The sequence below is a fragment of the Hippoglossus stenolepis genome, chromosome 6, assembly GCF_022539355.2.
Source record: "Hippoglossus stenolepis isolate QCI-W04-F060 chromosome 6, HSTE1.2, whole genome shotgun sequence".
In the NCBI taxonomy this organism is placed as follows: Eukaryota; Metazoa; Chordata; class Actinopteri; order Pleuronectiformes; family Pleuronectidae; genus Hippoglossus; species Hippoglossus stenolepis.
The window spans coordinates 2,509,701-2,578,812 of record NC_061488.1 but is presented as its reverse complement, the minus strand read 5'-3'; the positions used below and the strand labels follow the sequence as shown (position 1 = coordinate 2,578,812).

The 69,112-nt window shown below is 44.5% G+C and overlaps 7 protein-coding genes and 2 pseudogenes across 8 annotated transcripts in view; 3 read left to right on the top strand and 6 right to left on the bottom strand.

Moving 5' to 3' along the window:
- Window positions 1-1,282, top strand: part of fitm2 (fat storage inducing transmembrane protein 2) — a 3,084-nt gene extending 1,802 nt beyond the window's left edge. For both annotated transcript variants that reach the window (XR_007032805.1, XM_047340465.1), the window contains one exon: window positions 1-1,282. This exon is cut by the window's left edge. The gene's annotated coding sequence lies outside the window, so the exon portion shown is untranslated.
- A 3,402-nt stretch (window positions 1,283-4,684) lies between these two features.
- On the bottom strand, window positions 4,685-15,338 carry gdap1l1 (ganglioside induced differentiation associated protein 1-like 1). The gene is made up of 6 exons (XM_035158069.2): window positions 15,034-15,338; window positions 9,735-9,927; window positions 6,943-7,116; window positions 6,084-6,178; window positions 5,302-5,416; window positions 4,685-5,190 (listed from the first exon to the last, which is right to left on the bottom strand). Exons 1-6 carry the CDS (start codon window positions 15,214-15,216, stop codon window positions 4,847-4,849), a joined length of 1,104 nt encoding a protein of 367 aa, XP_035013960.1. The 5' UTR covers window positions 15,217-15,338; the 3' UTR covers window positions 4,685-4,846.
- A 2,884-nt stretch (window positions 15,339-18,222) lies between these two features.
- jph2 (junctophilin 2) lies at window positions 18,223-33,659 on the top strand. Its single transcript, XM_035160120.2, has 6 exons — window positions 18,223-19,031; window positions 21,848-22,658; window positions 28,301-28,419; window positions 29,682-30,646; window positions 31,055-31,155; window positions 31,613-33,659. Exons 1-5 carry the CDS (start codon window positions 18,653-18,655, stop codon window positions 31,133-31,135), a joined length of 2,355 nt encoding a protein of 784 aa, XP_035016011.2. The 5' UTR covers window positions 18,223-18,652; the 3' UTR covers window positions 31,136-31,155; window positions 31,613-33,659.
- A 1,050-nt stretch (window positions 33,660-34,709) lies between these two features.
- On the bottom strand, window positions 34,710-37,352 carry LOC118111485 (annotated as a pseudogene).
- A 2,122-nt stretch (window positions 37,353-39,474) lies between these two features.
- On the bottom strand, window positions 39,475-41,721 carry LOC124851058 (annotated as a pseudogene).
- Window positions 41,722-42,906: 1,185 nt separating this feature from the next.
- Window positions 42,907-47,055, bottom strand: LOC118111487 (tubulin alpha chain). The gene is given in 13 exon segments (XM_035160126.2): window positions 42,907-43,346; window positions 43,349-43,411; window positions 43,414-43,441; window positions 43,444-43,511; window positions 43,514-43,549; window positions 43,552-43,598; window positions 43,600-43,738; window positions 43,741-43,809; window positions 43,812-43,953; window positions 44,034-44,182; window positions 44,272-44,312; window positions 44,314-44,492; window positions 46,905-47,055. Coding segments are annotated over 13 exon segments (1,332 nt in total). The 5' UTR covers window positions 46,908-47,055; the 3' UTR covers window positions 42,907-42,978.
- A 1,422-nt stretch (window positions 47,056-48,477) lies between these two features.
- LOC124851118 (tubulin alpha chain-like) lies at window positions 48,478-51,180 on the bottom strand. The gene is made up of 4 exons (XM_035160124.2): window positions 51,026-51,180; window positions 49,874-50,096; window positions 49,636-49,784; window positions 48,478-49,556 (listed from the first exon to the last, which is right to left on the bottom strand). The coding sequence occupies exons 1-4, from the start codon at window positions 51,026-51,028 to the stop codon at window positions 48,576-48,578; spliced, it is 1,356 nt and encodes a 451-aa protein (XP_035016015.1). The 5' UTR covers window positions 51,029-51,180; the 3' UTR covers window positions 48,478-48,575.
- A 5,994-nt stretch (window positions 51,181-57,174) lies between these two features.
- LOC118111486 (tubulin alpha chain) lies at window positions 57,175-60,202 on the top strand. Its single transcript, XM_035160123.1, has 4 exons — window positions 57,175-57,332; window positions 58,488-58,710; window positions 58,800-58,948; window positions 59,058-60,202. The coding sequence occupies exons 1-4, from the start codon at window positions 57,330-57,332 to the stop codon at window positions 60,036-60,038; spliced, it is 1,356 nt and encodes a 451-aa protein (XP_035016014.1). The 5' UTR covers window positions 57,175-57,329; the 3' UTR covers window positions 60,039-60,202.
- Window positions 60,203-60,795: 593 nt separating this feature from the next.
- Window positions 60,796-67,079, bottom strand: pmelb (premelanosome protein b). The gene is made up of 12 exons (XM_035160121.2): window positions 66,953-67,079; window positions 65,437-65,532; window positions 65,029-65,175; window positions 64,093-64,221; window positions 63,639-63,800; window positions 63,187-63,519; window positions 62,576-62,806; window positions 61,988-62,119; window positions 61,794-61,896; window positions 61,510-61,715; window positions 61,329-61,419; window positions 60,796-61,166 (listed from the first exon to the last, which is right to left on the bottom strand). Exons 1-12 carry the CDS (start codon window positions 67,008-67,010, stop codon window positions 61,016-61,018), a joined length of 1,839 nt encoding a protein of 612 aa, XP_035016012.2. The 5' UTR covers window positions 67,011-67,079; the 3' UTR covers window positions 60,796-61,015.
- Window positions 67,080-69,112: the final 2,033 nt, after the last annotated feature.

Sequence of the window (69,112 nt, the reverse complement as noted above, 5' to 3'; positions counted from 1 at the left end):
GACTCCTGGTAATCTGAGATAAAAACAAAACGCTGCTTCCTTTGCCCAGCTTCTCACATTCAGCCTCTGTAGCTGCTCTCAGACCTGCACTGAACTCCAGATATTCTCCTGAAATTATCCAGAGCGACTGAATGTGAGAACGCACATGTCCGAGTCAGCTGCTGCGGACGTTCTCCGGAGTTTGTCAGCCCCCCAAAAGTAAAATCTCCAGATAATGAGTGAGGCCCATGTGAGGACACAGCAGGAGATTCTCCGGAGGATTCATCACGAGTCTCCTGCGCCTCCTCCCACCTGACCTCTCTGGAGGTTTGTGTCGTGTCTCGAGTGGAGAATCTCCTGCTGAATTCCTCACATGTGAAACAAACTCCAAAGAAAGTCCGGTTGTGCGGACGTTCTCCGGAGAGGTTCTCACGCTGGGTGATTGTTAGTTTGTTGCCTTATAATGTTCTTTCCTCATAGATGAGTTATCACAGTTTTAACACATGTGAAAAGTTGGATCAGCCACGTTTCATCCTCCAGGTTTTAATGAGCTGGTTTCACACTCACATGGTTTGAAGTTGTTGTGACTGTGTGTTTACATTATGTTTAAATTGCATATAACAAGATAATTGAACTGTAGTTGTAGACCAGCCCTGCAAGTACAACACATTATTAAAATACTTCAGAGGACAAGGCTGGAAATATTCAGTTAGTATTATAGTATTAAATTATTTAGGGCTGCATCGAACAAGTATTTAAACAATCGTTTAAAAATATGAAATATGAATAATCAAAATGTCACTATTCCAATGGTCCAAAATCCAAAGAAATTTAGTTTACCATCTGTTTATAAGAGAAATATAAGGTGATTTAAATGATAAATCAATTGTTAAAACATTTGCAATGTTATTTTCGTGTCAAGCAGCTTCTTGTTTCAGCTGAAATGTTTCTCATCTTTAAGTATAAAGTAGTAGAAGTATTAAAAAACAAGCTAAGCTAAGCTAATTCCTCTCTGCCACAGACCTCCATTGTTTTCCACGTTGATGATGAAAAACCACGGTGCTCGGTTGTTTTAGAAAAATAGTTTTAAAGACTTGAACTTTATTTGCCAAACGTGTTCAATAGGAACCATCGAGCTTCAGAGACAGAAAGTGTTGAGACACATTTAGTAAATTCTGCCGAGGAGCTTTTCATCTGCATTTGTTTATTCGTTAGCGGAATAACGCAAAAAACTACAGAACTGATTCCAATGCAACATTTTGGAGACGTGGAGCTTGACCCAATAAAGAATCCAGAAAATGTCTTTGCACCATCCAGGATTTTTTTTTCCAACTTTCTTTAATATTGTTTGAGTTAAGGCGTATTTAGAAAGCTGATGAATATGAGTGACTGTTGGACCTCGTGGAGGTTTGAGCTCCACTGAAGGACGTTGTGTTAAGTTTGTAGAAGCTACTGGACGGATTAACACTGAAGCAGGTGGAAGGATCCTTTAAAACATCTGCGGACTGATAATCTGATCAACTACAAAGAACAGAAACTAGTTGGTGTTTACGGATCATTTAGAGAAATGTCAGCTTTATTCTGAAAAGGTGAATTACAGGTAAATTACAGCAGAATGTCTTTAAGAATATTAAGGTAAATGTTTTGTAGCCGTGTTTCAAGAAGCTCTGCGCGTTTGCAGCAAAGTAAAAACCAGATTCTTCATATTCCATTTTTCATTATTTATTTGTCATTGATGGCAACTGAATAAATTAAGGCTTATGAACAAACATCATAAAAAGCACCATAAATAAATGCATATATATATAGAAATATAAAAAATAAAAAATAAAAAATAAAAAAATACTATAGTGAAATATAACGGCCACAAATCACAACCAGGACTCTCGACTTGAACTCTGTGTGCGATCCAGGAAGTTCAGGTCCGACCCCTCGGGCAGCACGACTTGGTCAGGAGAAGCAGTGGAGTCGCAACAGGAGCGCTCGCTCTCGTCAGAATGTACCGAGCGCGTCTCTGCCCTCAGTTAAACAATAAGTGAATGTTTTTGCATCATAAAATCAACGTAAATGAGAATCAATCTAATTGTTTGATTTGATCACACCAGCAGATGAAACCTTACACCCGAGTGTCCTCGTCCTTGCTTCTAATCTTCTCTTATGTGCCGTTTACATGCAAGAAGCCAAATACCCTCCCTGTTTCCTCTAATGCATATCCTTAATGTATATAATGTGTATCCTAAGCTCCAGACTGTCCTGCACCCTCACATGAAACTGGAAACAAAGAACAACAGCTTCTACTCTTCTAGAGGAATCCTCGTAGTGAAAATCAGGTTTAATTGACACAGCACGGTGATGCTGCGGTTAAAGGAGCACTGATCATCATCGTCTTTGGTTCAACGTTGTCCTGCGCGGCCGCAGCGTGATGCTAATCGCCACCAGGCGGAAACGGGGGAAATATCCTGAAAAACTCCCATCGATCACCTCCATCGTCCGAGGCCGGAGCTGTGCAGCCACACCCCTCTTCAGATGACAGAAAGAAAAGCTGCCTCACTGCAAGAATGTCTGTGTAACCGGCCGTGAAAACCAAAAGCAGCTTACAACCTCCAGCCAGTGCCTCACGCCACGAGTTAAACCATAAGAGCGCACGGTTCAGGAGCAGATTGGGAAGCTTGTTAAACCCCAGAGGTCTGACCAGGAGCAGGAAGGTTCCCGTTAAGGGTGAACAGAAGAAACACTGCATCGACAAACAATGAGGCGACTGGCCACGAGGAGGGAAAGGCCTTCCTCCATCTTTCTTCCTTTAGCCTTGGGATGAGTCAGCTGTTTCCCTCCCGCTCGGTTCCCCTTAGTCACCCTGTGAGCTCATTAAAAATGCAGCACGGTAAAATAAACGAGACGATGCATAATTAAAAATATCTATCTGTAAAAACAATCTTGCATCGGTCAGGAGGAGTTGGCGACGGACGGGGAGCAGCAGTGACGTTTCGCTGGGGGACAGCGCTGGTGCTTCCGAGGTCACATGAGGCAGCGGAACATTTAGAGATCTGTGGTTTTAATGTTGGGTCATAAACTCTGCAGACACCGAATCCTCAGTGTTCACTCGCCTGGACACGCTTACACAACAAGAAAAGAACCCATGCAATGAAATACACAATCCTAAACCTAACGCAACACTATCGCACCATCGATGCAGAATTTACAATGTGACCACCGGTTCAGTGCAACTTGTCAAACACCAAAACGACTCCTCCCGTCTGAACTCCTGCTCAGCGACAGTGTGACAGTGGACCACGTGTGCTGTGTGACCTGTGGTGCTCCAAATAAACTCAGCGCACGTGTGTGTCTGTGTGTTATTGTGTTATTGTGTGCACGATGTACAGTTATTGAAAGGAATCGTTTGACATTTGGGAGGAAATTTGCTCATTTGCTTCATTGCTGAGTGTCGAGATGAGAAGACGTCACGTCTCAGACTCGTCTCCTGTCTGTTCGTCTCATTTTCACCCCCGAACAGATTTACATGAACCTGGTGGACGGATCCGGGAAGGAGAGGATTTCATTTTGGTGCATATCTGTGTCTGTATGTTCTCCTCGTGTCTCTGTGGGTTTCCTCCTCCCACAGAGACATGCAGATTAGGTTAAATGGATCTAATTTCACAGCAGACGTGATTGGCTGTTTGTCTCTGTATGTGTTGACCCTGTGATACGCTGGGGACCATGTGTGACCCCTCCTCTCGCCCAATGTCAGCTGGGATTGGCTCCAGCCACCCCCCCCCCCACCACCACCACCACCCTCAAAAGGCAAAGCAGTATGGATAATGGATGGATCTGGATCAGGGGGCGGATTCTCTCGGAGATAGGACGTCCCTCGAGGAATCAGTAAGTGAGGGACAAGAGTTTCTAGTCTGAACAAGCTCTGGCTGCTGTTTGAAGAGTCGGAACAAATTGACTTTTACAAATTTAACTAATATGCAGAAAGCTGTTGATAGAAATGAGCCAAAATGTCATCTACAAAAAAGTATGACTTTGTGTTTTGTGCGGAGAAACTTTTGACTCCAGTGATAAAGTAGTTGGCGTGTAAACGGTTTCTCAATTCAAGTGCTGCCTCCTTTGGGGGACGTGGTCCACACGGCCCACGAAGGAGGCGGTCTGCGGTGAGACGGTTTGGTCTACGGAGGTTTTCCGAGATCTGCATCTACTGCTCACCCCGCCCTTATTGCTGTTGCCTAGCAACAGAGCTGAAGTTGGACACTATGACAAAGTTTTGATTCCCCGTGGCTTTTTAAACGCGTACCATTGTCTCGTCGCTTGACGGCACCAATTAATCACCCAAGAGCGAATTAGCAAATTTCCCCACATGTCAAACTATTCGGGAACAGTTTGCCTCCATCCTCTCCTCGTGTCGCCATGACACCAGCTCGCAGCTCTTCTCGTCACGTACGTTTTCCTGTGGTTTTACTGGTCAGGCCTCAGGCAGCTGGAGGCGTGGGCAGCAGGTATGAGTGAGGACTATAGTCGTGGCATGCGAAGGTCGGTTTACCCCGGTCGGTGTGACTGTGTTTTACATTTCGTCTGGGTTCCTACGGTGAGTTCTCAGTGAGCGTGGACCTGCCTCCAACCAAAGTCAAACCAGGACTCGCAGGCGCAGGAGAAGAGCTGCGAGTTTCCACAAATTAAACTTGATTACCAGAAAATGTGCTGTCGAGAATTTCTTATCATGGAATGTTTTAATATTTCTTTGTTCGCCCAGGTAAGTAATAGTGTTCTCTATATAGATTTCATTATGTTTTCCTGCAGTCATAAAACGTTACAGAAAAGTTGAAACATCACACAAATACACAGACATTTAACACAACAGAGAGGGCATTCACTACATGTATTTCTTTTTTAAAAACCAGTAGGCGAAGTAGCCCATCCCTCCCAGCGAGCCCATGAGAAAAGAGGCGCCGAAGAAGGAAGGCGGCTTCTTTTTTACCATCCGAAAGGCGTTGGGTAGGACCGCGGACAGGAGGGTCGTGTGGATGTCGCCCAGGACCTTCCGGAAAGCGTAGCGTTTCTGCACACGCATAAAAAAGGACTGCAGGTTGGGTCGGCTGCCGTCCTCCCAGAATTTCTTAGAAAGTCCCAAGAACTTGAGCCTGTGCAACAAGGCTCCGAGGCAGATGTCAGCTAGCGTAAATTCAGGTCCACATAGCCACAACTCACATTTCTGACCTGCGGAGGAGGACGGACAGAGAGAGAGGGACAGAGAGAGAGGGAGAGGACAGTTGAGAATGTGACCAATGTGTTTTGGTGCCATAAAAGATAATAATCGTGTGGATGTACCTTGATACTCTAGTTTCCTTTTCTCCAGTTCCGCCTCCACTTGATCCAGAACCATGGCTAACTCCCCCAGGATTTTCTTCAGGTAGTTCACGTTGTCGTGGTCCAAGATTTTCGCCTGTTAATCATCAAAGAAATGACGTTTAACAGTGAAATCTGAAGTTAGAGTTGGTTGTTGGTTTGTTATTCATACACAAAACCTGCTGGAGGAATCACCATGACACTCGGTGGGAGGACGTGGTCTCGTTCAGGGATGAGACCCGTTCAACTGTGGTGCAGATCCCTAAAGGGCTTACTATGGTTTCTACGTTATTTGTTGAAATTTATTGTGTTTGTGCCCTTTTTAAAAACACTTGAAATAGGAAACAAAATCCATTTCTCATACATGTTATCACTAAATCCTTTTGTTCGCTATTTTTTGTCCATTCAAAATAAAAGTCCAGTTCTCGTTGTGGAGCCGTTCACCTGTTTATTAAAGGTTCTGTGAAGCTGGACTCAGTTCACAGAACTGGAGAATGAGTTGAACAAACCCATTGTCGTGAATGTGTTGTTGTCGTCACTTGTGTTGATGTGTCCCAGCTGCTTCCTGTTTATTCAGAGTTTATGAATATGAAAACGTATCACGTGTCCAAATCGCACAAAGTTCAACACAGCACTTCCTGAACAATAAACACGACAAGTGTGAAGCCGATAAGATGAACGGTTCTCGAGACGTGAGAGTCCCAGACTGAGATCTGTGGAACTATTAGATGGTTAAAATCCTGTAAGTTCACACAGTAACTCACCATCAGCTTTTTCTGCTTGGACAGGTACGGTTCTGTCAGCTGAGGCTCCTCATGGTCCAGCTTCATCAGCTCCGTCGCAGCGTTGGCCAAGTGTCCTGAAGTCACACAGTCACACACACACACACACACACACACACACACACACACGTTCATAGATCACAGATAGAACTCAGGCTGATCAGGGTTTTACTGGGTCGTTCATTCTGCTGCAGGAGTCTGTGTCGTCTGAACGCTGCAGCTGAGACGGCCTGATATCTGCTGTGGGGGGTGTACAGTACAAACCTGGCGTCACTACACTGCGCTGCCTTAAGGGGTTTTCAGTATTGAGCAGCAGCGTCAAATTACACAGCAACCTAATGTCGTCTTGCACATGAAAACAGGGATTTGTTAGTCCGGCTCTGCAGAGCTGGTCCCTGAACTTGAGGCTGATTCACCTCAGGTGCCTGTAACTGTTCAGAATAATGGATTCAAAGCAACAACATCTATTTTGAGCATGAATTTAAACAATTTCGAAATTTGCACAAGCAAAATGAGCAACTACTTTTCATGTTGTCCATATATTGATCCGTGTGTGTTAAGGATAACAAGCACATGCACTCACAATCGTCACATTAAATCATGCTGCATCAATGTACTATAGAAATGGTGTGTGTGTGTGTGTGTGTGTGTTACACACTTGAGTGGATGCTTCAGCTTCAGTCCAGTGATAGAGAAACAATAACTATATTTATTCAAGTATTGCACTTTACAACATCTCTGGTTTCAGCTGCAGGTGTCCCTAATAAACTGGATAGCCTCCCCTCTGCTCATCCTGTGATGCGGCCTCGTGAACACTCGTCGGTGAGCTGGCTTCACTTACTACGTATTTCCTCGGTGGCGTACTTTGGGATCATAGAGTCGATGGTGAGCTCCGGGTGGAGGATGCAGCCGTGTGTGTAAGCGTCCATGGGCAGTCCGTCCAGCAGCTGGCGGTACTGCTGCACGCGCTCGTGCAGAGGCGATTCAGCGTCAGGGATCAGCGGCGCCACCGCTTCTGTGGGCGACACGAGGAGAGAAGACATGTTAACGTGGCTCAGAGCCCTGACGTGTTTCTGTGAGGACGAAGAAAAGGGAAGAAAACTCTGGGATCATAGTTTCATCAACACCTCCGACCACCTGAGGGTTTCCAAGCAACCATCATCATCTCTGGTGCTGCAAAACCCCAAATAACACAACTCTGCACGCTTTGACTCCACAGCGTGGTAACCAGGTAACAGACGACACCACTCGCTGTCTGTAACATTTAGAAAAGCCTGACATTTAAAACACACTGAAGAGAGTTGAAAACATCTTCAGGAGACCAACAAGCTTCTCTGAATTTATTCTGAGGGCGAACGTAAAGTCCACGAGAACAAAAACGCTGCTTCACCACGTCACAGAACTTCATACACACGGGTTCAGTAGTTTTTGTGTAATCCTGCGACTAACTGACAAACACAGATGAGAATATAATCTCCTCAATGAAGGGATGAGAGCTCAATAGAGAAAATCCATAATAATTTTACCATCCAAGGTAGACTCACCACAAGCAACGAGATTCTGAAGCCACAACTTTGACAACATGACATCAACTGGGTTTTAAGAAAAAACTGTTTCATTCACAACGTCGAGGAGAAAAACTACACTACCCACAATTCTCAGGTGTCGTGGCTTCGCCTCCGATTGGTGGAGCTCGTTGTTTCCATGGAAATGTTCATCCTGTTGACTACGATCAGATGGTTCAGCGTCACTAGGTTACAATACCACTATACTATGTGATATACTATGAAGAAAGACTCAAACTTACAATATAACACAACACAATATTAAGAACAATTAAATGTTTCTAGGTCCTGATTCATCTCGTCGCTGTTCGGCCTGATTCCAGGATTAAATTCAGATTTTCTGAAACGTCAATTTAGAAAATAACTGAGAAATTTACTTCCAGTAGCAGAGCTGCTCTATTTTCCACTACAACACAAGACACAGAACTGTAATCAAAATCTACTTTGAATGTTTCATTTCTTTTAGACAATATTCTGCTCATGCACGAGGTGAAAAACTGTCTCATGTCATCAGGAGAATCTTAAAAAGATTCATCTTAGATAAGCGTTCGATGGCTCCAGAAAGCTGAGTCATCGGTCCAGCGGCCGTCCTGCTGACCTGTGCATGCCAAGCAGGCCGCGGTCCTGTAGGTGGGCCGCTGCAGCACCGTGCTGGAAATGTCACGTCAGCAGATAAAGGCCGAACCCATCGGCAGAAGGACCTGGGACAGTGTCGGGCTGCAGGTTCAGTTCAAAGTGAAAGAGACACCCTGACTGTCTGATCTCAGGCTGCATCTCAGTGTCTGAATCGGCTCCACGCTGCTCGGTGCTGCTGGGAGAGTCTTTTCTGAGGCAGTTTCCAGGCTGCAGCTCACAGTGGCAGATTCAGCAGGGACGTACATGCAGGGAGGAAGAAGCTCGTCTGTGAGACTCGTCCCTCTGATTAACTCCAGGCTGAAAACACCAGGTTCCAAAACATGTTTCCTTTTTAACCTTCAAACGTACAAACAAACAAAACTCTATGACTGTGCACTCTGGGAAATACTGATGGTTGTATTTTCCAGGACAAATCCGTACGGCTCAGTATCACTGAGCTGAAATGTGTCCGAATGAGAAGAGGACGTCTTACAACAGGGACGATCTCGGCCTTCTACACTTTTATTACCGAGCGAGCAGTGAACCACATCTTCTCCGACACTTTCAGGCTTCGCTGCTCCGAACGACTGAACACTAACCAACCTGAGAGGAGGGAAATCTCCGATATCGTGCAGCTTCCCTCGGGCGTTACTGATGTGAGGCTCCCAGGACGTTATGTAACACTACAGAGCCTCGTGTGATGTTACTGAAGCACACGACACCCACACTGAAACACACAGGACTCCATGAGAGCTTCTCAATGAGCAGGTTCCACATGGTGACACGTCGTGTGCTTATTGAAATTGAAACCCTGCTGCTGTTGTTATTCCCTCACTGCCTCTATGTTCTAAGTCTTATTAGCAAACACTTGTTCGCTCGGTGAATTCTCTCTCTCTCTCGTGTTTGTGTCTCGTTTTGCCACAAATTTCACCCGAGGGATCATTTCCAATATTGTCTAATCTGATCAGTGGAGGTTGTGGTGGTGAGGTCGGTGCAGAGTCACCGACACACGCTGCACAAGAGCAACACATTGACTTGACTGGCTCCCGGTTGTCTTAGCTGCTCCATCTTCACACGCTGACTGCAAAACAACCGCGACCGCACCAGGACCTGAAAACCCTCAAGGACCCGAGTCCAGAAAGTCCTGGTTGGACTCTCTCAGTTTATCTACAGTCAAATAAATTCACTGTTCGCTTTCTTTTCCATTCTGGCAATAATCCTTTTTACCCCTTAAGGAGACATGAACCCTTAATATAATGCCCAACCTACCTTTCTACACAACTATAAAAGAACAATAAGATTTCCACGAGGAAGCCCTGGTGCAGCCGAGGGCGCAGCTTGCACCGTGTGGCTTTAATCTCTCTGTGCTTTGAGTCGCGGCGTTAAAATCATCAAGTTCTCAGGTGAAGAGATAAACAGACGCAGCATCTCAAACCACATGATGTAACCGTACCTCCCACAAAGGTTTTCTCCAGGTAATCTATAATCTGGTTGTAGTCGCTGATGATGGTGTCACCGTGGAGGAAGACGGGCACCTCCTCGCCCAGGTTCAGCCTCATGAACCACGGCTCCTTGTGCTCCTGCAGGGGCATGCTCACGTCCCGCTCCTCGCAGACCAGGCCCTTCTCCCCGATGACGAGACGGACCTGCAACCGGAAGCACACGTTTAGCTTCTCTGTTCCTCGGGAGCTGGATGACAGACGCTCTCGTTAGCTTGTTACAGCCGTGACGGGATCTGATGAGCGGGAGAGATGAGACGATTACAAGCAGGAATTTACTGCTCGCTGCCGCTTGGCTGCAGGAAATAAAACTGGGAAGAAAGTACAACTGACGAAACCACAGAAACGTTTGTGTACACTCCAAAAATGTATGTTTGAAATCATTTGCAAAGGTTTAGGGTCACAGCAGGAGGATTAACTTTGCATTCCTGTGCAAGATGTTTTGTGGGGCTGATTTTTGACACTGTACTTATATAACAAGCAATAAACATGTGTCAGGGACAAGGTTTAGTTTTCTCTCGGGCTCAGAAGGATTCAGACAGAAATATGCAACCCAAACCATAATCTACTACATATAGAGAAGGAATTGAAGAAGAAAAGTATCCGTAAGAGTGAGATTTTGTTGTTTTAAAAAACACTGTACAGGAAGTGAAATATAAAAAGATGATGCTCATGATACCTGAAAAAGAAACGTGTTTGTGATGCACAGAATAAAACTAAAGGAAACAGGCTGAGCCGACTTGTTTGTGTGATCTGACAAACTAATGATTGTTTTTTACAGTGTGTTAAAGTTTGAGCTAAAACGAGGATATTCAGGATGCGTTAGTTGCTGGATAAACGATAAGCCGAGGCCCGTGGAGAGCTATTACTGGGAATAAGATTAATGAGAGGAGATGACACTTGGGGTGAGCAGCTCCACATTTGGCTGCTTAGGCAGAGCAGCGAAATGGGAGTTTAGCAGAATATGCCCAGACGTGGTGTAATGAATGATTTAGTACCACAGTGATTCCAGAAGGACACCGGCGACGGGCGGCAGGAACAGAAACCTACGGACGCAGCAGCGACGTCAAAGAAGAAAAGAAATCAGCATTAAAGTTGTTCCACTGTAAATAACTTCTGTGTGAAAGTATCTCAGGTTGTTTCTCTGTGTGTCCACAACAACACGGTCCCTGTTGGTTATATAACGATATTAGTCACTGCTCAGTGATGATGCAGAGTAATGTTCAGTGACTTAACCCAGATCTGCACGTTACTATGAGACTGAAATATCAAACCACGTTTTATCTGTACAGCCCATAATCATAATGTGTCTCATAGATCTGAACAAGGTGCAACAACCTCTGTTCTTTACCCTCAAGAGTAAAACTACCTAAAAAAAACTATTAACAGGGGAAAGAAGCTAGAATATACAAAGTACTGTGAGTAGTGTTCCCCTCAACAACAAACTGGACTGGTCCACCGACACAGACACAGTCCTGAGGAGCCAGAGTCGTCTCCATCTGCTGAGGAGACAGACGTCCTCAGAGCGTGCAGGACGCCATGAAGGACTCTCTACGACACCGTGGACACTGAGAGGGACGGGTCCTTCATTCCCACTGATGTCAGACACCATCCCGAATGAAATATTTAAATACTGACCTGGTTTTCCTCGTGTCACTCTACTTATATGACTTACTATCATTTTGCACATCACAATATCTCCTTACACTGATGTACAAACTGTTTTTTACTTGCTCGTTTAATTATCCTCTTTACTTTATAACAAGGATATATGAGGCATTTTATATTTATTTCTTCTCTCTTTCCTTTTTCTATTTTGATTCTCTGGTCTGCCTCATTGTGACCTGCCTGCTGCTGTAGTGTCCGTGTGGATCAATAAAGTCGTATCTTATCTTATCTTGGACACGGATACGTGAAAAACAGACGACGAGGCAACAGCAACTGATTCTCTAGTTCGGGGTTCGTTTGAGATCTGGACGTTGATATCGCTTTTACTTTTATCTTAGTCGTGCACTAATAAAGTAGATTCACTGCAGACTGATAAATCACAGTTTGACACAATAATCAAGGTTGACTTACTAGTTTTTTTTCCCCAATGTGCTAAAACAAAATCTGCCACAACAGAAAAGTCCATTAAGAACAATCACAGGACAGATCGCTAGTTTGAGCACCACTGGTTTATATGACTCTACTGTCACTGTATATAAAATACAGAGGTCACAACTAGCTCCACTGCTGCTTATATGCAGTGTTGTTTTGACACATTTCCTAAAGTGCCTCTTCCTCCTCTGCTTGTTGGTGCAGCCTGAACGTCGAAAACAACGTGAAGATAATTCCTCACACGTGCCGGCATCACGACAGAGCTTCTCTCTCACAGGCGGCTCATTGAAGGTGTAAATCTCTGCTCCACAGGCCTCCACGCTGCCAGTGCTGCATTGGTCTGGAGCTGTGGCCTCTCCATGTGCCATCTGTCCCTGTCCTGTGAGCTAGATGAATATATAGTGTAGTATGTCCCACTTCAGGCCATGAGAGCTACAGCAGCAGCAGTGTGTCAACACGGAGGAGAGGGAGGAGGAGGTGCTGTGCAGGAGAAGTTCAATATCATCGCTTCCCTGTCTCCTCCTGAACTTGCTGAGGCAAACAAAGACGTGTAAATAATCCCCCGACCATCTGATGACCATCGTGTCTTCACAGAGACGCAGCGGGGACGTGTTGACCCTCGTCTTTCTGCATCGCTCAGTGTCTCGTTGCCAAAAGCACTGACATTAGAAACGTCTCTTTCTAGAGGAGGAACAAGTGTTTTGCAAGTCACGAACAACTGACTAAATATATCACGGATCTTTCAAGGTGCTGCAGACAGATTTTGACCAATCACAACCCGAGCGTTTGTGAAATATATCAAGTCCCAAAATATGCAGCAGAGTTCTGGTGCAGTGGACGAACTAGTGCCTGGCCTCTTAATCTCCTGAAAGCCACCCCCCCGCCCAAAACGCCGTTTAAAGCCCGCTTCAGCTTGCATGACAACAAATATCACACACACACACACACACCATTGTACAAATACACACAAACAGGATCGCTGTGCACATCGTGCTGAGATCTGTGTGTATTGTTGCCCAGTGGTCTGTTCACAGGATCGTGGCGGTGGTGACGTCTGTATCGTCTGCTGAGTGACAGCAGCTCCGACTGTGAGCCGCCAATCAAGCCTCATCACCGACAGAGCAGCCGGAGACGTCGCTTTAACTGAAGGTTGTTGATCGACAGACGAGGATAATGAGCTTTAAAAACACGCCTCAGCGTACACGTTCAAGTTCGGCCTGTACGTCGATCACAAGGACAAAACACTTGACGACGCTAAGGTGCAAAACTGAGGTTATGTCCCTAACGTCCGCTGGCAGCCGCTAACACCTGCTAGCATCCGCTGGTAGTTGATGATTGATAAATTGTGCTGATATTCTCCATCTAGTCCTATATTCTAAAATATGTTAAACACATGCTGGGCGATGTGCACAAACCTGTGTCCCATGATGCACTGGGCCACTGGCTCTTTGAGTTTGAACAGCAAACAGAGTGAAACTCCTTCGAGCTTCAGTTAAATGTTCTTAGCTCAAGTTTGGGACGTTGTGTTTTCATCTGCGTTTATCTGAATGTTAAACAGGATTATGCAAAAACTACAGGAGGGAGGAGCATGAAACTTGGTGGAAGAATGTGGGTCAGAAGAACTTATTAAAGTTTAATGCAGAACCTTTCACTTGTTCTTTGATCTCTCAGAGAATATTTCCTGGATCTTGATGAAAAGAATCTGATATTTATGAATGTGTGTAATTTGGTGCAGATCGAAATTACAATGTGACTCTGATGAGTTTAAACGTTGCTTCTTCCTCCTCCTTTCGGACAGAAAATGAAATTCTAATTTATTTTACTGAATATTTATGTTATCTTTTTTGTCGTGGACTCACTTATTTGACTCACAGAAATAAAAACACAAGAGTTTAACCAGACATAAGTCACACGTGGAGGTAAGAGAGGAAAACAGGAAGTGACACTTTTCATGTCATAACAGTGAAAGTGACTTTTTCTAAAAGACATTTAACCGGTGAACTTGAGGAGATACTGAAGAAAACAAACAGTCAAACTCAAAGTAACAGAGGCTGAGATGTCCTGACTTTTAAAGCCCACGGGTCCAGTTTACTGCTTAGTGCTGATCTGAGTCGTACAAGTGTTCACAGCTTCAGGAAAGTAAAAGTACATAATACTTTTACTTTTCACGGCCGTTAAACCTCGGATCTATAAAGATCCCACGTCTGTGAAGTGAAGCGCTGATGAAACAGATATAATGTCAATTTACACTGAAACAAAACAGGAAACTTATATTTTAAAATCTAAGTTAAACGATTTAACAAAAGACTGAAGATGAAGCTCGACTTGTTTCACCTGAAAAACGTTTCTCTGTTTTGGGCTTTTCGTAGTTTACCCTGTAATTCTGTGTCAGAGTTAAATTAACAGTAAAAGTATTAGGGTTAGAGTCTGTGGAAGGAAAGGACCTCACGCCAAGGGACTCTACTCTTTCTATTGGACTTGGGGGTCTCCTGGTGTGAGGGGCCCCCAGTTGAGCCCTTTTCTCAAAACACATCATACAGATTCTTTGAAACTCGCACAGCCAGAGCCACAGGAAATACAGCTCTCACTGCCACTAACTAGCAAAGCAGTGACCTGGTGTTTGTCATATTCAGACTCAAGGTCTTCGTGATGAAGCTGCTTCAGTACAAACAGTTTTAAACGGTCAGTGTTGTGCTCCATGTTATTTAACAGGAGAAGCATATATAGGTTAGTGTCTGCCAGGTGGCTCTGCTGCAGATGGGGGGAAGGTGGCCTTTGGTTTGTTTTGCACATCATTTTGAATGAATTATTTAGGATGTCATGTGTCAGAGCACAGAGGCTGAAAGCAGCTCGGGCAGCAGGGACAGGACACAGCTTCCCCGCGTCCCGGAGACACAGGCTGATTATTAATGCGCTGCTGAATTGGACAGAAATCCTGGTTTGTGTCGAGGAAACGAGGCTCGATGCTGCTGCAGCTCTGCAGCTCGCCGATCTGCGGCTGCAGGATCACATTCATATTCCGGTGCAGGAGGAAACATGCACACATGCACGAAAACAACAGGGTTTGGACATGATGGTGAAAACAAACACGGAGCTGCACATGCAAAGAGACGCCTCCTCCATTTTCATCCTCTGCCGTCTGTGGTTTATTACCTTCTGGGAGGCGAACGACTGCGTCCAGTGGTAAAGAACCAGCCTGTCTTTACTGAAGGGTTTGGGCTCTGCCGTCGGTTCCTCGCTCTCCTCCCCGTCTGTGATTTTACCGTCCTCGTCGTCCATGGCTGAGATGGGCCACCAGCTACAGTTGGTGGGGGTAACATGGTTGGAAGACGCCATGACAGAGCGTTTTGTGCGTGTGGAGGAGGAGAGGAGCGAGGCAGGGAGAGAGAGAGAGAGAGAGAGGGAGGGGGGAGGGAGAGAGAGAGAGAGAGAGAGAGAGTAGAGGAGAGGAGAGGAGAGAGGAGAGGGAGAGAGAGAGAGAGTAGAGGAGGGAGAGAGAGAGAAAGAGAGAGAGAGGAGAGAGAGAGAGAGAGAGTGAGAGAAGGAGGAGGGGAGAGAGAGAGAAGGAGGGAGGGGAGAGAGAGAGAGAGAGAGAGTAGAGGAGGGAGAGAGAGAGAAAGAGAGAGTAGAGGAGGGAGGGGAGAGAGAGAGAAGAGGAGGGAGGGAGAGAGAGAGGAGAGGAGAGGGAGAGAGAGAGTGAGAGAAGAGGAGGAGGGGAGAGAGAGAGGAGAGAGAAGAGGAGAGAAAGTGAGCGAGAGAGAGAGAGAGAGGAGAGGGAGAGAGAGAGAGAGGGGGGGCTTTCAGCAGCTCGCGCTCAGCATCCTCTCCTCACGCGGACAGCTCCGGTGCTGAAATCAGATTGGGTTTTTTTAAAAAGGAGAAAATAAAATAAAAACGCGAATTAAATTCGTTATTAACTCGAGCAGCTGCTGAACCAATCACGTGTCGACACGTCACCGACCTGAGCTTTGACAGAAGGTCAGCGAGCTCCTTCAGGACCTGAGGCCGCAGCACAGTTTACTGTCAACTACAATAAAGTGTAAGAAGTTAGAACAATCAAATAAAGCTCAGCACAGAAAGAGGAAGAGACATCTACTGTACAATCAAACAAAACAAAATAGGTGAAAGTTTAGTCAAAGAAGATAAAACAAACAAATAAAACAGGATATACATAAAATAACTTATATTATTTGTTTGTGTAATTTCAGTGTGGACGGTAGACAGGAGCTGCTCCAAAGGGTGGGGCCAAGGGGGGCACTGGCCCAAGCTTAAATGTGATTGGCCCCTGTCCAGTTCAAAAAGCTTCTTCAGCCGAGCAGCAGCAAAACTGACTTCACTAATTTAATCATCTTTATTATAAGTTCAACCTCTAAACCTCTAAAATGGTTTCATTTAAATAATTGAGCCTCAATTTAAAAAAAAGGTCAAACTATAAAAAAGCAAAGAAGATTAACCTGACGTTCCGTGAGCTTATTCATCATCAACTCCCTGCGGAGGTTTTAAACGACTGTTGCTATGTCAACGGTTCCTCGAGCTTCATACACACCTGCAGACATCTCACGACCTTTGACCCTTCAGAGGCCCTGACCCTTATGTTGGGAACCACTAAACTACCAGATCAAAATAACTGAAGGAACTGCAGCAGGTGGAAAACAACATTGTGGAAAACATGGGGAAGAAAAAACATAAGTACGCATAAAAAGATAAAGTAAAAACGATAAGACACAAGACATAAAAGAAAATAAGATCATTAGAGAGACAGAATCTGGCTGAAATAAGAGTGAGATTAAAAAGGAAGGTTTCTAAATTAGATTTAAAATAGTCAATTGTAGCACAAGATGTAAAACAGGTCATTAATATAATATTAAACAATATATATTTATCCACTTATGAACAAAAACAGCCTGAATACCAACTTAAATATTGTCAAACCTCCTACGACAATAATAGTAATAGGATTTTTATTCATATAGCGCTTCTCAAAACAAAGCTACAAAGTGCATCACAAACAAAATACAGTAAGTAAAGTAAAAGTACATGAAACATAACCAGCAAACGCAAAAAAAAGGATATAATAAAAACTCTAAAAGTTACATTACAATAGTAAAAACTAGAATTAGGTTAAATCACGAAATGCATTACGGTAAAAGTAGATTTTAAGGAAGAATTAAGAATTAAAAGAACCTTAAAAATCAATTCTAAAACCTATTGGAAGCTGTAAAAAACCAACCTGTTTACTACGGCTAAAGTAAAAAGACTGAACATAAATAACACATCAACACAATTATCAAAAACACAAATCTGTTCACTGTGGGACCATCAAACGAGAAACACACACACACACACACACACACACACACACACACACACACACACACACACACACTCACACACACACACACTGTTGGGATGACGCCTCCAGCACGAGGTCGGCCATGTTTGTTCAGGAAGGAAGAACCAGGTGAGCTTCCTGTATAACTTCTGCAGGCGGAGCCACAAGAGGAAGTAGACGCCCAGGTAAGGAAAGAGGAGGAAGTAGGAGGAGATTTTCCACAGCAACATAACAAAGGTTTAATATATTTATTGATATAGAGTTTATGCATCGTGTGAGCACAGGAAAAGTGCAGGGAAGTGAAATAGCGTTGGTGCAGTTCCCAGTATTGTCCAGCAGAGGGACTAACGAGCTGCCACATTAAAATCTTTTATCTCAACATTTTGTAAACTTCAAGAAATTGGTTGGAATTTTTTTTAATCGACAGCAAGTGGATCTTCCAGCAGAAAATAAGGGAAACTGCAGGTAGATATAATTTGATTGATTGATTGATTGATTGATTGATTGATTGATTGATTGATTGATTGTAGGATGCCCTTTAATCAGAAGCTATTGAGAACCTCTGCCATCCAGTATGAGATGTTCCTATAAAGAGCTGAATATACTGTTCAATAAAACTGTAAAAACATCAACCACAGACACAGAAGCTGTAGTTTTATTTCTTTCTTTTGGGCGGATTGTAAAAAATATCATCCTGTTCCATAAGATCTGTGGAGAACCGTGCAGCCGGGCCACAGAGGAACACGAGAGGAACATTATTTATCTACTCTTTGGTTTCTCTTTCCACTCAAACACTGTTAAGAATGAGTGCAGGTCTGTATGTGCAGGGCGAAGAGAGCAGAGTCCCGAGTCTCCAGTCCCCAAGTGGCAAGACTCCTCTGGCAGGGTTCCTTACAGCAGCAGAGTTAAGGATTGGGTTGTATTTTTGGAAGTGTGTGTGTGTGTGTGTTTGGTGAGGGGGGGTGTGGGGGGGGGAGGGTTAGCCTTGTTAGGTCTGCTGAAATATTTCCAACAGCAGCGACTGTCAGGAGATAGCTGGTGGCAGCAGGGACAGGACAGGGGGAGAGAGAGGGGCTGTTTCTCTGTGGCCATGTAAGATCTCCGGCTCCTCATCCAGACTCATACAGACACAATTCCATTTGATCGTAACAACAAGTAATTGGCTCCAGATGTTTAATTTATTCTAGAAACTAAGAGTGTGTAGAGTCGACCGTTCATGAAGAATCCGACGCTGGAAGAATCTGGATCAAAGTAAAGTGCGTCCTTCATGGACACAAACCAAGTCCAGAGGAAGACACCGGGACAGACCGAGCCCTGAGGACACCTCCGGTCCGTGTTCATGTCAGGTGGAGGTGAAGTCACAGTGACGGAGCTCCAGCCTTCATCCAGGTTACACAGCTTCACTTTCTGACCCGTGCGTAATTGCGCAGCGGCGGAGGCATGAGCGGGGGTCGCTTCGAGTTCGACGACGGTGGAGCTTACTGCGGAGGCTGGGAGGGGGGCAAGGCCCACGGCCACGGCATCTGCACCGGACCCAAGGGCCAGGGGGAGTTCTCCGGCTCCTGGAACTACGGCTTCGAGGTGGTGGGGATCTACACCTGGCCCAGCGGGAACACCTACGAGGGCTACTGGTCGCAGGGGAAGCGTCACGGTCTGGGAGTGGAATCCAAAGGACACTGGATTTACAAAGGGGAATGGACTCATGGCTTCAAGGGGAGATATGGCGTCAGGCTCAGTGTGGGCAGCGGGGCCAAGTACGAGGGGACGTGGAATAACGGACTTCAGGATGGATACGGAACAGAAACATATGCTGATGGAGGTAAGAGCCACAGGGGGAGACTTTGAAAGTTGAGAAGAAGTAGCCTGTTGATCTTTGACCTAAAAATATATATATACTTATACAAGTAGCACAAGTATGCAGAGTGAGCATTGATGTATTCATCTGGAAGTTTGACCTATAAATAGCCGACTTTATTTATATGTTTAACTTGTAACGCACCTTGTTAGTGTGTTTTTAAAGGAGCCACATAAATAAAGACGTGTACAAGTATTATTATTTATGATCTATGTTTCATTCTAACTACTTTGGTGGAACCATGATTTTTCAGGGGCCATACAAGGGCCACGATTTACACAGAGGGGCCAACACTTCCCTGCATGAAACCTGATTCAGGAAGATGGCACATTCCTCGTTAGCTCGTTAGCTTTGAGCAGAACCACACATCTTTAAATATACTTTGAAAATGTTTCCACGTTCAAGCACATTGTGTTCTTTGAAAAAAAGCGTAGAGTTTAAAGCTTATTAATTGTTCGTATAAGTGAATCGTTTATTTTCTTCTGAGAGGACAGGGGGACTTCAGGGACCAATCAGATTTCAGCTGGGTCAGTGCCCCCCCCTGGTGCCGCCCCTGCTTTAAACACTGCTGGTTATATTTTGAATTATAAATCTGAAGTTATATAATTAACTTGGTGGAGAAACAACTACTTTTCTCCTGCTGTAATGTAGTAAAGTAAAAGTACCTTGAAATTGCACTTGAGTACAGAAGTGAAATACTTTACTTTCCACTTCTAAATTACTTGTTGTGGTCGTTTGATCCAGTAAAACACATCAAGCTAATCTGCGTCGTCCATTATGGTGCAGAGAACTAAGTTCATTGCAGATGACATGAAAACAAACGAGCGAAGAAGATCCTCAAGGTTCATAACGTCTGTGCAACCAGAAGAAAATATCACTCTGCTGCTGTCAGTCAAGAGCTGCTCCGAGCTCGTCGGAAATCCAAACCCCACAGGAACGTTTCCGTTTGGTTCAAGTACTCCATCAGTAACAGAGGTGGAACAAGTACTCAGATGTTTTTTCTTGCAAAAATTCTTAAAGTTTGAAAAGGAAATTGTTCTCATTATAAAGCAGAATGCCACCTCTTTGTGTTATGACATCATATATCATCTTATTGGTTTATATGATAATGTTATATATTCCAATAAGTGACACTACATGACAGGCTTGTGTTCAAATCTGTAACTATACTTAAATATTTTAACACAACCCTGTCATGTTAGTGTAAGTAAAGCCGCCGTTAACTACTTTATTTCTCATTTTAATCTGTAAAAATTTATAAACTGTATTTTATCTATAACCCAAATCTGCAAAGTTACTTTAGTTTTCAAATAAATGCAATAAAATAGAAATAATATCATATTGATGAACTATATTACTCAATATTAACATTGTCCTGGAATTATTATCTCAAATTCTTATCTCAAATTCCATGTTTCCGTCCTTAAATCTCTCTGGAAGCTTCTGGTGTTTCCTGAACGCCTCCACGTTCCTGAATGTTAACGTGCAGGTGAAATGAACAACGTCGGACCTGTATAAAATCGATGGTCAGGGTTAGCAGTCGTTTCCCTCGTTACCAGCTGACTCATCAGCCTGAAGCCCACCGGGCTGGACGCTGCAGTGGGGGGGGGGGGATGTGATAGCACCAGATGTCAGGATGTAATAATAGCCCACAAGCCCTCATGCCCTCCTGGCCTCACGGGCTGAGGCCTCGCGTTCACTTTAATCCACACGCATGTCAATTTTAGCATGAGCCCAAACCCAGACATGACTTGTCAGCGAGTGCTTGACTGACGGAGCCTTTTCACACCAAAGATTCCCGCACGACACTTCGGCACGAATAAACACTGGAGCAGTTTTATATAGAGGGAAGTATTTTCTCTCCATAGTGTCAACAAGTTAAAACAGAGACACGAAACAGGCTCGGGCAACGACAATGCTAATTAACGCTGAAACGCAAAAGTTGAGATTGTCTTTATTTTTGTGGGTTACAAAGTATTGGACTCATTTTTGACTAGATGATGACGCTGGAGGCAGAATGTGAAAGTATCAGTTCTCGTATGTGGAGCGTAGAAACTGAACGCTGCTTCTCCATGTTTAGTTTTGACTCTGGGGACAGAAGGCCGACCTGTTCCAGGCGACCTGAGGGGTCTGGAACATAACGTAGCAGCAGAGCAGAAATAGATTTGGGCCCTAAACCATTCTGTGCTTTACAAACCAAGAGTAGGAGTGTAAAGATCTCAGAGCTGGAGATCGTTTCTTTAGAGAGACCTGTGAACACACCATGCACGGACAGGATTCACCAAATCCTGCTGAGAAATAAGTCCTTTAAACCTCGATATGTTCTTAAGGTTGTAATAAGATGACTTAAGAAGGTTTGAGTCTAGGGCTACACCAAGATGTCTGGCTCGTGGTTTTTAATTTAACAGATTCAAGCCGACTTTTAATCGAACTTCTCTGCCTCCAAAAACAATTACTTTGTTTAACCAAAGAAATTCCTGACTCATAAAATCTTTGATTTGTTCAATGCTTGTATCGGATTAAAGTTCCCTGGTCATTTACTTTTTTGTGTCATCTGCAAAACTGTGGTAACATATTTAGTTGTTTTCCATTATCTGTGGAAGTGGGAGCATGTTGAACGGAAGAGGCCCCAGTATAGAGCCTTGAGGAATCCCATATGATTGTATTTGTCTGCTCAGGTGAATAATCCCTGTCCTTTAAGTAGGATTCAAACCAGTTCAGTGCCAAAGTTCTATTTTAATTCTAAATAATAAAAACTCCCTGTTCTCTGATGTTTGCAGGTACTTTCCAGGGTCAGTTCACCGGTGGGATGCGGCACGGCTACGGTGTTCGTCAGAGCGTCCCCTATGGAATGGCGGCAGTTGTCCGCTCCCCGCTTCGTACCTCCCTGACCTCCCTTCGCAGCGAACACAGCAACGGCACCGTCCTGCAACAAGACATCCCCCTCATCACCACCACCAATGCCTCAGGTGAGGAGGTCACCACCCCGACCTACCTGGGACCATCCCGCGGAGGCTTCGCCCTCACTCTCCAGGTGGACCCAGAGGCGATGAAACCCAAGAAGAAGGGCCTGTTTCGCAGGGGCTCCCTGCTGGGCAAGCTGAGGAAGTCCGACTCCAGCACCTCGCTATCCAGCCAGAAGAGCAAGCTCAGCTTCCTGAGGACAGAATCCGCTCTGAGCTCCAACGCCAGCGACACCAACTCCACCATCAGCATCGGGGACGAGAGCCTGGCCGGGGCCGAGGATTTCCCCCCCGTGGAGGCCGACATCGACGCCACCACCACAGAGGTCTACATGGGCGAGTGGAAGAACGACAAGCGCTCAGGATACGGAATAAGCGAAAGGTCCAGCGGCCTGAAGTATGAGGGCGAGTGGATGAACAACCAGAGACACGGCTACGGAAGCACCACCTTCGCAGAGGGAGGGAAGGAGGAGGGCAAGTACATGAACAACCTGCTGGTGAAAGCCATGAAGAAGAGGGTGATCCAGCTGAAGGGAACCAAGATCAAGCAGAAGGTGGAGCGAGCGGTGGAGGGAGCTCAGAGGGCGGCGGCCATCGGCAAGCAGAAGGCCGAGATCGCCGCTTCCAGGTAAGAAGAGTCCGAGGAAACAAATGATAAATATAATGTTAACCAGCTTCTCAAATTGTGATTCTTTTTCAAAACACAAAACGTTAAAAATAAAATAAACCTGACAAGGCAGTTGATTAAAGGGACGTTAATAAAAGATAAAGCTCTTAAAATGACAAATCAAACTTTTCTAAGCTTTTCAAACAGACGAAGGTTTGGAGATGAGATTTAAAAGAGTGTCTGAGTTCCGTGAACAGAGAAAGTAAACGAGACAAAAAATAAAACCAGACACTTCATTTATTCTGAGCCGCCCACTGACCTATACGTATATTATTATATATTATTATTATAGATAAGAAATAATGAGCACACAGGCTAAAGTGACCACAGGAATTTCCTATCACACGCTGGACACCCAGAGCCCGTCATGAGTCTCTATATCGGATATAACATATATATATATATAATAATTAATCCTCTATTCCTGAACTGGGAATGTACAGCACTGGAGACACTGTAAGACAAAACCTCACTAGCGAGCAGAACAACCCTGAGGTCAACGAGACAAATCAATCCAGACACAAAAATACAAATGACACAAAAGAAAAATGGGGCCGTACACACGTGAACTTGAGTTTGTCTGTGACCGTACAAGGACGTAGTGTTTTTGTCCACAGTCGTCTTCAGCACCTGAAATAAGCTCAGTGTTTACAGACTTGTTCTGACGGAGCGCAGACCCCTGTCCCAGCAGATCCAAATCTAAATATTGTGCTGTGAGGATAAGCAGTAATGGGCCAGTGTGCATCGTGTCAGTGCTTCACGCTCACAGCACATCTTCAGGCGCCTGGACCAGCAGAATGGAAGCAAACACTTGGTGTGTTTATGAAATTATGATCCAGAATATCACAAAACACCCAGAGGTTCCGTCAGAGAAACGTCTGAAATCCCTTTTTTCATGTATCTTTAGACCCTTTAGCGCAGCCTGACCTCTGGACTAAACTACCAAACTATAAATAAAGTAGTTAACACAACAGCCTGGAGTCACTTTCTGCAGAGAGAGAACTTTAACTTGTGATTCTTCAAGTGGGAGTTTGAACGAGGGTCTTCTACTTGTAGTATTTTTACATTCTCATGAATCGTTTTCAGACATGAACTCCGGAGAATGTTCACAGAATTGGGTCCGGACCTTCTCCGCAGTTTGTCTTTTACACGTGTGCAACAGAGCGAAGGGGTTTTCTGCTCAGCTCGTTCACAAAAGCAGCCGGGAATCTGCAGGACTCAGTTGAGGGGGGGGGGTGCAGCAGACAGAACCAGGACGTAACGTATTCATTCTGCTGCGGAGATCACTTGTTTCTGTTTACAGCACGCGTCTGTCGTGTGTTAGAAACGAAGTTATGAATCCTGCGGAGGACCTGCTGCGTTCTCACTTCAGCTGAATGGAACTGGCCGGAGAAACTCTGGAGGACGTCAGGAGATTATCCGGAGTTCAGTGTATGTCTGGAAGCTGCTATATTTGTACTTTCCCTGAAGTCCTGCATCTGAATACTTCTCACGTTTCCATGATGAAAACTACTCCGCAGTGTAACATGAATATTAAACTAAAGTCCTGTGTCGTATAAGCAGTGGAGACATGACACATCTGTTCCTGGCAGCGACTGCTTCGCTCTATGATCCTTTGGCGAAGGCGCGGACAGTTAAAAATACAACCTGTGCACTGCATGGGAAGCCAGACCCGGCCTCTTCGAGTGCAGTGAGTTAAACGTCTGCGTTCGGACGCTCTGTGGACATTGTTCTGTTGCGTGGGCTGGCAGCCGCGCGTCTGGAGCAGGACCTGTGTGGCAAGACGGGGTGTAAATGACGCACACACAGGGGCCCTGCGGTCACAGAGGAGCCCTGACTAAATATGGACACGCACACTCCTGCTGTATCACAATCACAGGGGAATGCAACAGCTGATTATCCTCCCCCTCCTCTCCAGCCTCCATCTTTCCTGCCTAGTCACAGACACACACAGACTGTTTGCTTACACTAACTCACACTGGCTCTTCTAATGTTTCTCTCACATTTGTCCAGTTGAAGCAAATCAAAAACTCGCCCCAGAGTCGCACAACTCTGCCTAAACAACACAAATCTGCAGCGTGGACTGTTTGTAGACAGCGTTTGTCAGCGACTGTAAACTGCAGCTCCTCTTCTTGACAGTTAGAGATCACAGATCTGAGACCACCTTGTGTCAGCAGTGGTGTCAAATGGTTCCACGGATATAAATATGACACAGCTCATAAGCAAGTGCCTGGGTATAAAGGGTTAGTGTATATATGTACCACACCTAGCTTTAGTTGTGCAGCTTGGATTACACACTGTTCTGCTGATTCCAGTGCTTTGTGCCGCTCGTAACATTTGTAAACACGGCTCGGGTCTGACCTCAGCGTGGGACTATGCTGCCTGTTTTTATAAGTTACTTGTTTAATGAGTAATAAAGTCAGGGAGGAGAAAATAGCCGGTGAGTAATTAGATGAGATCTCTGAAGCTGTTCCTTGTGTGACCTCTTGACAATGTTGCACTTAGCAGCTAATATGGTTTTCCCCGACCAACAAAACCACTTCACACGGGCAGCTAAGTCAAGTTTAGGGCGGCGTGATTTCAAAGCCGTGTCCGGAGAATGTCCGCACGATCGGGCTCCGACTTTCTGAGGAGTTTTGCATTTTTTTACACATGAACATTTTTTTCCTCCTGAGATACTTTTAGTTTTTGTTTTTCATGGACTCATTTGGACATCAGCCGATGTATTTTCTTGGGGACTGGTTGGAGAAACTCCTGAGAAATTACAGAGAGTCGACATTTGCGTTCTCACAGACAGTCCCTCAGGATAATGTCGGGAGATTATCTGGAGTTCAGTGCATGTCTGACGGCAGCTTATCACTGCAGTGTGGCTGCCGAAGCAGCAGACCTGCAGCAGGAGCTGGAAAGAAACGACCAGATTCAGATGCTCGACCAAAATCACTGGTGTGTAAATACTTTACCAGAGCAGATAAAACATCTCAGCTGCAACATGTGTACGTACAACATCAATACCTGCGCTGTGCATGACCGTCTGGAGCTCCTCATGCTGGCAGCAGCAGAGTGAGCGAGGAGAAGCACCAACAACGAAGGCAAACGACAATCAGAGAACTCTCTAAACGTCCAATCACAGACCTGCTAACGTCCTATCGCTCTCACGCACATTGACATTGGTGGGAAAGAATCCGCCTCCAGAGATTAATTGACTACTTCTTGGGAATAGCTGACAACTACTTACATGTAGTAATCGTGAATTGATTTATTCTTTATTTATTCTTAGGGACCAATTCACTCTGTCACTCTCCCTCTGTCCTTCACACACACACACACACACATACACACACACACACACACACACACACACACACACATTGGAACAGGACCTTCCACACAGATCCAGTGGCACATGCCAGAATGACAGAATATCTCTTGCCATCAGCGGCCTCCAGGACAACTGCAGCGTGACGATAAACAGATGGTGACAAACCAGCAGGACAGTAGGACGTGCGAGAAGAAAGGCTTTTATTGCCCAGGATATACGTTACATAAAGATTTATGCTATAGATTATTCTGTGATCTCATACAAGCTGTGGGTGGTGAAGACGGGACCGAGTCTCTTTCTGCAGCTCATGTGCAACAGGCATCTCCAACAGGCGACCCTAAAAGCACAAGGGGTATTTAGGTCACAGTGTCAAATGTCATGTTTGGTTGCAGGGAAACTCTGGAGGACGAACACAGACCGCAGCAGTTGTACAATGTAAAGGGACGGAAAATGTTTTGGTTGAATCCTTTTTTTTTTCTACCCCGACAGTTATTCTACCTCGTTATACTTCCCACAATAATAATAGTAATAATAATATTAAACACTTTATTTGTCGCCTTTCAAAACAGTTACAGAGCTACGAGCTGCTTAAAAAAATAAAGTAAACGTGCAAAGTTAGCACATCATAGAAAAGCCGGATCAGTAATGTGATAAAACAAAACAGGTAAAACAATCAAAAAAAAAATGTAAAAGCATTAAAATAATTAAAAACAATAAAAATATCAGGTGAGTTTTTAACGACCTTTTAAACTGAGGCACTGATCTGATGTTGTTCCACAGTGTCGGAGCTGAAACCATAAAAACATGATCCCCCTTTGTTTTAAACCCGGATCGTGACTTTTATCAACATCAGATTCTCTGATTTCAGGGTGTCGGAGCAGAGTGAGGCGTTCAAAGGGCTGAAACATAAAGCGGAGACAGATCCTGTGTTGATTCCAAAGTGATTAATCAAATCTTTAAGTGAATTCTGAACTGGATGGGGAGCCAGTGTAGTTCAGAGCGACGTGTTCCCAATGACGCTGTGCTCTGTAATCTTAAAGTGACGATAACCAGGATCTTATGACCTTATCATAAAACAACTAATTAAAACCAAACTCATCAGAACCTTGAAGACTTGAACAAACATCAGTGAGATAAGAACGACCTGAAATGACAGAAACCATCTTTGAGAAACATTTATATTCATAACTACATTTTAAAACATCTACTTTTGGTTAAAACATTGCATTAGTTGTACTGGTTAAGGTCAAGGTGAGCAAATAGGGAGTGATTGAGATCCTCACCCCCATAAGGATAAATGTCTAACAAGTTTTACACAGTTTCTCGGAAGTTGCATCAAAAAGCTTGTTGCTAAACAGCAGCTGCCGAGTGAAATGAGTGTTTCAGTTCTAACGTGTGAGGTTGTGAGGAGGAGCTGCAGCCTGTGGACAGGTGGAGCTCATCGATCAAACAGGAAACCCCAGGAGCCTCTAATTGTTCCAGTGGGAAGCAACTTCCCCGCTGAGTCGTCAAGTGGACTGGGAGACTATTTCCAGCTCAGGGTAAAGTTACAGCATGAGAAGGATCCTCAGAGTAATCACAATCAGTAATTCTCCCAGTTAATGTGGGACAATTTACAGCAGCTTCGCAGCTGCCAGGATTTTCAGTCAACGGGTCGACCACTTTGGTCCAGACTGAAATATCTCAACAGCTATGGGATGGATCTACACGTTGTTGAAACACATGGACCCTAGAGGATGAATCCTGCTGACGTGGTTTGATCCCTCTAGTTCTCCTCTGATGCTTAACTTTGTTTTCAAGTTGTTCGTCAGTTCCATGTTTTGCACAAATGTTCAGTTGAACTCACAAATTCACTTTGATTTTACAAACACATTTGCATCAGAAAACAAGAAGCTCACGGAAACATAGAGGGAATTTCCTCAAATTTGGTACAAACGTTAGACTCGAGGATGAACTGATTTGTTTTTGAAGGTCAATGGTCAAGGTCGCTGTGACCTCACAAAGCTCTTCAGGAACGTGTTATATAAAGAATGCCTCAGATAAAAAAGTGGTCAGAGGTCAAATTGGGTCAAGGTCACTGTGACCTCATATGAGTCTGGAAGGAATGATGTGGACTGAAACTGCACTGGTTTGGGTAATATGGTCCAGTGGCAGGTGAGTTAACCAACTACGTACATATGTGCAGAGCAAGATACTTACACAAATGCTATTTTCATGCAGGAATCAGTTGCCGCTGATGCTTGCAATGAATTGTGAATTGTGTTGCTTCTGTCCCCCCCTGCAGGACGACCCACGCCAAGGCCAAGTCGGACGGAGCTGAGCAGTCGTCTAATGCGTCCAACAGTGAGTCCAGCATCGCCCGGCTGGTCGCCAAGGAGCTGTCCCCCTCCTTCTACCAACCAGGTCAGTGGAAACCTGAATTAGTACGTGAGGAGTTCTGAAAAATGGATAGTATACGAAAAAAACACCAACGTTAGGGGTTTTTCATATCCTGGCCTCCTTGAAAAAAGATAATACAGCACTTCCTATTCTGTACATTTTGTTTATAATAGGATGTTCATAATTACATCTAACAAATTCCTGTGTGACATGAATCCAGGCAAAAATCCTCACCTTGATCTTATATTTGTGGATATAAATAGTTTGGTGTTTGCTGCATTGCCATTTGCACTCTGGTGTTATTGAACATTCAGATTTTACCATCCTCGCGGACAGTCACACCTCATAGGATAGGTTTCAGTTGTGCGTGTTCCTGCCAGTAGCACACAAAGCAGTTCTCTCTCACACATGAGAGCTTGTCAGTTTCTTTAATCTTTGCACCTTTGTGCACATGCACCGAATGCCATAGATTTTATATTTCTGTCCCTGTACATCCCTCCAGCTTGTGCCGGTAGATCCTTACGGCCGAGGCTAACGACAAGATTAGTCGCATTTGAATGTCTAAAAAAGGAACGTCTTATTGGGCAGAAGGGATCATATCAGTTTCATTGCGACTCTGGTAACACACAACAGCAGGAGCAGCCATTTTGGAGCCACTTGCATTTTCCTCCTGCTTTCTCCCCCAGCGGAGAGCGTACAGGGATCAGACACATCCAGCGAAGTGGCTTCCTGCCTGAACTGTGACTAATACAACAAATGGATGATGTTCTGCTGTGCATCGCTCCGTGAGAGATCTCTTACCAAGGAGATAGCAACACAGGCACACATCATGTGTCTGCACCATCTGGTTTAGTTTCACTGGGGAAAACAATGGTGCAGCCTCACAATTCAGAAAATAAACCGTGAGGAACTGATATATATATAGATACAGCTGTGTGTGTAGGAAAGGCCTGATGCATTTTAATATCTGCTGCGTCCTCTCTCTGCCATGAACACTCACACATTTGTATGTAAGCTCACTCACTTATTTTCATTCCCGCATACAAAGAGTAGAATATTTCAACTGGAGGAATTGAAGTACAAAGTAGTATAAAATGGAAAGTGAAATACAAATCTACTGAAGTATAGCCCCTGAGTAAATGTCCTTCTCACGTCTGTATCATGTTGAAGTGTTTGCTTTGGTTCTCATCTCATCTTCTTTCTTAAACTAGAACCAGAGGTGCTAGTGATTGTTAAAATAATGGATGAGAATAAACTAACGTGGTGACATCCCTGGTCTCACCCAGGTCCTGAGTATCTGAAGAAGAGGGTGTTCCAGGAGGTGGTGGAGGGCAGCGAGAACACAGACATTGTCATGCATGAGCCGCTGCTGGCTGAGGAGGAGCCCCTGCCGACTCCGCCCGAGAGCCCCCTCATGAATGAACTGGACAGCCTCAGGCCTGGCTCTTCTGCAGGCCGCACGCCCTCCCCCAGCCCGGGCATCATCAGCAAGGAAGACCCTAAACTCCTCAGTCCAGGCAGCTGGAATGAAGACAAAACCAGTAAAGGTGGTGGCAGTAAAGGAAGCAGTAAACCCAACAGCCGGCCCAGTAGTCGCCCCACCACCCCTTCAAACCCTGCTACAGCTGCCCCTGAAGCAGGAGGGGGGCCCAGCAGCCGCGGCCCCTCTCGTACCCCCAGCCGTCAGAGCAGCAAGAACGAGCAGGGCTCCGACCTGGAGATCAAGCCCCTGCAGAAGTTTGAGTCCGAGTCAAAAGCTCCGGACGCCTCTCCTGTGGCCCCAGTAAGGAATAGCCTCATCTCTCACGATGAAGAAGAAGCTCCGTGCCCCTCTGCCAAGGCGCCCAAAGCTGTCACCCCCGAGCCCAAACCTGCAGAGGTCAAACCTGAGAGAGCCCCATCAGTCCCCGAGCCAGCGCCCTCCGTCTCCGAGAACAAGGTGGAGTCCAGGGAGGTGAGCAGGCCGTCCAGCAAAGCAGAGACAAAGCAGTTACCGAAAAGGCAACCCAGCCCAGCTCCGGTACCGAAACGGCAACCAAGCCCAGCTCCGGTACCGAAATGGCAACCCAGCCCAGCTCCGTCCCCGAAACCTGAACCCACTCCTGAACCTAAAGCGCTACCAAAGCAGGTGGAAGCCAAAGCCATCGTTGCCAAACCGGCTCCGAAGGCGGACGCCAAAGTGGAAAATCGACTGAAGGCCATCGTGTCCAACCCGTGTGATGAGGCGACTGCAGAGTCTTTGGAGCTGGAGGTAAATACACATCCAGTGATAGATTATTTCAGGAACGTCAGTTTCCATGAATTCTTTTCTATCTAAACTATACTGGGAAAGTTGTCAGGAAATTTTGTTCTGACGTTCCCGGAGGATGAACCCTAATGACTTTTATGATCTTTTACTTCGAGCACCACCAGCGGGTCAAAATAAATATATACAGCATGTAAATAGTTTTAGCATGTTAATAATAGCATTTAGCTCAAAGTTCAGGCTCAGTTCAGGGGCCACATCCTTCAGAGCCCACGCGTATTAAAAGTTAGATTTGTCTCAGAAGAATGATCTGATCCACGATCTGATTCTTAGCTTTATGATCCGTTGCAGTAATTACAACAACAACCATTCTCTGAAGTCACCGTCCTCACGACCACCTCTTTGTTCTTCCAGGCCCCGAACACCATCATGATCTGCATGGTGATCCTGCTCAACATCGGCCTGGCCATTCTCTTCGTACACATTTTGTCATGAGATGTTTTCCTCCACCTCAGGTGATCTACAGTTCGCCATGTTGAAGAAGTGACGCGGTGAAATCGCACGTTTATTCACGTTTTCACAATCTGCTCGAGTCCATTAAACACAACCTGAAGAGCGACCTTTCTAATCTGGCTTTCAAGTGAATTTTATTTATTTATTTGTCCTTTTGTTACAGTTTAATTATTTGGTTTTTCTTTTTAGATTCACTGACTTGATTATTTTCTGATTATTTGCATTTTAAAGCAAATATTTAAGGTTTTAGTTGATTTTATTCACTTTCACGCATTAGAATTTAGGATTTTATTGATTTATTATCTTTCTTGTGTGTGTGTGTGTGTGTGTGTGTGTGTGTGTGTGTGTGTGTGTGTGTTTGTTTACTTTGTGTGGAGGTTGTATTCATGTGAAGCACTTTGTGTTTCATGTGTTTACATGAAAAGTGCTGTATAAATTGTCAAAATTGGTTTGCTGCAGGTCGCCTGCGGTGTTGGAGAGAGATGGCGTCCCTCCTCCTCAGAAAGGAGCAGAGATGGAAAAGGGCTGCTGACGGGAGAAGGAGGAAGAGGAAGAGGAAGAGGAGGAAGAGGAGGAAGAGGAGGAGGAGGAGCAGAGCCACATGCAGGCGGCCACAGCTCTTCTCAAGGTTTTTCTCGGTGTGACTGTGTGAGGCTCTTTCCTCTTTCCAGAGCTTAGAGGAAGTGAAGGTCATTGACTGACATGATTCATCTGGATCTGGTGGTGTGTGTTAAAGGGTGGTGGGGGGGGGCAGGGCTGGAGGGGGGCAGCAGGGTGACACAAAGAAAAAGAAAAAAGGTTTTTAAAATACACTGATGAAGTTAACGAGTTAGTTAACTAGTGAACTTAGGTTCAGGAGCAGGGCCACGCTTACAACCTCTAATCACCCATCAACATTTACCTGGTTCACACGTCACAGCATCCCTTTGTTTACCGTCCCTGGAGAAAGAGAAACGTAGAAGGCCCACCCTCATCCCTTCATCCTCGTTCCCTCATCCCTTCATCCTCCTTCCCTCATCCCTTCATCCTCATCCCTATATCGATTTCCATTCAAACCTTTGAATCACTTATTGTTGGGGCGTGGTCCTGGTGAATGATAATTATGTTTTGTCACAGGTTTGTAGTTGCCAGCTGCAGGAATGTTGCTCACATACACAGACTTAATATTCTCTCCACCTGCAGCAGACGTGTGGAGGATTTAAAGGTGATAATGTTGTTTTCATCACCTGCTTTGTCCAAGGTTTGGTTGAGAAGCTGAAGAGGATTCGTTAAGTGGGAGGCTGAAACGTGTTTAAGAAACCTGTGTGTGTCAAATACTGCTGCATACTGAATCTAATGTTCTGTAAAGTTGTTGTTTTTTGCCCTGTTGCTCTTGACTGTCTTAAGAAAGACTCCAAAGCATCATGAGTTTTATTCGCAAAATATCTGTATTTGAGTCTGTGTGTGTTCGACACTGTGAAAGATTCTGTGCTCGCTGCCTCCACTGTCACGCTGCTGCTTCGGTTCGGGAGCTGAGCAGCGGTAAGAGAAGGAAACAGGACGGTAAATGAGTTTCACTGCTTCTGTGTACGTGCTGTACGTCCCTGCAGTGTTTGTCGTGCACTGCTGCTATGCACCCAGGAGGTTTTAAATGGGTTGGGACGGTTCTGCAATAGGATAAGACAGCAGAACGTGGAGGCTGTATGTTGTAGCATGTTTGCTTTAGTCGACAGAATTATATTCGTACAGACGCAGCAGCAGGAGGTGGGTTGGGATGACGCGTTTTGCCTGTAAGTGTTGTCACGTATGTTCCAGTGTAGAAAACTTCCACTGCTTCATATTCAGGGCCGGTTGTGCTTTTAGAGCCAAACATCAACTTTTGTACGCATGAGGGCACTTTGTGTGTATGGGTCTGTGTTTTTGTACCATTTTGAAGTGCACATCTTTTCAACGTTCAAAATATTCTGATAATATGCAACCCCTGAATTTATTTATTTCCCAAAAGGAGTTAGTCAGATTACCTCGTGATCGTGAGCTGGAGGAGACGAACATAGACGGATCCTTAACGCCGTGTCTTACATTGAGAGGAGCTCTCTTCACATGTGCCGTCTAATATTTTCCCCGTGTTGTTCGTTTAGCCGTGAATACATGGGGTTTTTAAAAAGTGAGGTTCTTAGCTGAAATCTTTTCTCCTCTTTTCTACACTGGTTACGCACCGTTGTCATGGAAATAAGAAGAAAAATCCGCAATCTGCACCTTTAATAAATCTCCTGTGATTTAATAATTGGAAAACATTTTCCACTGGTAATTCTGTATCAGTTCATTCAGCAAACTGGCAGATTAACTCAGCCGTAAGTGCAATAAAACTAGTTTTCACACGGGTCAGTGTAATGTAGAAGGCATTTTTGTCAGTTTTAGTGCATCTAATAAAACTAAATATCATTGCTGAATTTGACACAAGTGTTTGTGTGTGGCTGAACGTGGCCAAAACTACAAAACTCAGATTAAATAAAAAACTTTTACAACACTTGTGAATGTGTAATGTTTTATGAATCAGTCGGAAGTGTCATGTTGGTTCATTATCTACAGATCCAGTATAGAAACAGCAGAACTAAGTATTTTTAAACTCCACCTGTCTGGCAGCAGGAGACGTCACCGTCCACAGTCAACACCGCACCCTCTTCTATCTTCTAACCAGGACACAGTCGGTTTGGTTCTCAGGCAGAAACACAATCACCTTAATTAATACAAATGAAATCTGAAAGGGAAGTAAAAGACAAAACGCTGCACAGGTCACTGAGTGAATCGAGTTTATCTGACCTGCAACAATTCATGATGCGACATGGAGGAGTCATCAGCTGCTGAACACCACTGCCCCCAAGTGGCTGAACTGAGTGGGTTAGGGTTTTTTATGTTTAAAATAAAGACATCAATATGTTCATGTAAGAAAAAGACAACGCAAAGAAGTGAGCTTTAACAAATGCACAAACTAAATCATGTATGAAGAGAAGTGGTGAGAGGGGAACACTGAAGGACTCCTCCCCCTTGGTTCATATTTCAAATCATTTTGTGAAATGCTGCAATATTCCAGCTTTCATCATGAACACCTCAATCACAACTAAACTACAGCAAACAAAGCATTTCCACACATCCATTTAAGAGGCACTCTGTAGAATGTTTTATCACTTGCTTATATTTATTTAATGTTGCACATGTTTTAATTTTGTCAGTTGTTTCATAGAGTAAAACCTTTGATTGTACTACAAAGAATCATCACTCATCTTAAACATAAATTCCTCTCTAATGTCGACTTCCTCTCATATCAAAAGCTGCTGGTCAAGGCTTTTTAATGGAGGAAGACTGGATTAGTGTTTGTCGGCCATTTCCTGAAGTATGAAGAAACCGTTTGAGTTAAGAAGCATCGGCTCATCAAAGCAAATGACATCTTTTAAAATGGAGACAAATTATAGTCTACATGTTAGAATGTGTAGAACAAAGGCTCTGTGGGAAAAAAAAAATATATATATATATATCTTATATAAACTTGTGGAGAGATAAAATTAAAGAAGAAACAATATTGCAGTCAAATCACTTTATTAAGAACACAATGACAATGACTGAGGTAAATACATGGGAATGCATGTGCGTTTAATACTCCTCCCCTTCCTCATCATCGTCTCCCACGGTATCAGCTCCGACCTCCTCGTAATCCTTCTCCAGAGCTGCCATGTCCTCCCTGGCCTCGGAGAACTCTCCCTCCTCCATACCCTCACCCACATACCAGTGAACGAAGGCCCTCTTGGCGTACATCAGATCAAACTTGTGGTCGAGCCGAGCCCAGGCCTCAGCGATATGGAGTGGTGTTGCTCAGCATGCACACGGCCCTCTGGACCTTGGCCAGGTCTCCACCAGGAACCACAGTGGGTGGCTGGTAGTTGATGCCGACCTTGAATCCAGTGGGGCACCAGTCCACAAACTGGATGGAGCGTTTGGTCTTGATGGTGGCGATGGCGGCGTTGACGTCTTTGGGCACCACATCTCCACGGTACAGGAGGCAGCAGGCCATGTACTTACCGTGGCGAGGGTCACATTTCACCAGCTGATTAGCGGGCTCGAAGCAGGCGTTTGTGATCTCAGACACTGTTAATTGCTCGTGGTAGGCCTTCTCTGCAGAGATGACGGGGGCGTAGGTGGCCAGAGGGAAGTGGATACGGGGATATGGCACCAAGTTGGTCTGGAACTCGGTCAGATCCACGTTGAGGGCGCCATCGAAACGGAGGGAAGCAGTGATGGAGGACACGATCTGACTGATCAGCCTGTTCAGGTTGGTGTAGGAGGGACGATCGATGTCCAGGTTCCTGCGGCAGATATCGTAGATGGCCTCGTTATCTACCATGAAGGCACAGTCAGAGTGCTCCAGGGTGGTGTGGGTGGTCAGGATGGCGTTGTAGGGCTCCACCACAGCGGTGGACACCTGGGGGGCTGGGTAGATGGAGAACTCCAGCTTGGACTTCTTGCCGTAGTCGACGGACAGACGCTCCATCAGCAGGGAGGTGAAGCCAGAGCCGGTGCCACCTCCGAAGCTGTGGAAGACCAGGAAGCCCTGAAGACCAGTGCACTGGTCGGCCTGAAGACAGAGAGGATATGAGATATTATGATTTTTGAGTCAAAATTAGGAAAATGAACTCCTGAGATTAAGGTACCCACCAGTTTGCGGAGCCTGTCCAGCACAATGTCAATGATCTCTTTGCCGATGGTGTAGTGTCCGCGGGCGTAGTTGTTGGCAGCATCTTCCTTCCCAGTGATCAGCTGCTCAGGGTGGAACAGCTGGCGGTAGATTCCAGAGCGAACTTCATCTGAAGAGACAGAGTCAGTCAGAGATGACTCAACACTTTGATTTCATAAATCAGAGTAACCGTGGTTTCTACATTTCATGACAGTTTACCGATGACAGTGGGCTCCAGGTCGACGAAGACGGCTCTGGGGACGTGCTTTCCTGCTCCGGTCTCACTGAAGAAGGTGTTGAAGGAGTCGTCTCCTCCCCCGATGCTCTTTTTGCCGCTGGGCATCTGTCCGTCCGGCTGGATCCCATGTTCCAGGCAGTACAGCTCCCAGCAGGCGTTGCCGATCTGGACACCGGCCTGACCAACGTGGATAGAGATGCACTCGCGCTGTGGAAAGAGAAATATTATTCAACCACGAGCATTTATCCATTTATCAAACTGAAGTGGAAAAACAGGCTTCAAGCCAGGGATCACATGTTGTGGACTGGTCCTGGAGCTAATGCATGATCTGAGAAGAAAGGAGCTCTTATGTGAAGATCACCACGATTAGAGTCACCTGACAGATGTACATTCATTATTTACCCTCTGAGCAGGAAACTCTTCCTGGACAAAGATACCACAGAGCAGCTGATTATTCAGACATGTGGTTTAAGGGAGGAGGGGGGGGAAAAAAAAAACTCGTTTTGAAGACAAAGAAAATACGTCATGTGAAAAAGACTTCGACCAAACACAGCTGGAGTCGAACTAAACACGAAAGACGAGATGTAACCAGAGCAGGCGCTTCTCGGAGGTTTGGTCTGAACCGCCTGTGGTTGTCGGGTCATGGAGGCCTGAAGCCTCATGGGTGGATTAGACAAGAGGCCTGCGTCACTTCAGAGACAGACGGACGGACCGGGCTGCTGTCGGGGAGGGACCCGGGGCAGGAGCTTAGTCCGGGGACACTTTTACCTCCCGAGTCCCGCAGCTTTCTCCCTAACACCCAGCCCCAGCAGGTGTTTGAAACGGGCGGTAAAACGGGCCTGTAAACGGCGGAGGGCGCAGAGAGCCCCGCTAACCGGATCCAGGTCCAGACAGGACGAGCAGGACACGACGGCTCCGCTTCGATCTCAGCTGATTCCGGTTCTAGCTCCTCTACGACCACAGAAAGACACATTCTGCGGATTCACGCACTCGGTGCGTCGTCACGGTCACTTCCTGTATCAAAGCTGCGACTGCTTCTTGAACCGAGTCGAACTAAACTGCAGATATTTGAGATTCACATGATTTAAACGGTGTTTTCCTACTCACCATGTTTCCTGGAACAAAGTAGACCTAATAACGAGGAGACGTTGATTTGCTTCTGGCAACAAGACTCAATCTGTCCTGTGTTTGGAGCAACTGAACCAGTGCAGCCGTTACACGGAGCTATTTATACTGCCTGAGCCCGAGGAACAAAAGGACGACTGTGATTGGTCCAGGGCTCACATGTGACCTGCTCCTATTGGTCCAATCGAAACAGACTACGCCTTCTGTGAAACTTCATGAACTTCACACGGAAGTAAAATTCAAAAAATTGAATTGAATTGAATTGAATTGAATTGAATTTAGTTGAGTTGAGTTGAGTTGAGTTGAGTTGAATTGAATTGAATTGAATTGAATTGAGTTAAAATCGAAATAAATGAAATTATATTGCATAAAATCGAAAATATATTATATCAACAATTTAACTCAAACACAACAATAAGATAAATTAAATCAGATTGAAAATATAAGTAAATATAAATACATTGAATAATACGAAATTTAATTAAATTCAATTAACTATTTAACTCAAAGAAAACAAAAAATATAGTGAATTGGATTGAAAAAATTAATTAAAATTAAATTAAAATAACTTTTTAATTCAAACACAACAAGAAGATTAATGAAATGAGATTAAAAAATGATTTTATTTTAAATAGAATCAAACAAAAAAATCATTTAACTCAGACATAACAAAAAGTTAAATGAAATGAGATAGAAAATGAAAATAAAATAAACCAAAACATCTATTTAACCTAAAAATACAGACAAGAATCTTTTTCTTTATTTTCAATTTGATCAAAAATTAAATAAAATAATAGGTAAGGGGCGTCCAAGAAATATGAAGCCATCAATAAAGTTCAGTAGTTCTGGGCTGTTTTTGTTCTTCATGTAAACAACTGCACAACTTAAATACAGACAAAAAGTTAAATGAAATGAGACTGAATTTCCCTTCATGGAAATCTGATGCTATCAGAGCATTTCCCAGTCTTAAATATATTTGCTGCTTTCCTTACATCTTCCTCTGATATAGGTCGAACGAGGTCTAGATTTTCCTCATCCCTCACTTGTGGTCATTTAAGATTTGCTGTATGTTTTGCAGTATCGTGGGCAAAGGGGCTAATCTGGTCTGGGCTCCAGAGCTGTTCACAACTCTTGGTGAATTCTTGTGCTAGAGACCTTTCGACTCTCTCTGTAAGCAAGTTATCTAAACTCTGTGTTTAATTCATTTCAGAATAGCTGAGTCCTTTGTTTGTATCTGTTTTATTTCCATTATTTTAATTTTGATTTCCAATTCTATAATTTTCTTTTCACATGTCTTCTTTTTAAAGACCTCTGATATCTGCTTTTGCTCCGTCCAAGAGGGTTTAAGGATCGATTGCACTCATTTCATTTATTTCTAGATAGTTTTCTTATAACTTTTTTAAATACTGTCATTCAACAGATTGTTATTTATTCTCCAGGCTGATCTTCCTTTTCCATATCAACGTCAATCATTAGTATTATAGGGGCGTGATCGGAAAATTATGTGATCAATTTCTCAGCTTTTTACTCTGAACTGAACCTTTTTGAACATAAAGAAGTCAAGTCTGGGGTAAAATGTACAACCTCACTCATCAAACCTATTTCTGATGATGCACTTTTCATAGCTTTAGCTGCTTGGATAGCACCATGTTGTCTGTGGCTTTGTGTATCCATCTTTGGGCACATACTGAGATTTAAATCACCACCTAGAATTACATTGCCTTTACTTTACATGGTTGTTGTTTTTAAAGTTCTATATAAATGAAGTCAAAAAATAAGAGAAATGTTGGTTTGCATCAGGTCATAAGTCCACAGACTTATTTGTCCTCACCGATTTGTTTCTTGAACAGAAATTCCACTCAACGGATTTTGACTTTCTCTCATATCAAATGCTGCTGGACAAGACTGGTAATCACAGATTGGGTTGGTTTGTTTTATTTACAATTCGTACAGCTCTATTTAATAGAGGCAGATTAGATTAGAGTTTGTTGTGTGTTTCCTGAAGTATGAATAAAGAGCATCATCTCATCAAAGCATATTGCATCTCTTAAATGGTGACACATTATATTCTAGATGTTAATATGTGTAAAACTAAGGATCAGTGATTGTTATTGTTTACGACTACAAACCCGTTTGATATTAGCATTTACAGATAGTGAATCCATATAAAAAGCTTCAAGTGTAACCAATCCTCTGCTGTGTGAAAAAAAGAAGATATATATAGACAGTTAAAATTAAAGAGAGGAAACAATATTGCAGTCAACGAAAACACTTTATTAAGAACAAAATGACTGAAGTAAATACAAGGGAATGCATGCGTGTTTAATACTCCTCCCCTTCCTCATCATCGTCTCCCACGGTATCAGCTCCGACCTCCTCGTAATCTTTCTCCAGAGCTGCCATGTCCTCCCTGGCCTCGGAGAACTCTCCCTCCTCCATACCCTCACCCACATACCAGTGAACGAAGGCCCTCTTGGCGTACATCAGATCAAACTTGTGGTCGAGCCGAGCCCAGGCCTCAGCGATGGCGGTGGTGTTGCTCAGCATGCACACGGCCCTCTGGACCTTGGCCAGGTCTCCACCAGGAACCACAGTGGGCGGCTGGTAGTTGATGCCGACCTTGAAACCAGTGGGGCACCAGTCCACAAACTGGATGGTGCGTTTGGTCTTGATGGTGGCGATGGCGGCATTGACATCTTTGGGCACCACGTCTCCACGGTACAGGAGGCAGCAGGCCATGTACTTACCGTGGCGAGGGTCACATTTCACCATCTGATTGGCCGGCTCGAAGCAGGCGTTTGTGATCTCAGACACGGAGAGCTGCTCGTGGTAGGCCTTCTCTGCAGAGATGACAGGAGCGTAGGTGACCATAGGGAAGTGGATACGGGGATACGGCACCAAGTTGGTCTGGAACTCGGTCAGATCCACGTTGAGGGCGCCATCGAAACGGAGGGAAGCAGTGATGGAGGACACGATCTGACCGATCAGCCTGTTCAGGTTGGTGTAGGAGGGACGATCGATGTCCAGGTTCCTGCGGCAGATATCGTAGATGGCCTCGTTATCTACCATGAAGGCACAGTCAGAGTGCTCCAGGGTGGTGTGGGTGGTCAGGATGGCGTTGTAGGGCTCCACCACAGCGGTGGACACCTGGGGGCTGCTGATGGAGAACTCCAGCTTGGACTTCTTGCCGTAGTCAACGGACAGGCGCCATCAGCAGGAGGTGAAGCCAGAGCGTGCCACCTCCGAAGCTGTGGAAGACCAGGAAGCCCTGAAGACCAGTGCACTGGTCGGCCTGAAGACAGAGAGGATATGAGATATTATGATTTGAGTCAAAATTAGGAAAATGAACTCCTGAGATTAAGGTACTCACCAGTTTGCGGAGCCTGTCCAGCACAATGTCAATGATCTCTTTGCCGATGGTGTAGTGTCCACGGGCGTAGTTGTTGGCAGCATCTTCCTTCCCAGTGATCAGCTGCTCAGGGTGGAACAGCTGGCGGTAGGTTCCAGTGCGAACTTCATCTGAAGAGACAGAGTCAGTCAGAGATGACTCAACACTTTGATTTAATAAATCAGAGTAACCGTGGTTTTTACATTTCATGACAGTTTACCGATGACAGTGGGCTCCAGGTCGACGAAGACGGCTCTGGGGACGTGCTTTCCTGCTCCGGTCTCACTGAAGAAGGTGCTACAGGAGTCGTCTCCTCCTCCGATGCTCTTGTTGGAGAGCATCTGTCCATCAGGCTGGATCCCATGTTCCAGGCAGTAAAGCTCCCAGCAGGAATTGCCAATCTGGACACCGGCCTGACCAACGTGGATAGAGATACACTCACGCTGTGGAAAGAGAAATATTATTCAACCACGAGCATTTATCCATTTATGATACTGACGAGGAGACAAAAAAAGGCTTGGTAGCTGAAAAACACGCTTCGAGCAAGTAATCACATGTTGTGGACTGTTCCTGTAACTAATGCATGATCTGCCTGTGGTTGTAGGTTCATGGAGGCCTGAAGCCTCATGGGTGGATTAGACAACAGGCCTGCGTCACTTCAGAGACAGACAGACAGTCCGGGCTGCTCTCAGGGAGGGACCCGGTGCAGCCGCTTAGTTCAGGGACACTTTTACCTCCCGAGTCCTGGAGCTTTCTCTCTAACATCCAGCCCCAGCAGGTGTTTGAAACAGGCGGTAAAACAGGCCACTTGAATCTCAGCTGCTTCTTGTTCTAGCTCCACTACAACCACAGAAACACACATTCTGATGCTTCAGTTCACTTCCTGTATTAAAGCTGCAGCTGCTTCTTGAACTAAGTCAAACTAAACTCCAGATATTTGTGATCACATGATTTAAAGTGTTTTCCTACTCACCATGTTTCCTGCAACACTTAAGATTAAATAATGAGAAGATGTTGATTTGCTTCTGGTAACAAGACTCAATCTGTCCTGTGTTCGGAGCAACTGAACCAGTGCAGATGTTACCCTGAGCTATTTATACCAGTAGGGCAAGCTCAAATCGTGGCAGTAGTAGCTCGTAGAGGCACTTCCGGTGTCAACAGAAACTGCAACTAACATATAAAGGCAGCTGCCTCTGTTGCCACACTGAGAGGAAGCTGTCACAGTTGCAACATGTGTTTGGGGGCAACCGAAGCTGTTTGTGATTCATTAAATGAGATATATACAGGTTTATGAAAGTTTATTAGATACTTTGTTAGGTCTCGGGGGTTTGGATTCAAAATGAATTAAGAAAAGCTCCAGATCTATCAGATCCTGGTAAGGGGTTAGGGGTTGGGGTTAGTTAGGGGTTAGGGGTTAGGGGTTGGGGTTAGACAAAAAGATTATGCATGATCTTGGTATCTATGGATAGGTAAGAGCTCCAAGACTGTATTCCCAGTATCAGTTACACTGTGACTGATACTGTTCCTGAGTAAACTGTGATAAAGCAAATAAAAAATGTACATTTCTATCTTTGCCTTAAATTTCACATAAGATGGTGAATAACTCCATTATAGCAATGATGCACAGAGATGCCACTGCTCATGTAGCAGTTTATTTACTACAACTGTACCAAAGTAGATGGACTTGCCTCAAGGAACAAAGTAACGTAGGAGCAGGCACACTCTCCATTTATATTTATTCTCTATAGGCTGAATAAATGCATTCTGTGTCTTTGTGTTACAAGGACGCAAATAGAGACACACAATTTTACTTTCAAATGCATTTAAAAACATTTGAAATAGACTTGTTACCCGTTCAACTTCAAAATATTTGTATGACTTATGAACTTCTATGGTATAAAAGCATCAGTGCATATACTAGACAATGACCAACGAAGCAGTACACAACAAACAGCTACTGACCTACTGCTTGTTAACCCACTTTTATTCTCATGTCTTCAGTATTTATATGAATTCAGTTAACTGACAATGACTCCATCGACAGCAGTATTGATAGTGGCTGGCTTATCCTGTTAAAATAAAGTGAAATGTACTGATATTAAAGCAAACTGTTATTTATACTTTTTAAAATACTGTCATTCAACAGAGTGTTATTCATTCTCCAGGCTGATCTTCCTTTTCCATATCAACATCAATCGTTAGTATTTTAGGGGCGTGATCGGATAATGATGTGATCAATTTAATTGCTTTTTACTCTGAACTGAATGTTTTTGAACAATTAAACAGAGGAAACAATACAGCATTAAACAAACACTTTATTTAGAACAAAATGACAATGCTCAGGTAAATACAACGGAATGCATGCGTGTTTAATACTCCTCCCCTTCCTCATCATCATCCTCTCCCAAGCTATCAGCTCCGACCTCCTCGTAATCTTTCTCCAGAGCTGCCATGTCCTCCCTGGCCTCGGAGAACTCTCCCTCCTCCATACCCTCACCCACATACCAGTGAACGAAGGCCCTCTTGGCGTACATCAGATCAAACTTGTGGTCGAGCCGAGCCCAGGCCTCAGCGATGGCGGTGGTGTTGCTCAGCATGCACACGGCCCTCTGGACCTTGGCCAGGTCTCCACCAGGAACCACAGTGGGCGGCTGGTAGTTGATGCCGACCTTGAATCCAGTGGGACACCAGTCCACAAACTGGATGGTGCGTTTGGTCTTGATGGTGGCGATGGCTGGTTGACGTCTTTGGGCACCACATCTCCACGGTACAGGAGGCAGCAGGCCATGTACTTACCTGTGGAGGGTCACATTTCACCAGCTGATTGGCAGGGGGCTCAAGCAGGCGTTTGTGATCTCAGACACTGTTAATTGCTCGTGGTAGGCCTTCTCTGCAGAGATGACGGGGCGTAGGTGGCCAGAGGGAAGTGGATACGGGATCCGGCACCAAGTTGGTCTGGAACTCGGTCAGATCCACGTTGAGGCGCCATCAAACGGAGGGAAGCAGTGATGGAGGACACGATCTGACTGATCAGCCTGTTCAGGTTGGTGTAGGAGGGACGTTCGATGTCCAGGTTCCTGCGGCAGATATCGTAGATGGCCTCGTTATCTACCATGAAGGCACAGATCAGTGCCCCAGGGTGGTGTGGGTGGTCAGGATGGAGTTGTAGGGCTCCACCACAGCGGTGGACACCTGGGGGCTGGGTAGATGGAGAACTCCAGCTTGGACTTCTTGCCGTAGTCGACGGACAGACGCTCCATCAGCAGGGAGGTGAAGCCAGAGCCGGTGCCACCTCCGAAGCTGTGGAAGACCAGGAAGCCCTGAAGACCAGTGCACTGGTCGGCCTGAAGACAGAGAGGATATGAGATATTATGATTTTTGAGTCAAAATTAGAAAAATTAACTCCTGAGATTAAGGTACTCACCAGTTTGCGGATCCTGTCCAGCACCTGGTCAATGATCTCTTTGCCGATGGTGTAGTGTCCGCGGGCGTAGTTGTTAGCAGCATCTTCCTTCCCAGTGATCAGCTGCTCAGGGTGGAACAGCTGGCGGTAGGTTCCAGAGCGAACTTCATCTGAAGAGACAGAGTCAGTCAGAGATGACTCAACACTTTGATTTAATAAATCAGAGTAACCGTGGTTTCTACATTTCATGACAGTTTACCGATGACAGTGGGCTCCAGGTCGACGAAGACGGCTCTGGGGCGTGCTTTCCTGCTCGGTCTCACTGAAGAAGGTGTTGAAGGAGTCGTCTCCTCCTCCGATGGTCTTGTCGCTTGGCATCTGTCCATCAGGCTGGATCCCATGTTCCAGGCAGTAAAGTTCCCAGCAGGCGTTGCCGATCTGGACACCGGCCTGACCAACGTGGATGGAGATGCACTCACGCTGTGGAAAGAGAAATTTTATTCAACCACGTGCATTTATCAAACTGAGGAGACAAAAAGGCTTAGTAGCTGAAAATCCCACTTCAAGCAAGTGATCACATGTTGTGGACTGTTCCTGTAAATAATGCACGATCTGAAGAAGAAAGGAGCTCTTGTGTAGAACGTCATGAATAAAGTAGGGCTGCAAGTAACGCCTATTTTGATAATCCATTAATCTGTCGATTATTTTTTCGGATGAAAAGACAGACTACATCTTAACCTTTCCAGTGCTTTATTCAAAAAGTAACGCTCCTCTTTTACAATGCAGTTTTTACTTGTATTACAGACATCTGCAATTTAATTATGACTAATTTCAGTTTCAGATCGTCATAATCCAAGTTCGAGATGTCTTGAATTAAGTTTGATTAAGTCAGTATGGTGTTGCATTTATGACTAGTCAAAGTGTATATATGGGAAACTGGAATGAAAGATAATACATAACAACTGAATTCTATATCTATAATGAAATAACACATAAATAACAAAAGTAGTTAAAACAGAATCAAAGATATTGTTTTGAATATTTAGAAAGACGTTGTATAATCTAATATGAAAATTCTTACGTCACAGTGAAAGTATGACTAGTCAAAATGATGTCACTGATATGTTTAGTATTTTTCTTCACCCTAGAATGGGCTTTTTATATTTAAATACTTTATATTTACATCAGGAGCGGGTCCTCTCTACGGAGGCCGCCATGTTTTTTAACAGTAGCTCAAACTGGACAAACTAAACCTTTTGAGTTTTTATGACAACTGAAGTCTACCACTGGTTCTCTGTCGTGTTTGGAAGGGGGGGGGGGTGTTCAGCTTCAACATGCAACTTCACCACTGGATGTCACTAATTATACACTGAACCTTTAAGGCCTCCAACACGTTTTCTCCTCAGTTTCGTTCCACTGTGATGTTGCAGTGCTCGTTATCCTGAAATCAGCTTCACACAGTTTGCAGGTGACTTGTTCTCACAACTTTTAAGGAATTGCCTCCGTGTATCATTAGCTGCATTCCTCTCCGCCATTTTTCAAAGGTTTGCTCCAGAGATGAGACAACATCGTCACGCGAGCCAAACAAGGAACGGGATTGGCTGGTTTACTGCCCCCACCTCAGGAGATGCTGCCGCAGTGCGTGTTGTGTATTATATCAGACCTGACTAGTTGATAACTTTAGTTGCCAGATATTTTTACAGTCGATTACAATCAATTACATCTTTTTGTTGCTGCAGCCCTGTATTAAAAACCCCCCTGACAGATGCTGTACATTCATCATTGACCCTCTGAACAGATAAACTCTTCATGGACACAGCAGCAGATTAGTCAGACATGAGCTTATAGGGATAGTTCACCCAAAAATGAAAATTCACTCATTATCTCCTCCCCACTATGCCGATGGAGGGGTGGGTGAAGGGATGAGCTTGTGCAGTGTGCACGCGCCTGAACGTAAACGCCGCTCAGGCAGAAGGATCACAGAGGACATTTAGGCTAAAAACACTAAACGACGCCATTTCGAGTCGTATTTTAATGTCGGGGCTTACGGACACTTCGATGACATCACAGGAGCAGGATGGAGCATTTTAGTGGTTTTATATATATATTTTTATTTTTTTTTGACATTTGAAGGCGTGTTCGACCATTTACTTTAATTGTATTGGATTTGGCTGCAACGCTGTTTAGCCCTTAAACTCCAAAAGCGTTTTATGGTCTCAAACACTTCACGCACCCTCCATCACAGTGGTGAGTTGATGATGAGAGGATTTTCATTTTTGGGTGAACTGTCCCTTTAAGGGAGGAGAGGAAAAATCTCTTGTTTGGAAGACAAAGAAAATCTTCATCTGAAATAGACATTGACCAAACACAGCTGGAGACAAATTCAACATGAAAGATGAAATGTAACAAGAGCAGGAGCTTCTCGGAGGGTTAGTCTGAACCGCCTGTGGTTGTAGGTTCATGGAGGCCTGAAGCCTCATGGATGGATTAGACAAGAGGCCTGCGTCACTTCAGAGACAGACAGACAGTCTGGGCTGCTCTCAGGGAGGGACCCGGGGCAGGAGCTTAGTTCAGGGACACTTTTACATCCCGAGTCCTGCAGCTTTCTTTCTAACATCCAGCCCCAGCAGGTGTTTGAAACAGGCGGTAAAACAGGCCTGTTGGCGGCTGAGAGCACAGAGAGCCCCGCTAACCGGATCGAGGTCCAGACAGGAGGAGCAGGACCACTTGAATCTCAGCTGCTTCTTGTTCTAGCTCCACTACAACCACAGACTTACACATTCTGCTGCTTCAGTTCAGTTCCTGTATTAAAGCTGCAGATGCTTTTTGAACTGAGTCGAACTAAACTCCAGATATTTGAGATCACATGATTCAAAGAGATTTCCTACTCACCATGTTTCCTGGAACAATGAAGATTAAATAACAAGGAGAAGTTGATTTGCTTCTGGCAACAAGACTCAATCTGTCCTGTGTATGGAGCAACTGTACCAGTGCAGCCTTTACTCTGAGCTATTTATACTGCCTGAGCTTGAGGGACAAAAGGACAACTGTGATTGGTCCAGGGCTCACATGTGACCTGCTCCTATTGGTCCAACAAAACAGACAACGCCCTTGCAAAGGGAGGTGACGCATTTCAAGGTTCTAAATTAAATTAAATGAAATCAAGTTAATTAAAATTAAATTATACAAAATAAAACAAAATAAAATAAAGAGAACTATTTAAATCAAACACAAGAAAAAAGAAATTAAATTAGATTGATATAAATTAAATTAAAATAACTATTTAACGAAGGCAAAATAATAACATAAATTAAATTACATTGAAAAAAGCAAACGAAGTAAAACAACTATTACCAAAGGAGTGGGATGACATGTGAACCTACTGAGCCCTACCTCTTCCATATATTTTGTCTTCAAAATTCATGTTAAACATTCTCCTTCAAAGCTCTCGGCTCTCAAACACCTCTCAAGACACGTCAGTCAAATCCAGCTACAAGTAGAGTAACAGATAAAGCATTCTGAGCAAAACGAAAACCAAATAGAGAAAAACATGTCGTCAGAACGAGACACTTCAGCAGAAGTAAGCTCCACCATTCAGGGCTGGTTACAACATGTTGTTAATTGCTTTATAACTGATGATGTCAACAAGTCATGTTCCAAAATTTTCCGAGTTGTTGTTCTGACTTGAGGTGGCGTTCACATGGATTTTGCCAGTTTTCCAGTTTTGTCGGTCTGAACAAATCCACCTGCCACAGGCGAACTCTGTGGGACCTGAGCAGTGTCACAGTCTGTGGTCACAACAAAGGCTCTGAGTAGTTTTTGTGAATAACATTTCTTTTTTTTTTTTTGATTTTTATAACATTTATATATTATTCTATATTATAAGACAATATTCTGAAACCATGTTTTCATTTTGTCCTCATAGCGCTACTGAGCGTGTGGTTGCCCAGCAAAATGGCAATTCTATCAATTTTTCATTGAATCTACAGTTAAATGTGTATTTGTATTTTTGTACATCAAAATGTATGAAGAGCTTTTAAAAAATGCTTTGTTAAAAACACCTCAAGACATCGATGAAACAAGTTGATTGACAACTAGTTTGTGTCTCTTAACTTGTAGTCAAATGTATATCTTTGTGGTGGCCAATCTTTATTGTGTACTTCTTCATTTCACATCCATTTAGCTTATCACAAGTCAAACTGTCTCATTATATATATATATATATAAAATAACATTTTGAAATCACTTTAAAATATTTTACTCGTTCTTCCCACAGCACTTATTTATATATATAGACACATAGATATAAATATCCGCCCAAACTTTTAGAATCTGTTAAATGTATGAAGAGAAAGAAAAGACTTAAATGATTGAAACAGATTTTCAACATTTTATATGACTGTTATTTCATTATAATTTGTGCAAAAATAGTTTATTTAGTTTGAATGAACAAAAGCAAAACAACTTCACATGTCACAGAAACTTTATTTTGAACAAAGCCCAATTTGACATTTTCAGGAATCTGAGCAATAAATGTATTTTCTGTTGAACTCCGTGTCCCTTTTAATATTCTTCTCCTTCCTCTTCTCCCTCACCCTCGATGGAGTCGACTCCGACCTCCTCGTAATCTTTCTCCAGAGCTGCCATGTCCTCCCTGGCCTCGGAGAACTCTCCCTCCTCCATACCCTCACCCACATACCAGTGAACGAAGGCCCTCTTGGCGTACATCAGATCAAACTTGTGGTCGAGCCGAGCCCAGGCCTCAGCGATGGCGGTGGTGTTGCTCAGCATGCACACGGCCCTCTGGACCTTGGCCAGGTCTCCACCAGGAACCACAGTGGGCGGCTGGTAGTTGATGCCGACCTTGAATCCAGTGGGGCACCAGTCCACAAACTGGATGGAGCGTTTGGTCTTGATGGTGGCGATGGCGGCGTTGACATCTTTGGGCACCACATCTCCACGGTACAGGAGGCAGCAGGCCATGTACTTGCCGTGGCGAGGGTCACATTTCACCATCTGATTGGCCGGCTCGAAGCAGGCGTTTGTGATCTCAGACACGGAGAGCTGCTCGTGGTACGCCTTCTCTGCAGAGATGACGGGGGCGTAGGTGGCCAGAGGGAAGTGGATACGGGGATATGGCACCAAGTTGGTCTGGAACTCGGTCAGATCCACGTTGAGGGCGCCATCGAAACGGAGGGAAGCAGTGATGGAGGACACGATCTGACCGATCAGCCTGTTCAGGTTGGTGTAGGAGGGACGTTCGATGTCCAGGTTCCTGCGGCAGATATCGTAGATGGCCTCGTTATCTACCATGAAGGCACAGTCAGAGTGCTCCAGGGTGGTGTGGGTGGTCAGGATGGCGTTGTAGGGCTCCACCACAGCGGTGGACACCTGGGGGGCTGGGTAGATGGAGAACTCCAGCTTGGACTTCTTGCCGTAGTCGACGGACAGACGCTCCATCAGCAGGGAGGTGAAGCCAGAGCCGGTGCCACCTCCGAAGCTGTGGAAGACCAGGAAGCCCTGAAGACCAGTGCACTGGTCGGCCTGAAGACAGAGAGGATATGAGATATTATAATTTTGAGTCAAAATTAGAAAAATTAACTCCTGAGATTAAGGTACCCACCAGTTTGCGGATCCTGTCCAGCACAATGTCAATGATCTCTTTGCCGATGGTGTAGTGTCCACGGGCGTAGTTGTTGGCAGCATCTTCCTTCCCAGTGATCAGCTGCTCAGGGTGGAACAGCTGGCGGTAGATTCCAGAGCGAACTTCATCTGAAGAGACAGAGTCAGTCAGAGATGACTCAACACTTTGATTTAATAAATCAGAGTAACCGTGGTTTCTACATTTCATGACAGTTTACCGATGACAGTGGGCTCCAGGTCGACGAAGACGGCTCTGGGGACGTGCTTTCCTGCTCCGGTCTCACTGAAGAAGGTGTTGAAGGAGTCGTCTCCTCCTCCGATGGTCTTGTCGCTGGGCATCTGTCCGTCCGGCTGGATCCCATGTTCCAGGCAGTACAGCTCCCAGCAGGCGTTGCCAATCTGGACACCGGCCTGACCAACGTGGATGGAGATGCACTCGCGCTGTGGAAAAAAGAAAATACATGTTATACACCTGTGTGCCTTCAATTATAATATTGCACCAATACACTTAAATTAATTCGAAGATGAAATGTCTCTTTAATGTTAAAGACTAAACTATTCCAGTTGTGTTAATATTTCTAACGGTATGAATCCTATTTGATAAGCAGCAGCCAGCTCCCTGCCTCAACTTCTGATTGGTGCATTGCGTTTATCCTGCGTTGCTATGGACAAACCCTTCACTTAGCAACCGATAGTTACAGATAAAAACTTGGAAATGATAAAAGTTGAAACCTCTCATAGAAAAACAGACATTTCACACATTTAGATCTCAGGTAATTACAGTTTTTAATGATATTTTATTATTGTTGTTGTTGTTGGGTCAGTGGATGTTTCAGTTTTGTGTCTTCAGGATGAACAGTTGTGTTCTACAGCAAAATAACAACAGAAGCTTCTTCTTCTGCACCAGCCGCCATCAGGGTCCGTTACCATGAATGTTTAATGCCCCCCCCCCTCCTCCTCCTCCTCGGGTGGTGTCTCTGGGTGTGGAGGGCTCCGCTTCTGCGCATCCTCCGGACCTCGCCGCCGCCGGTACAGGGAGTCACCGGGGCGGCGCCGGCTGGAGCCTCACCGGGGCTCAGTCACACCGAGCACCGGAGAGAACCGGCCGTTAGGAACCACTCTGTCCGCAGTGCGACCCTCTCTGGTCCGGTGTCCCCTCCCGCGACGTCCCCAGAGCCCCACACAGGGCGTCCCCCCCCCCCTCCTCACACCACAGCCATGTTGCACACCCACATCTGCTGCTTTGACATTAAATGAGGTCAAATGGCGGTTTCATCCCCCACACCCCACCCCACCCCCTCCTCTCCATCCTCCCTGTGTGCAGACCTGCATCCACATGGAGTCAGACTCGCTGTTTAAAGGGTTCTTACCATTTTGGAGGAGTTGAGTTGAGCGGTAGCAGTGAAGGAGAAGAAGAAGAAGAAGAAGACGGACGGTGGAGATCTTACACTTCGACGACTATGAGGTCGATGTAAGATATAATGGAGCTAGTGGGGATGGAGTGACATTTATATTGGAGTGAAGCCCCTGCGCCCCGTGGCTGCTGCGCCACCATTGGTCGCTTCCCCTGTCACTCGGGTGTGTGGAAGCTGTCTGCGGCTTCCCATTGGCTGAGCGGCTGTCTGGCTGCAGAGACCGCCTCCCACACCCCACCCTGGTGTCGTCATCGTGTTTCCAACATGGCGCCTCTTATTAGCAAAGTGCTGTGTAATGTGAGGTCTTACTTTAAACACAGGGAAGCTCTTACACCACTTTACTACCACACATGTCGACGTTTATATGAGATAATTCAGATCTTATTTTTGTTTCTGTGTTATTTGTACGTGTTTTCGGCTGAATTATTTGTCTGAAGAAAACAGAAATGTGACTTGTTTGAGTGTATTTGATCAAGGAGCCCAGAAGGTGCAACAATACAACAACGTCAACAGAGTAACATGAGCAGGTGTCACCCCCCAGTCTGAAGATGTCTCCCACAGCCTCCCAGTATATCTCCCTCTTCTTGCGTCACCCATTCTAACAGCACATCCATCAATGGCTAGAATTGCTGTCACTCTCTATGTTACATGTAGGTGTTCGCATCCTGTTGGACAGTTAAGCCTTAAGTTTGCATTCCTAAATCACATTGTGTCCTCACGTCTTGCCACTGGTGAAATACGCAGAAGAGTTGAAGTTGGTGTCTCTCTGTCTGGAGCATCTGAGCTAGATATGAATGTCCCTGCGCGTCATTCCAAGCGGACCAATCACAGCTCGTGGGAGGTGCACGTCAGGATACTGCGTCGGGCTCTTCGTAGCGCACACGTCTTCACGTTGGCTGCGGCGTAGCTTCGACTCAGAAGCATGAATTGAGCTTTGCTCTCCCTCAAAAACAAGCAATACTGTGTCTTTTTTAATTTGATTGTGTCACTTGTTAATCACAGATCTACAGAAGGTAACTCAAAAAACATCCTTTCTTATTTGTGAATATGAAATCAAAAAATACGTTAAACTAATTCCACACTCGAGTGATTAAAACCGGTTTGTTCCCAGTGTGAAATGTTTGTGAGATGGACTTTCTGCCACCTTGTCCCCCGGCTGTGTGTTGTGTTTGCTGTCAGGGGCCAATCATTGCCTGAAATGGCCCCTTCATCTATATCCTATCAACTGAAATAAACAATAAATAAAAACTAATGCACCCACACATGCTAATTCCAGAAATAGCTTGTAATAGAGTAAGACACAGTAGAATAGAACAGATGCAATGTGGTAATATAACATCATGAAAACTATTGTCAGAGGATTTTGGACATTAAACATTTACCAATATTAATATAGAGCCTTATAACACCTATAATCACAATATCAAGAAATATGTACCGGTAGCTTATTGCAAAATAATATATTTTCAGATTAATTGAGTTACAATTAAAAGTCCATTCAAGCTTTATCATATTTTCTGACCATGTGTCGTATGATACCTGTGACATCACACAGTTTATCAAGCATGATCCAAATTAGTGAGCAGTCACTGTGCTCACATGGCGGCTGTGCTCTTTGTTTGTGGTGTAGAAGTGGATCTGACAGTAATCTGATTCTCAGTCGTCTGAGGATAAACGATGTCAGACTGCCCCGTCACAGATGAGGGGCATGTAGGCCACAGAGAGCCACGGACGCCCAACCCCCCCCCGCCCTCCTCCCAAGATTTAACGGTTGCTAGGAAATGAATTACTGAGTTGCCTGGACACAGCCTGGTATCCACATAGACCCCCATTATCCGGTGGTCACGTGGTCCGGGCTTAAAAGGCAGCATTAATGGGTTGTACTGCAGCTGCCTCTGTGGGGGGATGTGAGGCGTCTCAACCACCTAGTTCCCAAAATCTGTCACCCTGATGTCCAATGTCCCACTCCCGCTAAATGCATGAAAACATACACTGTCAGAAGGATGATGGGGTGTGGCCTCTGCAGCACAAGATGTGTAGTCCTGACTCTTCTGTGGCAACAGTAGTCAGGGCAGTTGCAGCTCATATAAAAGCTCACTCTCTCAGGAGACAGTAATGTAACTGGATGTGCATAACAGCTCTGTTGGTGTCTGTCTCAAGCAATTATCTCTCAGCGGAAAAAGACCATAAAATGTTCGTCATGGGTACGAGACAACTACAGTTAAGCACCTTGGCTGCTAACGGCAAAGGAAACTCTATAACAAGAGTGGCCCCCAGGGGAGAAACGATGCCTCTTTGAATGCAGGGCAGCTTAAAACAACCCAGAGATACACAAAGAGGCCGATGCCTGTGGCCGACTGCAGGTAACTTGGAGCTGCTGTTGGTGTTATACTGCAGTCAGGGTGAAACCAGCTGATGAGCACCGGCTCCTGGAGATGAGACCAGAGTCTGAGGAGAAGCTTAGAAAAACAAACAATTCAGAACAAATTGCTCCTCTTGGCTCCGCCCTTGGATTCGCCAGCTGTGACAGAAAATCAATCTGCAACTGATTTGATCATCTTTCAACAAACGTATGAAACATTTGATGGATTCGATTCCATCTGTTTTTATAACGTCAAGGTTCTAGTGAACCTTTCTTTTTATATCTGATTCCTCTCCCTTAATGACGCTGATGGTAGTTCAGGCTATGCAGGTGCACCTGACCTGTAGCAGTAAAAACACCAGATTCATTACCTCAGCCAGCGTTTGTTTGTTTGTCTCTTAGCAGCTTTACATGGACACAAAACTACTGGAGAAGATTATCAGTAAACTGGGTGGACGGATGTGAAATGGGAAGTTATGTTTCGGTCTCATCACGTGATCGCGCACTCGCTGTAAACAGCTGCTAAACATCAGAAGACAACGACGACCCAACGGTGATCAGAATCAACCACTAACAGCAGAACCTTCAGAACCACCACGATACAAGCACCTCAGCAAACTGTAGCTACCATCAATCAAGTGAGGGGAGAGGAGGAGGAAGCTAATGCTAACAGTGAGAACCCAGAGAAGAGGAGGAAGCTAATGCTAACAGTGAGAACCCAGAGAAGAGGAGGAAGGGGACGCTAGCAGCTGCCCAGTGACAGGAGGAGAGGATGTGTAATTTATTCATGTCTCCAAAATGAATGTTCCCAACTCTATCTGGGCTTTTTCTGTTTTCTTTCTTTAATATTGTGACATAGGACATTTTTTGGGGGCATTTTTACCAATAGCCCCATTTGAACGGCAGCCATTTTGACATGAAATAGTGGAAATCATAAGGTATTAATGATCACATTCATTAAGTTGTGCTCTGCTTACAAAGAGCCTTCATTCATGTGAAAAAGGTGTATTTCCCAGAGAGGAATTCATGGATCTAGACGAAAAATATCTGGCACATTTAGGGAACTGATATTTATGAGTTTGTGAAATTTGGTGCAGCTTGATTTGATTTAAAGGGACTGTTGAGCCAGTTTGCCATGAAACATTTAACGTCTTTAAAAAGTGCACAGGTCCATAAACAGTATTTTTGCAATGAGAATAAACCAAACAATTTAAATTAATTTCTTTGCATGAAAAGCTTTCATGTGACTCTCTCCCTCTTATTCCTCAGTTTGTTCTGGATTCTGTTTGAATTAATAATGTGATAATTACATGTTTTCACTTTCTTTATCCTTCCACCTCTCGTCTGTGCAGTTTCCTCTTTCCATTCAACTTGATGACCATGGAAAATTATTAATAGATCATAATAAATGTCTTTTATAAATTATATTACACGTATGTGTGTCTGTGATTTTATTTTAATCAAATCAACGACATCAAAATATTTGCTGAATGTTTTAAATGACATTTACATTTGTCATCATAACTATATAAATACATAAATTAAAAAGCAGTTTCTCATTAGTGGTTAAAACATGTTTTATGTCCTCCAGACTAAGAGCTTCACCTTTCCAACCTTACCATCAAAACGCTGAAGCTCCAGCACATCCTTCAGTGTCTTAGCTCATCATTATAAATAAACCCCAACCTTTTTATTATATCTCATGTCCCATTAAGTGAACTGCACCTGTAATAAAACCTTCAGCACAGGTGGCTCTGCTGTGACAGATGGAGAAAGTGCTCAGTCACTTGGTTGGGTATCAGATTCTCTCGTTGCAGGATGCAGTTCTGCCTTTATCCAGCAACAAAGGACCACTCCCTTGTCTCCAGCATTCCCATCCCTCCTCTCTCCTCTTGGTGAGCAGCTGCTCAGACCCTCCCTGTGTCACAGCTGCTGAGGACGAGGAGGAGGAGGAGGAGGAGGAGGAAGAGGAGGAGGAGGAGCAGTGGAGAATGTTCTCTCATGAAATCCTGGCTGAGGGCCATGGTCGCTTCCTGCGCCTCTCTTTCATCCCCTGCAGTTCACACTGAGAACAGCACTCACCAAAGGGCGGTTGTAAATCACACATCCTGACCTCCCTGAATACATAATGGTTATTCCCACATTACGGAAGCTGTTCAGACAAAAAACCTGACTTACTGTAGAACATGCATATTGATTATGTCACAAGCCTCTTTTCAAATCACTCACATGCTTTGCAGTGTTTAAGACTTCAGCTTAAAGGGTCATGTTTTTATGTTATAGCTGCAGAAGCCAAACTGCAGAGACCTTCACCACGATGTCACATAAACGGCTATTCAGGCAATTTCAGTTCCTCAATCAGTACAGAATCCAAGGAGGCACAGCCCATCCCCAGCACACACACACACACACACACACACACACACACACACACACACACACACACACACACACACACACACACACACACACACACACACACACACACACACACACACACAGACAGGCAGCCACGTGATCGGCCCACTGAATGACATCATTGCAGAGAATCTAGGACAAAGAGGGAGGAGAGGAGGAGAGCTGGCATGCCGGGCGGAGACCATGGCAGGCCTCAGCAACATGGCCGCCTGGCTGCTCCAGTGAGATGGGAGCATCTTGTGTAACAGAAGCATTCAGCCATCTTGCATCATTTGTTTTGTGTCGGCTGCACCGGGCACTTGCAGAGAAGACACAATTTTAAATTTTTTTTGAAACAGAATTTGCTCATATACCACAGAACATGAAAACTGATCTGTTCTACTGATCTGCAGCTTTACATTTCTAAGGAAATATGTCATCTGTGCTCATTCCTCTGCACGCAAAAATAAATTAGCTGTGTTTGACTGAGCTCTTTATTCACTGAGCACGACCTCAGACGTCTGTCCTCATTGAGCAGTGAGAAATATTACATCACAGAATGACAGAGATTACAATTAACAAGGATGAAATCTAGATAGAAATATAATCTGCACACAGATTTGAAATATAATCTTCAAACAGATTTTTAAATATTCTATATACACAATATACAATATAATATATACACTGTGCAAGAAAATAAAAATTAACATGACATGGGGGGTATTATGTAATTATCAAATAGAATAAAATACAGGAGAAAGAAGAGTGTATCAAGTTGAAAATTAGTTTATAAGTTATACCAGTGGTCTTAGTCATAGGGAAGAAATGTGAGTCTGTCAAAATGTGGCAAGAGGTTCTGTCAGGTAGAGTTAAAACATTTTTATTCAATGAGCATGACCTCAATTTTCTACCTTCAAAATATCAGTATGAAAAATGACATTATATCAAGAAACACCATTTGCATACAGATTTGTAATATTTTGAATAAAACCCCACAACATTTCTGTCTGTGCAATACAAAGGCTCATGTGTTATGTGTATTACTGTATATATTATGTTTACACTGTACTTATACTGCATTTATGTATATATTTTCATATTTCTCTGAGTTTATATTGCATGTTCACCTTTACTGATGTCTCTACTTGTCTTTGCAGCTGTAACACAGCAGGTGTCACCATTGTGGGACTAATACAAGTTTATTCTGTCTTATCTCATCTCATCTTGAAGCTTGAATAGTGAATTTCATTTCTCTGAGCAGAATTTTTCACAATGATAATAACAAGAATCTATTTTTCCCAGTGAGGACTGAACAGTGGTACTGTCCGCCCCCCCCCCCACCCCTCAGTGCACAGGAGCAGATCCCGTGTATAAATGTGCAAGCGCCGCCCTCACGTTCAGCATTTGTTGCATCGACCCCGTTGGGTACAACACGCAACGCAAACCCACCGTTTGTAAAAGTCCTCTTTCTCCACCTCTCCTCTTCCTCCTGGAAACATGGTGAGTCTCAGCTTTTATTCTCTGACTCTGTGTGTGAGGCGGAAAAAGAGAAGGAGGCGAAGCTTCTGCAGAGTCTCGCTGCTGGACGTCGGCAGATAATCACCAGACAGCCTCTTTGACTTTAAACCCGCAGTAACGTGATGTGAAGGTGCGTTGCGTGCGTTTATATTCAGGGAAAAAGGTAGAAGGAAATACTGTGGCTGCACACTGGTGCTGCAGTGACGTGGTGTGACTGTCATCGTGCAGAGAGGAGAACAATGCACTGAGCGGCGGCGTCAGGCTCCAGCACCGCTCGGGAGGAACCTGACTTTTATTTTATATCTGGTTCCATTGTTCGTCTGTTGATTTCGAAATTTGTCAAATTGAATGTGTTAATTAAATAAAAATATCAATTAATAAAAGCCCTCCCCTGTTTCCAGGCGAGGGGGGTGGGGGGGCAGGCTGGGTGGGGATGGGTGAGACACTGTGCTGCAGTTGTCATTTTTAATTCATAGGACACAGCAGTGGCTTTATTGTTCATCTCATTTCATCTCATTCTCATCCATGATTATTCAAATCACAACAAGATGCATCGCAAAGCTTCTGTTTTCAACACGACGGGAACAATACGAAATAAACAAAGCACATTTTCATTGTTTTCATCCAAGTTGATCAATCAGGACAAGAAACAGATTTAACCAGTGAACCGAGCTCTACTTGATCAGATCGATGATCGGATCGATGATTTATTCCTGATCGTGCACATCCTCTCTGCACTGGAGCAAGTGGAATATTCCAGGCTGATGACGTGCACGCGCCCGCCTGCGCTCGTGCGTGCATATGAATTTGAATCCGTGCCTATGTTTGCTAAAGAGGAACTCGGGTGGCACGAGAGGGGGAATGACAGGAGGACAAAAACGAGTAGAGGAGAGAGGAGGAGAGAGGAGGAGAGAGGAGTCAGCCTCTGTCCCCTGTCGACTGTGGTGCAGGGAGGTGCCTCCTGCTGCACCTCCTGCTGCACCTCCTGCTGATCTCACATAGGGGGCGCAACTGAGTATTTCTAGATGCTTCTATGTTGCAGTAATGGTTGTAGATGACATGCAAACACCAACAGTGTTATGTAAATGAATTGAAGTGAACATAGATGAGATATTGACTTGTTTTCTCTTTCCACAGCGCGAGTGTATCTCCATCCACGTTGGTCAGGCCGGTGTCCAGATCGGCAACGCCTGCTGGGAGCTGTACTGCCTGGAACATGGGATCCAGCCGGACGGACAGATGCCCAGCGACAAGACTCTGGGAGGAGGAGACGACTCCTTCAACACCTTCTTCAGTGAGACCGGAGCAGGAAAGCACGTCCCCAGAGCCGTCTTCGTCGACCTGGAGCCCACTGTCATCGGTAAACTGTCATGAAATGTAGAAACCACGGTTACTCTGATTTATGAAATCAAAGTGTTGAGTCATCTCTGACTGACTCTGTCTCTTCAGATGAAGTTCGCTCTGGAATCTACCGCCAGCTGTTCCACCCTGAGCAGCTGATCACTGGGAAGGAAGATGCTGCCAACAACTACGCCCGCGGACACTACACCATCGGCAAAGAGATCATTGACATTGTGCTGGACAGGATCCGCAAACTGGTGAGTATCTTTGCATCAGTTATACATCTTTCTTAATTTTGACAGAAAACATCAAACTAATTCGTAATATTGTGTCTCATATTTAATCGGCCTCCCTCTCTGTCTTCAGGCCGACCAGTGCACTGGTCTTCAGGGCTTCCTGGTCTTCCACAGCTTCGGAGGTGGCACCGGCTCTGGCTTCACCTCCCTGCTGATGGAGCGTCTGTCCGTCGACTACGGCAAGAAGTCCAAGCTGGAGTTCTCCATCTACCCAGCCCCCCAGGTGTCCACCGCTGTGGTGGAGCCCTACAACGCCATCCTGACCACCCACACCACCCTGGAGCACTCTGACTGTGCCTTCATGGTAGATAACGAAGCCATCTACGATATCTGCCGCAGGAACCTGGACATCGATCGTCCCTCCTACACCAACCTGAACAGGCTGATCAGTCAGATCGTGTCCTCCATCACTGCTTCCCTCCGTTTCGATGGCGCCCTCAACGTGGATCTGACCGAGTTCCAGACCAACTTGGTGCCATATCCCCGTATCCACTTCCCTCTGGCCACCTACGCCCCCGTCATCTCTGCAGAGAAGGCCTACCACGAGCAGCTCTCCGTGTCCGAGATCACAAACGCCTGCTTCGAGCCGGCCAATCAGATGGTGAAATGTGACCCTCGCCACGGTAAGTACATGGCCTGCTGCCTCCTGTTCCGTGGAGATGTGGTGCCCAAAGATGTCAACGCCGCCATCGCCACCATCAAGACCAAACGCTCCATCCAGTTTGTGGACTGGTGTCCCACTGGATTCAAGGTCGGCATCAACTACCAGCCGCCCACTGTGGTTCCTGGTGGAGACCTGGCCAAGGTCCAGAGGGCCGTGTGCATGCTGAGCAACACCACCGCCATCGCTGAGGCCTGGGCTCGGCTCGACCACAAGTTTGATCTGATGTACGCCAAGAGGGCCTTCGTTCACTGGTATGTGGGTGAGGGTATGGAGGAGGGAGAGTTCTCCGAGGCCAGGGAGGACATGGCAGCTCTGGAGAAGGATTACGAGGAGGTTGGAGTCGACTCCATCGAGGGAGAGGGAGAGGAGGAAGGAGAAGAATATTAAAAGGGACACGCAGGCATTAGTTCAACAGAAAATAAATTGATTGCAATGTGTTCCTGGAATCATTCCAAACAGAAATGTTTGATCAATTACCAGTTTTGGCTGCTCAGATTCCTGAAAATGTCAAATTTGGCTCTGTTCAAAATAAAGTTCCTGAGACATGTGAAGTTGTTTGGCTTTTGTTCATTCAAACTAAATAGAACTGTGTGTTTGAACAAATCATAATGAAATAACAGTCATTTGAAATGTTGAAAATCTGTTTCAATCTTCAGACATTTAACAGATTCTAACAGCTGTGGCTGAGGGGGTAGAGCGGTCGTCGTCCAGCCAGAAGGTCGGCGGCTCGATCCCAGTCTTCCCTCTGTATGAATGTGTGTGTGTCTTGGTCATCAAGACTAGAAAAGCCCTTTATAAATAAAGACCATTTATATACGTTAAAACCAACCGGATGCTTTTCTATTTCATTATAAGTCAAAATGTATCTATGCAGGAAACATCTATAATTTTTAATATATGAAAACACAGGTTTAATTTATGAAAACAACAGTGAAGCTCCATCATTTTAGACTTCACTTTGTGGTTCAGTAGCAAAAACACAATTTGTGACAATATCATGAACCTTTTTTTATTTATCTTGAGTCATGGGGGGGGGGGATAATGTTCAGACACTTTATCAGTGCAGCAGATTTTACACAGAGAGAAATGACACATGAACAAAAGATGTAACATGATTTGAACAAAAAACTCAGTTTGGTCCAAATTGAAGCAGACACTTTTATTACCAAAGATCACAGCACGTCTAAAGTACGACTCCAGTTCCTTTATGATTCGAAGCTAAATGTTACACGCTCGTGAACTTTGTCATTTTAGAAAACATGTTTTTAAAAAAAGTATAAAAAAAAGGACATTCCAGTTATCTGTAGCCTGTGAATCAGCTGCTGCTTGGTGTTGCTGTGTGGTTGTGTGAGGCGGGTGACGGTTCACACCGGCCGGTCCTGCAGCAGGGGACAGTTGTCCACGGCTCCTCGTCTGTTCAGGAGGTTCCAGAAGATGGAGGCTCCGGAGCAGCTCTGAGTCGGGCCTCCAGACGTGAGCGAGTCCTCCCTCAGAGGTCGGTAGGACTTGAAGCGCCTGGTAAAGGAGAAGCACAAATACTTTTTAAATACTGGTAAACCTGCAAAAAACTGCTGATTTACTCCCTTCCCATTGCCAGTAGAGGAGTTTGCCTCATGACAGGCACTACAGCTTATGGAGCAGAAGAGTGATATCCACAAAAAACATCAGGTAACTTACTTGTAGGAATATGCCACTATGCCTGCTGCCAGAACCAGCACCAGCACACCCAGCAACATGGCAACTGCACCAGAGGAGGAAACAGCAGGACCTGAAACACAAAGATTCCAGTCAGTGTGCAGGTCAGATCTGTTGTCAACACTCAATCCGTGGGCCGCTGTGAGCTGGTGCTGCTGCTCACCCATCTCAATGTTGAATCTGGCGCTGGTGACGGCTAAGCTGACGTCGTTGGCCATGGACACGTTGATGCAGTAGACACCAGAGTCATTGAAGAAGTGCCGCAGCACCAGCTGACACTCCTTCGACGGCTCCACCATGTTGCACTCCGAGTGGATTGGCTTCAGGCACTCGGCATCCAGGATCACGCTGCACACCTCTTTAGGAAAGCTGTGGGGGGGCGGTAGACAAGTGAGTCCAACAATAAGTGGACTGTTATTTGAAGACGAACAGAGCGGGAGCGCTCACCTTCCCTGGCAGGTGACGGTGATGTCCAACACCTTTTTCTCCATTTCTGGTGTTTCCATCACAGCATTGCTCATATGTGTTATCTCTACTGCTCCAATGCCCTCTGGACATGAAGAGACACAAGGGTCACAGGGCTGAGGACGGACACTTGTTTCATTTTACTCTATGATGGACACTGGTGAACGGTAACTCACCAAACACCTCGATGCCGGTGCAGAAGGAGCCGTAGCGATAAATCACACAGTCGCCGTCAGAGGGTTTATCACCAGCTTGTCTCTTAGCAACCACCACCACTGTGGCTCGGCCTGTCAGGGTTCGCTTTGCACCTGAAGAGGACAATCAGCAAAAAGCATATTTATTACCTCCAACGAGTTTTCATCTGCGTTTGTTTGTGAGCAGAATTACACAAGAACTCCTGGAGGGGAAGGTGGAAGGATGTGATGTGAGTCAGGGAAGATCACATTAACTTCTTTATACAATTACATGTCAGATATATCATTACCACAGTAATCATATTTAATAAACCCAATATTTAGTTCCTGCTTCTCAGTCCCTTAGTACATTGAAAAGAGATACTGGTGCCAACATGCAAATCAGAAACCAAATGATAATTCCTCGTGAAGTCAGCGTGCTCTGTTTGTGCCTCATAGTCAAATGTTTCTTTACAGATTTGCATCATATTTGCGTCTCAGAAAACTGGATCAGCTGATGTGAACTCAGTATTTCTCACTTCTCACGCTGTGATGTGTTGTGGTGAAGAGACACGGACTCATGAAGCTCACCTGCTGCGAGGCCACTCCTCCCATCAGAGTCAGCCGGCGCGTGGCGGTTGGTGGGGGAGGGGGTCTTTGTCACTGCAGGTGTTTCCTGTGCCGGCTGAGTGACGGAGGCAGTGGAGGCCTCATCCTCAGTGTTGTCCTCCTCTGTGTCTGAAGGCCCAACGTTGACACTCAGACCAGTGGCCTTGGTGGAAACCAGTAGAGGGAGAGCCGATGCCAGTGCAGGAGCTCTGACTGCTCGTATAGAGGAGGTTGAGTTAGGTCTATGATTATATTATTAATATTATTAAAGATTCTAGCTTGTGACAATTTGTGAAATATATGTTTTTGCCTTCCTGACAACAATTAACAGAATTTTTTAGTTTTAATGTGAACTTGTCAAATGTTTCCCTTTTGTCACTTTCAAACTTCACGTCGATCCGTCACAAGCTCCTAACACCACTTTTTATAATCAACACAGACAGTTTAATGATTAATGTGCATATGTTTTAAATTGTTTATCCGTCTAAATATCTTCAAGACCTTGACACCTCTTGAAGATATTTGCACAGTGACGAAAAGCAAAGAGAAGGGATCAGTGCCCATGAAACACGTCTGTATGTGAATATCTGTACCTGTGGAACCCAGCTCAGGGTGCGGACCAGGGGCCATGGTTGGGGTATCAACTGGCGGATCGCAGGCCTTGTCCGGGATGACAGCCTGGATCACCACCTGAGGCTTGAAGGAGCCGGAGCTGATGTAGGTGTGGGTGACGGAGAGCTCTCTGGATATCAGGGCTCCACTCGCATCCCCGAAGTCCCAGTTGAAGGTGATGTCTGCGTCTCTGAGGTACTCGCTGGGGTCGTGGAGGGTGATGGTGAAGGCGATCGCCCTGTTCAGGATGAAGCGCAGGTCCCCGGCCACGGCGTCGTTGACTTGGTCCAGGGAGACGGCGAAAGGGATTTGATCTGAGTGGAACAATGGACGGGCAACAGTTGGAGATTAGATCTAAGGTTGTAAGGCTTGTGCGGGTGGAGGAGAGAATGGGGATTGTCATGGTTGTTATCAACAGGTGAAACAAACTAACCAGTGATGGAGAACTGGGTGGAGGCGTATCCCAGAGGAATGAACTTCTCTTTGCTCCGGTAGTGGTAGATAACGATGTCCATGGTGTAGGAGCCCAGTGGGATGTCGTCTGTGGCGATGGTCAGAGAGGAGGAGGGGCCGTCTGCCACCTGCCAGTACTGACCTGTCCAATGAGCATCCAGAGACAGAGATTCACTCTACTTCATCACCACAGATGTCTATGAATTATCTAAATGGATCAATGTGTCAGGTTAGAATACAAAACGTTTCACTTTTGTCTCTAAATATATGTGGTTTGTCTTATAACTAAAATACAAATGTCTTCCTCTCTCTCTCTTTGATAAACGTGACATAATCTGCTCATGTGATGTGAAGCTCATGTGGAATCCGTCCAAGGTCACACGAGGTCACAGCATGTGGAAGAGACATTGACACGAGACGGCAGCTCCACTCACCCCAGGACTTCCAGACAAACACGTAGGCCGGCTTCTTGTCCTTCGTAACTGGCGTCCCATCAGGGAAAACCGCCTCCCAGTCTGTGCTCTGCGTCGGGTACACGGCCTCAGACTCGTGGTGTTTCGTTCCTGCAGTAGCGGTAAACGTGTTGCGTTAGAGACGATGACAAATTATAGATTTAAATGACAGTTATAGATATTTGTATAATGTTAATACTATAGGTTCTACTGTTCTAATACAGTCTGTCACAAATACTGAGTAGTATTATTTCATTTTATACCATTCTGGTGTTTTTTTGCCATCATATTATTCTTATGTACACATTTTACATTTTGCTGCCATTAAACACATCTCAGTACTTTATTATTATATCATAACGTTAATTTTGCATCTGTAATTTCATTGTTTTTGTATTATTGTATTTTCTTATTTTCTTTACATATATACGCCTACGCACATATTTATGTCCTTGTGCTGCTGCAACCAAATACAAATCATATATCAGTACATTCAAAAGTTGTTATTAACTCTCAACCTCTTGGTGGCGCTAGAGCACAAGTCAACAGATCACCAAAGTCACTCAAATTCATTCTCTGGGAACCTGGAATATCTTGTAGATGATGAGATGTTTGATTGTGTAGGTGAAAGGTTTGACCTGCTGGTGGCGCTATAGAGGGAAAGTGAGGGGCTCACCAGAGTCATGAGGATTCGTCCTCTGGGAACCATGAGCACGTGTTAGACCCGATTACATGGCAACATGTCCAATATTTATTGAGACATTTCTGTCAAAACCACAGATGTGAACCTTGTGCTTTAGAGGAAAAGTCAGGTGATCACCAGAATCAAAAAGATTCATCCTCTGAGGACCAGGAACATCTGTACCAGGTGAACCTGAGCTCAATCCGCGCCTGTATTGTGTGTGCACGTTGTGTTACCGTTGACTGTGCAGTCTTCGGCCCAAACGACGTCTCCATCGGGCTGCACCCTCTGGTTGTGAGGGAACTCCAGGTCGATGCTGAAGGTCACTTTGGCTCCGGTCAGAGTCGGTGAATCGTTGGCGACATTGAAGCTCACTCTTCCACCTGCAGGAGCCGACAGGTAAACAGAGAACTCACTGTGAATCCTCCTGATGTCATTCATCCTCACGTTAACAAACACTGTCTTTGTTTTGTTCACAAATGTTTAAAGTAACGGGGCGTCCTTGTGGTCAGCAGGTGTAACAACATCATCTCCAAAACCACTGCTACCTCAGAGAAGAGCCAAGAACACTTTAAATAACAAGTATAACAAATAACGTACAAAGTGAAATAAGAACATTTTAATTATCATTTCAACATAACTACCTTTCCAGGAGTCTCTGTATCGTGGGTCTGCATCTTTCCAGATCGGGAACATCTTCGTGTTCCATGATGGATAACGAGTGAATCGGTTTTTCGGCTCTAAAATATCAAAATGACAAATATTGTGTTGAAAACAGAAAATACACACAACTCAAAACACTTAATACAGTATATCAGTAAAAAAGGGTCCAAACTTACCTTTATAACTTATTATTCAGACTAAATATTCTATATATTTATTATAATACACAAATTCTGTTGGTTTAACAGTTTCAACAAACTCCATAACTGGAACATGTGAATACGTTATACAATTATATTTTTCGTGTCATATTAACTTCTTATGTCAGTAATCTGATGAAAGGTAAAAGTGAGTGTCAGTGTCCAAATGAGGGATTTTTATTACCAATAATAATCTTAAATCCCCACAATCCCCCTCATGTGATGCTCAGCTGAGTGTGTGTGTGTGTGTGTGTGTGTGTGTGTGTGTGTGTGTGTGTGTGTGTGTGTGTGTGTGTGTGTGTGTGTGTGTGTGTGTGTGTGTGTGTGTGTGCGTGTGTGTGTGTGTGTGTGTGCGTGTGCGTCTTTTATCACAGATTAACGTTGTCAAAGGCCTGAATTTGGATTAAACATCGTTACAGTTGCAGATCACATGTGTTGGCAGATCACAAAGCTATTTGCTAAAGCAGATTTTGAACGTGATTATCGATTATGGATTCTGAAATATTACAGAGATGAAATGAACACGTTTCCTGAAATGTAAGTTTGTTTTTTATCAGACATTCCCCAGAATATTAAAATGCAACCGGTGGATTTATTGCATTATCGCATTGAACATGTGAGTTTAGTTTTTCAGCCGGATTTAAAGAAAGATAATCAGCTTTAAGTTCAAAATAAAAGGATTAAGACAAAAAGCTGCACGTTGATTTACAAAGGTCAAATTCTGTGGTTTACAGTCGTGCATGTTGAGTAGAAAGGTCATGGGAAACAAAAAAACCCTGAACACATCTCGTTGTCTTTGTATTGATCTGTACATTCTTTTCTCGTCAGGTTCAATTAATGTAATATTAAATCCAACAATATAGTATATTATAATAAAACGTTCCCAGGAACTTTATGAGTCCTTTTAATTTGTATACTTTATCTGCATCTCCGTAATAATAAGAAATTATCTTTACATTGCAGAATTGCTACTTAAACTTAATTAAAAGATGTGAATATTTCCTGCACCGCTGCTCAAAGGTTGGATTTATTAATCTCCTTCCATTTTAAAGTTCGTTAGACTCCCAGATACAAAGTTAAAATCTAATATGAGTTCTGTAAATCATCTCTCGTGTTTCCTCCTCCGGATGAAACGCCTGCTCGCCGCCTTTTTGTAGAAAGAAAAGTGTTGAAGGTGAAACACTTTTTTTGGATTTTGTCTAAAAGTTCAAAGATTTCAAAACACGTTCTCTTTAAACATTAACGACAGCGTCTGGATTATTCTCATCACCTGACTTTCTGTTGAATCTCTACTTACTGGCCACAGTGTGTGAAGCTGCTGCCAGCAGCAGCAACAGTCCGCTGAGCGTCCACATCGTCAGGTGCCTGTGAAACGTCCTGTTAGTGAGCTGAGGGCAGCAGGAGACGTGTCTTTATAAACTCTCCGGGGTTTGACCTCACATGGTGCATTAGCAGGGGAGACGCCCTGCAGCCCCTCGCCCCTCCTTCACTCAGATTTAGGGCAACCTGCACAGATGCTGTATTTACAGTAAAAGCATGTCTTGGAGATTACAGCTGCTCATATATTAGAGAAAGCTCCAACTTAATCACACTCTAACACATTCCTCATGGACTTTTGCATGAAGCAGATCACAAGTCCTGCAGGAGTGTGCATGACCTGATCTAAATAACTACATTTAAATCGACATCCTGCACGTGTCAAGGTGTAATCTCATGTATTAAGTATAAGTTCAGTACGGATTTACTACAATGACCAGTATCTCCAACATTCTACATGTTCTGTATGAGCATGTGAATTTAGTTTTTCAGTCCCACATGAAAACAGAAATCACCTTTAAATTCAAATTAAAAAGATTCAGACAAATAGATGCACCTTGATTTACAAATATCAAATTCTGTCGTTTACATTCATGCATCATTCATCACGGTAAATAAATTAAACTAAATGAATAAATACATTTTAAATGAAAATTCTTCCTCATATGACTGATACATTATTATATAGTTTATCATTGGATCATTAATAATGAGACACTAACACTAATATGCAGAATTTACCCACAACAGGTACTTTTACTTTATATTTAACTTAATTTTGCTTTCCTACTTTTTTTGCATGGAGTATTGTTAAATTGTGCTATTGGTAATTTTACATCATTATATAAAAGAGGAGTTTTTATCTGCATTTGAGTCCATATATTATATAATATTTAATTTCCTCTGGTGCTAATTTTGCCATATTACAATAAACAACAGATACAAATGTCTTAATTTAGGGGAAATAAATAACTTAAAGCTCCTGCAACACAAAAGTATCATATCTGAATCATCCATTCACCAGGCGTCTGCTTTCAGCTCCAACATGAGAGGTCACCTGAATCTCTGCTCAAGTCACATGACCCGTTTTGGGGCTGCGTCTCTAATTGTCCCCAATTATTTGTGGATTTACTCTGAAGTTCACGTTGCTCCTGCTCATTCTCTGGTGTCAAATCCAGACAGAATTATATTATCTGCAAATACAGCGAGCTTAAGTGAGAAAGTATTTGAAATATCAACATGTAACAGGCCGTTGTTGGTTTCTGTGTCATTTCAACAATAGGTCACACAGAGACTCTGTGCTCGGGGGAAACTGGAGGAATGCAACGTTAATGAGGATTATTGAAGCACTTGTGACTCCCTAAATTCATCCGGCTTTGTCCCTCCACCCACAGAGTCACTTTGTGGAAAGTTTAAATTTTTTTGTCTCCATATCATATGCCAAACTGTGACACTGTTTAAACCTCTTTTTAAAACAATGTCAGCATTCACAGGGGAAATCCTGCTCAGGCCTGTTTCATCAGCGTTGGACCGTGAACCTGCTCACTCGCCTCAGGCCTCATCTCCAACATGTACTGTACGACCTCACATGGTGCGTTAACATGTGGAACTAGGCTGATCAGCAGTGGAGCAAATTAAACCACCAAGGTTCACACAATCATAAATACCAGTCCTCTATCAGTCCTTATTTTCATCAGGATCAGAATCTAAAATTCTTTATCTGATCTTTCCGTCTATTTTAAACATTTTATCCTGTTTTATTAACTGTTTTCACATCTGTAACATTTTATTTATTTATTTCTATCAGTGATCTATTGCTGTGTGATCTTCAAATTGTTTCCAACTGTTTCCTGAACAGTGCTTTACAAATAAACTTTATTATGATTATTACTAGTATTAGTATTAGTAGTATTAGTATAAGTATAAGTATAAGTATTAGTATTTATTAGTTTTGTCAATACAGTCGCTTAAGCCAAGAATAGAAATAAAAACAGACCAAGAAAATCCCAATGAGTAGAAATATGCTCTGGAACTTTCTCAGTCAGTTCCTTTAAATCAAAGATTAAAATGTACTTCCATCGTAACGGGGGAGATGGGGATTGAACTGCCGACCATATGTGTAGTTGACGACCCAATCGAC

What these genes read in the sequence shown, in the direction of transcription:
- gdap1l1 (XM_035158069.2), bottom strand. Translation starts at nt 15,216, where the DNA reads ATGGCGTCTTCCAACCATGTTACCCCCACCAACTGTAGCTGGTGGCCC. An exon ending in AGTCGTTCGCCTCCCAGAAG is followed by an intron (nt 9,928 to 15,033) that starts GTAATAAACCAC and finishes TTCCGGTTGCAG; the next exon opens with GTCCGTCTCGTCATCGGGGA. An exon ending in AAGGAAACTAGAGTATCAAG is followed by an intron (nt 5,191 to 5,301) that starts GTACATCCACAC and finishes CCTCCTCCGCAG; the next exon opens with GTCAGAAATGTGAGTTGTGG.
- jph2 (XM_035160120.2), top strand. Translation starts at nt 18,653, where the DNA reads ATGAGCGGGGGTCGCTTCGAGTTCGACGACGGTGGAGCTTACTGCGGA. An exon ending in CCCCTCCTTCTACCAACCAG is followed by an intron (nt 28,420 to 29,681) that starts GTCAGTGGAAAC and finishes GGTCTCACCCAG; the next exon opens with GTCCTGAGTATCTGAAGAAG. An exon ending in CAGAGTCTTTGGAGCTGGAG is followed by an intron (nt 30,647 to 31,054) that starts GTAAATACACAT and finishes TTGTTCTTCCAG; the next exon opens with GCCCCGAACACCATCATGAT.
- LOC124851118 (XM_035160124.2), bottom strand. An exon ending in CCTGGAGCCCACTGTCATCG is followed by an intron (nt 49,785 to 49,873) that starts GTAAACTGTCAT and finishes CTGTCTCTTCAG; the next exon opens with ATGAAGTTCGCTCTGGAATC. An exon ending in TGGACAGGATCCGCAAACTG is followed by an intron (nt 49,557 to 49,635) that starts GTGGGTACCTTA and finishes CTCTGTCTTCAG; the next exon opens with GCCGACCAGTGCACTGGTCT.
- LOC118111486 (XM_035160123.1), top strand. An exon ending in CCTGGAGCCCACTGTCATCG is followed by an intron (nt 58,711 to 58,799) that starts GTAAACTGTCAT and finishes CTGTCTCTTCAG; the next exon opens with ATGAAGTTCGCTCTGGAATC. An exon ending in TGGACAGGATCCGCAAACTG is followed by an intron (nt 58,949 to 59,057) that starts GTGAGTATCTTT and finishes CTCTGTCTTCAG; the next exon opens with GCCGACCAGTGCACTGGTCT.
- pmelb (XM_035160121.2), bottom strand. Translation starts at nt 67,010, where the DNA reads ATGTGGACGCTCAGCGGACTGTTGCTGCTGCTGGCAGCAGCTTCACAC. An exon ending in CACCCAGTTCTCCATCACTG is followed by an intron (nt 63,520 to 63,638) that starts GTTAGTTTGTTT and finishes TGTTCCACTCAG; the next exon opens with ATCAAATCCCTTTCGCCGTC. An exon ending in GAGGAGTGGCCTCGCAGCAG is followed by an intron (nt 62,120 to 62,575) that starts GTGAGCTTCATG and finishes TGTCCTCTTCAG; the next exon opens with GTGCAAAGCGAACCCTGACA.